This window comes from Miscanthus floridulus, chromosome 16 (genome assembly GCF_019320115.1).
Source record: "Miscanthus floridulus cultivar M001 chromosome 16, ASM1932011v1, whole genome shotgun sequence".
NCBI classification, from domain to species: Eukaryota; Viridiplantae; Streptophyta; class Magnoliopsida; order Poales; family Poaceae; genus Miscanthus; species Miscanthus floridulus.
Window position 1 is genome coordinate 91,785,810 of NC_089595.1, and position 71,134 is coordinate 91,856,943.

Consider the following 71,134-nt stretch of genomic DNA (forward strand, 5'->3'; position numbering starts at 1 on the left):
ATAAACTTGAGTGAGTGCACAAAGAGCTCATCACTAGCCATAACAAGCTAAAAGATGAATATACTACTCTCAAGATTAATCATGACAATCTTGTTATTGCTCAAGAATTTTTACCCAATGAGCCACATGATGCTACTAACAATGTTGTTAAGATTGATATAGCTACATCATGTGATGATTTAATTGATGAGAGCATTGAGCAAGGATCTAGTGGCAAGGGCAAGCAAGTGGTTGAGTGCAATGACTACGATGAGTATGTCAAGCTCAAGCAGGATAATCAAAAGCTCAAGAAAGAGTTTGAAGAGTTCAAAATCCACAACACCATTGTGCTAGAAACCCTTGATCATGATGGTGACTTGATTCTTGAGAACGAGAAGCTAAAAGAAGAAAACAAGAAACTCAAGGAAGAGAGAAACAATGTTGCACTCAAGGAAGATAAAAGTAGTGATGCACTCAAGGAAGAGAACAAGAAGCTCAAGTTGGAAAAAGAGCATCTCAAGATTGGATTGAGCAAGTTCACTAGAGGCAAGTATCTCTAAAGTGAGCTCCTAATGAACACCGTCATGAAGATGGATAGAAGTGGCATTGGGTACATAGCAAATCAAGAGAAGAAGAAGGCTCAAGCTCAACAACAACAATCAAAGCCAAAGCCAAAGCCAAAGCCAAAGAGATGCTTTGAGTGTGGACAAGAAGGCCACTTTGCTCATGAGTGCCAAACTCCACCACCACAACCCTTGCCCAAGCATGCTAGACCCTTTGCCTTCAATGCTCACTACATGCTTAGAAAAGATTCTAGTGAAAAGATGAAAGTGATGTTCTTAGGACCTCCCAATAAGAATAGGCCTAAGAAAATTTGGGTTGCAAAGTCACTTGTTGAGAAGGTAAAGGGCTCTCAACAAGTTTAGGTTCCTAAAGCTTGATCTCTTGTGTGTAGGTGAACTACAAGACCGGTGGAAGTCATTGGGTTATTGATAGTGGTTGCACACAACATATGACCAGTGATCCTCGTATATTCACCTCACTAGATGAAGAAGTAGATGGACAAGAAAGAATCACATTTGGGGATAATTCAAAGGGCAAGGTTAAAGGATTGGGCAAAGTGGCAATATCAAATGATCATTCAATCTCTAATGTGCTATATGTTGCTTTATTGAGCTTCAACTTGTTATCTATTGGACAATTGTGTGATCTTGGTTTCCAATGCTTGTTTACCGAGAAGGAAGTTGTTGTATCTAAGAAGGATGATGAACAAGTGATATTCAAAGGATTTAGATACAACAACCTATATCTAGTGGACTTTACCTTCAAAGATGCAAACATAAAGACTTGCCTATTCACCAAAACAACACTTGGGTGGCTATGGCATAGAAGACTTGCTCATGTTGGGATGAGCTCACTCAAGAAGCTAATGAAGAATGATTTGGTGAGAGGGTTGAAGGATGTGAAGTTTGAGAAGGACAAGCTTTGTAGTGCATGTCAAGCCGGTAAGCAAGTTGCAAATACTCATCCAACCAAAGCTTTCATATCAACCACAAGAGTGCTAGAACTCCTTCACATAGATTTATTTGGACCAACAACATACAAGAGTTTGGGAGGAAATATTTATTGTCTTGTGATTATTGATGATTATTCAAGGTATACATGGGTATTCTTCCTTCATGACAAATCCAAAGTTGCATCTTGCTTCAAGAAGTTTGCCAAGAGAGCACAAAATGAATTTGAAGTGAAGCTCAAGAAGATAAGAAGTGACAATGGGAAAGAATTTGACAACACAAACATAGAAGCTTATTATGATGAAGTTGAAATCAAACATGAAGTCTCCGCAACTTATACTCCTCAACAAAATGGTGTAGTTGAGAGGAAGAACCGGACATTGATCACTCTTGCAAGAACAATGCTTAATGAGTACAACACCCCTGAAGCTCTATGGGCGGAAGCAATCAACACCACATGCTATGCATCCAACTGCATATTCCTTCAAAAGTTCCTTGGCAAGACACCTTATGAGTTGCTCAATGGGAAGAAGCCGGATGTCTCCTTCTTTAGGGTGTTTGGTTGTAAATGCTACATCTACAAGAAGCGGCAACACCTAGGAAAGTTCCAAAGACATTGTGAGATTGGTTTTCTTGTTGGTTACTCATCAAAGTCCAAAGCATATAGAGTATTTAATCATGCCACCGGCTTGGTTGAAGAAACATATGATGTGGAATTTGATGAATCTAACAGCTCCCAAGGAGCACATGAGAATCTTGATGATGTAGGTGATGAACCATTGAGGGAGGCTATGAAGAACATTCCAGTTGGAGACATCAAGCCTAAAGATGATGAAGATGATGTACTAGTGATTGATCCATCCTCTTCATCAAGTGTACCACAAGATGGTGAAAAAGATGGGAGAGTAGAAAATGAAGACACTCATGTCTCCCATGAGCAAATGGTGGTACAAGCACAAGATGTTGATGCTCCACAACCTCCTCCTCAAGTGGTCAATAGAAGAAATACACCTCTACTACAAGATCATCCACAAGATCTCATCATAGGGAGTTCATCAAAGGGTGTAATGACTCGTTCACAAAAACTTACTTCATTTATTGCTCATCACTCTTTTGTCTCTTGTTTTGAGCCTACTAAGGTTGAAGAAGCTCTTCAAGATCTAGATTGGATAAATGCCATGCATGAAGAGTTGAACAACTTCACTCGCAATGAAGTGTGGACTCTTGAAGAGCGGCCAAAAGGTACAAGAGTCATTGGAACAAAGTGGGTATTCCAAAATAAGCAAGATGATCAAGGTGTTGTTATGAGAAACAAGGCAATACTAGTTGCAAAGGGGTTCTCTCAAGTTGAAGGTTTAGATTTTGGAGAGACCTTTGCACCAGTTGCAAGATTGGAAGCCATTCATATCCTCCTTGCATATGCATCACATCATGAGATGAAATTATATCAAATGGATATAAAAAGTGCATTTTTAAATGGCTTTATTAATGAACTAGTCTATGTTGATCAACCTCTCGGGTTTGAAGACCCTAGATATCATAATCATGTTTATAGGTTGTCTAAGGCGTTATATGGGCTTAAGCAAGCCCCAAGAGCTTGGTATGAGCGCCTTTGGGACTTCCTCATTGAGAAGGGGCTTCACTATTGAGAAGGTCGACACCACACTATTCACCAAGAAGCTTGATGAACATATCTTCATTTGTCAAGTATATGTTGATGATATCATCTTTGGATCATCAAATGAAGACTCTTGCAAAGAATTTAGTGAATTGATGTCGAAGGAGTTCGAGATGTCCATGATTGGTGAGCTTACATTCTTTCTTGGTTTTCAAGTCAAGCAAATGAGAGAAGGGATCTTCATCTCTCAAGAGAAATATACAAAAGATCTTCTCAAGAGATTCAAGATGGATGAATGTAAGCCAATCAAGACACCAATGCCAACTAATGGACATCTTGACCTAGATGAGGGAGGTAATATGGTTGATCAAACTCTCAACAGCTCTATGATTGGTAGCTTGTTATATTTAACTGCATCTAGGCCCGACATCATGTTTAGTGTGTGTATGTGTGCTAGATTTCAAGCTAAACCTAAGGAATCACATTTAATTGCCATAAAAAGAATCCTTAGGTATCTTAAGCACACACCAAGCATTGGCCTTTGGTATCCTAAAGGAGCTATATTTGAATTAGTTGGCTATTCCGATTCGGATTATGCCGGTTGCAAAGTTAATAGAAAAAGCACATCCGGAGGGTGCTATTTGCTTGGTAGATCACTTGTGTCTTGGTCCTTCAAGAAACAAAATAGTGTGGCTTTGTCCACCGCCGAAGCAGAATACATTGCCGCGGGTGCTTGTTGTGCACAAATACTCTATATGAAACAAACTTTGCTAGACTATGGTGTAGCTCTAGATAAAGTACCTCTTTTGTGCGACAATGAAAGTGCGGTAAAACTTGCAAATAATCTGGTTCAACACTCTCGCACCAAGCACATAGATATCCACCATCACTTTCTTAGAGATCATGTTGCTAAAAATGATATATCACTAGAAGGTGTAAGGATTGAGGATCAATTGGCGGATATCTTCACTAAACTGCTAGATGAGGCAACATTTTGTAGATTGCGGAATGAACTAAATGTGCTTGATTTTAGTAACTTCACTAAAAATTGAGCTTGTGTTGTCCCTTGCATTGCATTGTAATATACAACATGTTTAATGCTTTATAATGCATATAGGGCTTGTCTAACATGGTTAAGATAACCGTCGAAAAGCGTGTGAAGAAGCTTAACCTTGGATCAAACTTGACAAGCAACTAGATTTATTTTCAAGTATCGCATTGCATATGCATGATTGTTGTTTGTCATTTGTCTTCAAACTGCTCTTTTATAGCATATTTTCTTAAAAAGAATTATAGCCTAAGGCAAAATATTTTAAAAATTTTGAGGGTTTGAGAGAGGTCACTCGCATCAGTCCCAATTGGTGTTTATTTGAATCTTATTGGAGTTGGGACTTGATTGGGAACAGGCAGCATGAAGGAATTTGAAGATTTGTTGAAGGAGTGACTGGACGCTGCACTGGACTCTGATGTCCAGCGTCCGGTTAGTTCACAAGAGGTCTACTGCTGCTGAGTAGGAGTGACCGGCCGCTAAAACAGTGTTTTCCCAGTGTCCGGTTAGGAGGAGCTTCAGCGTCCGGTCGATGATGAAGACGTCAAGGCTAGGTGACCGGACTCTAGCTACGTCCGGTCGGTGTCCACCGAACACGTCTGGTCACGATTCCAGAGGATTTGGACCTCTCTAGAATCGACCGGACACTGGGTGGTAGCGTCCAGTCACTACCACCGGAGCATCCGGTCAGTAGAAAACGTGTGGCTTCAGATCTCTTTTCCTGTTTCCTTCTCTAACTTGGGGGGCCCACCTTATTTAGTCTTAGAACGATGGTGACCTACTCCATCCTGCCTCCCTCGCCGCGCCGACATCACCACATGCCCTAATCACTGGATCCACCGCCCATGCTCCACGCCGCCGCTTGCCCACACGCCATCGCAGCCATCGTGCCAGCCCGGTGCCATTGAGATTGTGTGGTAGTTGTCAGTTAACTCAGGGTAAGGCTCGTGAGTATGGATTGAGGCCAAGCCTCGAAAGTGTCAGTGGCAGTTGATATTTGTTAGCGGCAGTTTTTCTTCAGATTTTCAGATGGCTCGCATGAAGAATGTCGGAGGTGGTCCAGGGGATGAGGATCCGAGGCATCCACCTCGCTAGCCTACAGATCCTAAAGGCAAAGAAACAAAGAAGCGCAAGTACCCAGATGCAGAGACTGCTAGAGCAGTAGTAGTTGTAGAGGCCGCAAAGCGTGCCGAGAGAGGAGGTGCATGCAGTGGAGTTGTTATTGCAGATCCGCTTCCACCAGAGGCGATGGCTACACTTCAGCGTGTTGAGCATCTTCATGGTGGTCCAACTAGGACCCTCATGATTGGAGGATGAAGTGTTGACATTGACGAGGTTTAGCCTCAGGGGGAGCCACAGCAGCAGCCAGCTTAGTAGACACAGGAGGCACAGCCATCACAGCAGTCTTAGGAGGGTGAGTAGGTCTAGTAGGCCGAGGAGACAGAGTCAGCACCACAGCCATAGTTACGCTGCTCTGGTCATACTCGTGTCCCAGTTTCACCAAGGCCTGTCACTTAGAGGAGGAGTTCACGTCCACCGCCTAGACCATAAGGTCCGCCTCTTATTACCCATCTTGACTTGAGGGCCACCATGGCCAAGCAGGTTCAGCAGCTGAGGTTTGTGGACTTTGAGGTGTGGTTTCCTTTGAGGAGGGATGACAGAGCATCAAAGGGCTTCTACACACCGCTCCATGAGGATTTCTATAATGCATATCTAAATAGTGGAGCAATTTTCAGATCTCAGAGGGTGTGTCACATTGACTCTATAGTTGCAGCAGCTAGAGAGCATATTTGCCCCTACCTTACATATCTGTCAAGGCTATCAGGTTTGATTGGATGGACCAGATTATATGTTCCATCTTAGGTTCGTCAGTTCTATGCATCCCTCTAGATTGACCCCCACCACAGGCTCATTCACTTTGCATTTGGTGGCAGAGACTATCGGTTGACTAGCACTAGGGCCAGGGAGATTCTCAGGCTTCTGGAGCAGCCAGTCAGACTTCACGAGGTGTGCTATGGCCAGACAGCACCCCCTAGATGCCCTCATGGTGGTAATGTGCCCCCTACTGACTTGGTTCTCCACTACTTCACCGAGCCTTTCGGCGAAGGATCATGCAGAAACCCAAGTGACCTAAATCCCACTGCTCACATACTTGAGGCTGTTATAAGGAGGACACTACTTCCTAGGATGGGATACAGAGAGGGCTTGACACGTATACAATTGTGGCTCATCAACTCTCTAATGCAGCAGACAGTCTTTGATATCTGGGATCTTATTCTATCAGAGATGGAGGACACTATAGCTAAGGGCTTCAGAGGACACAGACAGCTACCTTATGCTCACTAGATCACATGGCTTATCCACAGGGCAGTCACAGTGAGGCCGCCAGAGATTCTTGCTGAGTACAGTGGTGCCACCATAGAGTTTCCTGCCTATAACATAACACAGATGATCAGACACGGTACACCTATAGCACCCAGTCAGCCGCATCAATGTCCTAAGGTGCCAGAGACTATAGCCTAGTAGGATGATATTATTAGGGGCATAGCGGCTACTGAGGAGGAGGAGCTTGCTTAGCAGGAGGGTGTAGTTGTGAGCGACCCCAGTGACAGTTCTGATGATGACTACCAGCTCGTTCCTCGGATGCCTCCACAGCGACATGATCATGAGGCCGGCAGTTCTAGCTTAGCGTCACCTGCCCCGTAGATAGACCCCGCTCTCCTTGCTATACTTGAGCGAATGAGGTAGAATCAGGCATGCTAGGCTCAGGAGACAGCTGCTACATTTGCATAGTTTCAGACTCGATAGGATGAGTTCTAGTAGTAGCAACAGGTGATCTAGCAGTAGTAGCTAGCTATTCAGCAATAGACTCAGGCTCTACAGCAGCAGCAGCAGGCCATGCATCAGCAGCAGATACTCATGCAGTAGCAGCTCCTTAGATTTATGCAGCATGTAGTGACAGCCATTGGGGCTCCACCGACACAACCTTCACCCTAGCTTGGTCAGGCAGCCACTACTTCGATGACTCCAGCGTTACAGCCTAGTGGGCTTCAGAGTCATAGACAGCCACTAGCGCCGTTTGCTTCTCCTATAAAGCAGGTGTCCTAGTACTTTGCTTTGCCAACACTAGCCCTGTAGTTCACACCTTTTCAGATGGGCTTCACACTGGCTGGGACGTCTTCGCTGCTTGTGCTAGAGACCTCTGTGTCTAGGAGCCTTGGTGCTTCATTTAGTGAGTTGACAGGGATGCCCACTCCTCCATATCTACATGTCCCAGGTCCTTCTATAGTTGCACCTATTACAGGGACTACAGAGACGCTCCCTTCCTCAGTGGCATCATTAGAGCCTACTATAGCCATACCAGCTCAGTCTATAGTAGCTCCAGTTCTTGATCCGACCTAGACTGCTATAACATCACTTCCAGCTACAGAGGGTCAAACTGCTTAGAGCTCAGGGTCAGATGATGATGGCACTCAGTTTCAGCTTGCTCCTCATACTTCAGCACCCGGCTCATCCACTGTAGCCCTGCCGACCGACCCTTAGGTTTTGGTGTTTGACGCCAAAGGGGGAGAGGGTTTGAGTATGATAGTCTTAGGGGGAGTGACTATTTAGGGGGAGCTTAGTTATTATATTAGCTTATATAATACATTTGGAGTTTTTATTGTGTGATACACTATTATGCATTCATTGTGTGTTTACCTTTATGCATTGAACTATATATATGTGATAGTGATATCTATGTGATTGTGATATATGACATGTGTGCTCTCTACTTTGAATTATTTATATGTCATATCACTTGTGCAATGCTCATTTGCCTTTGCTTCTATATTTTACTCCGATGCAAATGAGCTTTATTACTTGTACTCATGCTTAATTCATATCTTTTGAGTACATCATGTTGGCTTGGTTCATATAGGCTCGCCTAACCCTTTTGTTCTTATTGACAAGAGCTTACATGATCCAAGCATGTTAAAAACCTCAACTCTTTCACATACTCGAGGTGGTATTGTCATCAATCACCAAAAAGGGGGAGATTGAAAGCATCTAGGCCCCTAGTAGGGTTTCCGTGATTAATGACAATACAAGATTACTATGACTAATGTGTGTTTTGCAGAGGCAATTAAGTTAGGTCATGGTAATGGAGATCGATTGGGCAATCAAGGTGGTCATGCCCCTACGATGGAAATCGTTTTGGTTTTCAAAGGATAGACGGCAAGGTTAAGGATGGACTAGTTCTAAGTGTCGATTGGAGTTGGAGAGACACTTAGAGTAGTTTAGGACTTTGTTTTTCCTTTGGCCGTACTATTAAGGGGGGTATGGACGGGTAGCTTGACCTAGGTGAGTCTAGTGAGTTAGGTGTGGTGCACACTTGTTAAAACTAGCACTAGGTAGCTCCAAGATAGTCCTTAGATCCAATGGAGCAAACTTCATTCACATATGATCGAGAGTTGGAAGTGAATGGAGGGTCAAATACTGACCGGACGCTGGCTCCGGTGTGACAGGATGCTGGCTCAGGGTCCGATCAATTCATTTGACCAAGGTGTTTGCATCTGGTTTGACCGGACACTGAGAGGTCAAGTGACCAGACGCTGAGAGGTAGCGTTCGGTCGACTCCAGTAAGGTTCCAGAGAGGGAAAATCGTGACCAAACGCGTCCGGTCAGTGCTGACCGGACACTGCCAGCATCTGGTCACACTGTAAACACTGGAGTTCAGGGTATACTGACCAGAGCATCCGGTCACCCCGTAGAGGCACATAACGGTTTGTTTTTTAGCCCATGTTATAAATAGAGCTTCCACTCATGTGTGGGAGTACTTTTGCTCATTCCAATAACTGAGAAACACCTTAGAGAGTGCCAAGAAGAGTAAGGTCCTAGTGAGGTGATTGAGATTTGAGAATCCCAAAGAGAGCCCTCATTAGTGAAGATCAAGAGTAGCAAAGTATGCATCCACCTTCTCATTAGGCTTGTCGTGGTCAAGTGAGAGTTTGTGCTTGTTACTCTTGGTGATCGCCAGCACCTAGATGGCTTGGTGGTGATTGGGAGCTTGGTGATTATCTAGAGAGCTTGTGGATGACCCAACTCACATTGTGAGTGGTTGTGGGTGATTCAGTGCGACGGAGTGTCGAAGAATCAACCCGTAGAGAGCACTTGATCCTTATGTGGATCAAGAGGGAGCTACACCCTTACGCAGGTGCTCCAATGATGACTAATGGGGAGTGGCGACTCTCTGATACCTTGGCAAAACATCACCGCGTTCCTCTCTCTTTCCATTTACTTTGAGCATTTACTTTGAGCAATTCAATACTTGTCTTTACATTCATAGAATTGCCATACTAGAGTAGGATTGGAATTTAGGTTGTAAGTCTTTTGTGCGGTAGAACACTTAGAAATACTTTCTAGGCACAAGGGGTTAACTGGGCTAACCATAGAATTTAATTATTGCAAAGAAATTTAGAATTAGCCCAATTCATCCCCTCTCTTGGGCATCTTGATCCTTTTACCCAACATTGTATATTTTTGGGTCTTTGGTTGCAAATGTTATATCTTGAAGAAAGGCACTAGATTGGGCAAGTTTGATAAGAAATGTGATGAAAGATTCCTACTTGGTTATTCCACTACAAGCAAAGCATATAGAGTTTGGAATTTGGATAGTGGTACTCTTGAGGAAGTTCATGATGTTGAATTTGATGAAACCAATAGTTCACAAGTAGAGAATGAGAATTTGGAAGATGTTAGAGGCATTCAACTTTCAAATGCCATGAAGAACATGGATGTTGGTGAATTGAGGCCTATGCAAGTAAATGATGATGAAGATGATGAAGTACAAGTGCTCTCTAACTCAAATGTGCAAGATGATACAAATCAAGCTAGCACAAGTGGCTCTCATGATAATAAACAAGATCAAGTGGCTAGCACATCATCTCAACCTAATGATCAAGCAAGTGCAAGCAATTAAGTTTCAATCCTCTAATCAACCAATGTTGTAAGAGATCATCCATTGGACACTATCATTTATGATATTTTAAGAGGTGTGCAAACTAGATCAAGATTGGCTTCATTTTGTGAGCATTTCTCATTTGTGTCATCCATTGAACCAAAGAAGAAGATTATAAAGCATTAAAGGATGTTGATTGGGTGAATGATATGCATGAAGAATTGAATAACTTCACAAGAAATTAAGTATATGAATTAGTAGAGAGACCAAAGGGACACAATATGATTGGAACCAAATGGGTCTTTAGAAATAAGCAAGATTAAGATAGGATAGTAGTAAGGAATAAAGCAAGATTGGTAGCACAAGGCTATACATAAGTTGAAGGTCTTGACTTTGGAGAAACATATGCCCTGGTTGCTAGATTGGAAGCAATTAGAATCTTGCTAGCCTATGCTTGTGCCCACAACATCAAACTCTACCAAATGGATGTCAATAGTGTATTTCTCAATGGTTATATCAATGAAGAAGTATATGTTGAGCAACCTCCCGGTTTTGAAGATGACAAGAAGCCCAACTATGTGTACAAATTGAAGAAGGTATTGTATGGCTTGAAGAAAGCACTTAGAGCATGGTATGAGAGATTGAGGGACTTTCTACTCTCTAAAGGGTTCATGATGGGCAATGTTGACACCACTCTTTTCATCAAGAAGATTGGCAAAGACTTGTTTGTGTTGCAAATCTATGTTGATGACATCATATTTGGATCAATCAATCAAGACTTTTGTGATGAGTTTGAAAAGATGATGGCTAATGAGTTTGAGATGTCCATAATTGGAGAGTTAAGTTACTTCCTTGATCTTCAAATCAAGCAATTGAAGAATGATACATTTGTGAGTTAAGGCAAGTATATCAAGGACATGATCAAGAAGTTTGGCATGAGTGATAGTAAAGCCATTAGCACACCAATGAGAACAAATGACAACTTAGATAGTGATGCAAGTGGAAATATGGTGGATCAAAAATTATATCGGTCTATGATTGAAAGCCTACTCTATGTGACCGCATCAAGGTCGGATGTCATGTTTAGTGTATGCATATGTGCAAGATTTCAAGCCTCACCAAGAGAAAGTCATTTGAAGACTACAAAGAGAATATTAAGGTACTTGAAGCATACACCAAATGTTGGTTTGTAGTATCCCAAAGGAGCAAAGTTTGAGTTAGTTGGTTACTCCGACTCGGATTATGCGGGATGCAAAGTTGAGAGGAAGAGCACCTCGGGCACATGTTAATTGTTCGAAAGATCACTTGTTTTATGGTTATCAAAGAAGCAAAATAGTGTTGCATTATCAACCGCTGAAGCTGAATACATATCCGCCGGTAGTTGTTGTGCACAAGTACTTTGGAGGAAGGCCACTTTGAGTGACTTTGGAATCAAGTTCAAGAAAGTGACATTGCTATGTGACAATGAGAGTGTAATCAAGTTGACCAACAATCCGGTTCAACATGAAAGAACAAAGCACATTAATGTCCGCCACCATTTCATAAGAGATCATCCACAAAAGGGGACATTTACATTGAGAGTGTAGGCACCGAAGATCAACTTACCGATATATTCATCAAGCCATTGGATGAGAAAAGGTTTTGCAAGCTAAGGAATAAGTTGAACATATTGGATTTCTCAAATATGTGTTGATGCACCCCCCACTTATATGACATGTCTCTTCTTCGAGCAATCCAAGGTAAAAGTTGATTGGTATGGCATACATCCTTACTAAGGACATGTTTAGTGCATCTAGATATCTTTCATATTTAATAAGCTTATTCATGAAAATCAAATGATTTTGATGATTGTATGGTAGCGACACTATAGCAGGAACCGTTTTAGAAATCGAGAAAAAAATGAACTGAAAAGAGGTGGGAAGAGGAGAAGCCGATGAAGCCACGATTTCGAGCTTCTCCGGCTCTGTATGAACAGTGCCGGAGCCAGAGCAGCCTGGAGCCCCTCCAAACGGGCTCTACATGTTGTCAACTAGTTTTGGAGTTTCTTCGCCTCTCCACACTGATTTTATTAGGCAAGGCAACTTGTTTCTGATGCGATGTGGACGCTGTTACGCTGATAAAAAGCTCTGTGTTTATCAGGCGGGGCAACTTCTTGTTTCTGATGTGACGTGGATGCTGGCGGGGTAACTTCAGCATGTTCGTTTGGTCGTATTTGGCTTATAAATCATGACTTATCAGTTAATAAATAGTATTTTTCTCTCATACCAAACTAACCAACAATACTTTCAGTCATGACTTAAAAGCCAAACAAGCCCAAACGAACAGGATGCTTGTTGTTTCTGATATGACGTGAATGCTGCTACGCTAAGTGAGAATGTTGGGCCTTGTTTATTTCCTAGACGTAAAGTTTTGGGGTGTCATATCGGATATCATACGGGGATGTCGTATGGGATGTTCGGATAATAATAAAAAAATAAATTATATAATCCATCAATAAATCACGAGATGAATTTATTAAGCCTAATTAATCTATCGTTAGCACATGTGTTACTATAGCACTTTATTGTCAAATCGTGGATTGATTAGGCTTAAAAATTTTAACTCGTAAAATAGTCGTAATTTATTAAGCCTAATTAATCCGTCGTTAGCACATGTGTTACTATAACACTTTATTGTCAAATCGTGGACTGCTTAGGCTTAAAAAATTTATAATTAGTTATTTTTTTAATCCATATTTAGATACGATGAGATGGGCCGTAAACTTTGGTGAGGAACTAAACAGCCTTGGGAGCCGGGACTCACCCACCGAGCCTAGATGCGTTGGGATGGCCTAACGAAAACCGTATATACGTTGTTGGCGACCCCACCGTATCCCCCGCGGCCCCTCCTCACTGCTCTCGCTTTCGCTCGCCATCCGTAGTCCCGCACACCCGCCCCGCCCTCGCCATGCCTTCGCCCGCCGCGGCCGCGGCGGCGCCTCTCCACCGCATCGCATGCGCGCGTCAGCGCCTCCCTCAAACCTCCCTCCTTTTCCTCCCACCCCGCGCGCTCCTCAATTCCGGGCGCCTCGCCGTCCCGGCCCCGCTGCCCGTTCACGCGCTGAGGCTGCCTCCGACGGCGACGAGGGCGGCAAGCCACGACGCCGCCATGGGCGCGAGATCGCCCACATCTGGCGGCCAGATGCTGGTGCGGATCTGGTTCTGCCTCCCTCTGCTCGTTGGCTTTCTTTTGTTTATCCATATGGCATTTGACACGTGCGTATGCGCTTTAGATGGTTTCCTCGTGTGGTGTGGGGGTGACAGGGTGTGACGTGTTTTTTTCGCAGGTGTTCGTCCCGCCGCACCCGCTGATAAAGCATTGGGTCTCCGTGCTGCGCAACGAACAGACACCCTGCGCCATCTTCAGTGAGTGTTTCTGAATGGCTTAGTATTTTGATTTTTTGCGAGGATTCTGAATGGCTTAATAGAAGTTGGATATAGTAGCAATTGAACACCACTTGGGGAAGCAATTTTGTTTGACCATGGTTGGTAGTGTTGCTGTGGTAAGCAGTATGATAGTATTTCACTGAGCCTTTGTTAATTGCTGTCATAGAGAGTGCCATGGCAGAGCTTGGTCGGCTGCTCATATACGAAGCATCCAGAGATTGGTTGGTGAGTTGAAATCTTTTGCCTGGTTAATCATTTTCTGTTATTCTTCTTTCTCTTCTAATGCTTTAAGGTTGAAATTAACCTGCTAGTGAAGTCAGAGTAAAACGAAGTTTTGACATGGTATGGACAATTATATTTTTTGGGAAGAATGTTGAATGCCACTAACATCTGAATCAAAACTTATCACAATTTTTAGATGTCTTCATGGCCACTTCTTTTGCCACAGTTTTCTCATGTATTTTTTTTTTAACACGTACCTGCGTATTGTTTCTGAGAATGCAGCCTCACAACACCAAGTCATGGACATGTTCCCTTATCTTTCTATATCATGAACAATGTGTTGTGCATAAAAAGATGTGTGGATCAGTCATTTTTAGACACGTCAATCAACACTTCATTGTCAATAGAACTTCAGGAATCATGATAAATCGTTCTGAACCCTTGCAGCCTACAATCACAGGAGAGATTGAAACACCTATAGCTGTAGCTAGCATTGAATTTATTGATCCAAGAGAACCTGTTCTGGTAAGTCTGTTTCTTGACACCAGATATTGTACATGGCTTTTGTAGTGTGTCTAGGATTATATTTAGTCGTTCTGCTAGCATGTCTAACAGGTTATTCCAATACTGAGAGCTGGTCTTGCACTAGCTGAACTTGCTTCATCAGTTCTGCCAGCCACCAAGACTTATCACCTTGGTAAGTTGATTAAACAATGTTCCATGCATCTATGTCTTAGCAAACTAGAGCCAAATTCTGTTCTTCATTTTTGAAATCAAAATAGACTTTTAGGCTCATATATTGCTAACATAAGCTTCATGACCAAAATTCCAGCACTCCAAGCTGATTTATTTTGTTCTCTGTGTACCAAATCAATGCTTGATATTCTTGATTTGATGCATGCATCTTTGCTGGTCAGATGAATAAAGTTGGAAATGTGCAGGCTAATATCCATATATTCTGTACTTAACCACCACATCACACTATTATTCTTCTTGCTAATAATGCATTTGTAAATAAACAAAGAAGCTTGCCTGAACTATTTACATACTCTGTAAATACAATATTTTAGTGGCTCTATTTTAATTACTTACACAAACCAGTATTCATCTCGAAAGCTACGAACAATTATTCTTATCCATTCCATTTCATTGAAAACTGAAGGCCTCCGTAGGGATGAAGAAACACTTCAACCTTCAATATACCTGAACAAGTATGTTTCCTTTCTGCAAGCTCTACTTTATTTTCTCACACACTGTTTTGTGCTCCCTCTGGTCACAAATGCTTGACGCTTTCTCCAAGATCCAATCATTTGAAACTTGGAATGTCAATAATTTCTAAAATATTTGGTTTGAAAACATAAAAATCATGTGGGCATTCTTACAAGTACTTCCATAATCTCACAAACATTGTTAGAATCTATAAGTATATTCTAGAAGGGCGGGCCTGGTGCAAGCGGTAGAGTCTTACCGCCTGTGATCGGAAGGTCCCGGGTTCGAGTCGCGGTCTCCTCGCATTGCACAGGCGAGGGTAAGGCTTGCCACTGACACCCTTCCCCAGACCCCGCACAGAGCGGGAGCTCTCTGCACTGGGTACGCCCTAAAAGTATATTCTAATAGAAAATAGTGGTCAAAGTTGCACCTTGAAACCATGAAAAGTCAAAAGCGTAAAGTTTTTTTTACCAGATTGAATAATTGGGGTTGTCCATGCTTTAGTTTATGCAATTGCTTTGATTGTCACTCTTGGATCATGAGACCCTACAGAACTATTGAAGAATAAAATATTGCAAATGCAAGTTTTTTTTTCTATCCAAGTAAATCCCTCTTTGTGTAAAATAGTATGGAATGCAGATATTAACACACAAGGGTCCCATTGCTATCTTGATTAAATCATAATGCGTAGTATTATTCATTATAACATCTACCATTCTTTGTGTTAACTAATATCACTTTATTGTGCTGATCTGTTCAGCACTGCAAAATTTCTTAAATAGTTAGATGCCTACACTAATTAGAGCACCCCTAACATTTCTTTCTTTTTCTTCTTTCGATCCAGCCTGCCAGACAAGATTCCAGAGGGGACTCGTGTACTAGTTGTTGACCCAATGCTGGCCACTGGTAAACATTTAGCTCTGCATAAACAATTTGTGTTCTGCCTAAGGTTCTTAAATTTGAACATACCAATTTCTCAAAAAGAAAATTAAAAATAAGTTCCTGTACCTAACCAGCATTGTGCACAAAAAACTGTTGTTAGTGGTTGAACAACGTGGTGCTAAAAAAGTTGTGATATATGATAAATTACTTTTCTTTTCCAGATATGAAAGGAGTAGAAATAAAAATTCTGGACTATTGCTGTATAAATCTCTAAGAATCATGATTGTATTTGTTTCTTTAGGTGGGACAATGGTTGCTGCTATTGACTTGTTAATCGAGCGTGGAGTTACCAGCAAGCAGATTAAAGTTGTAAGTTCATCAAAACCTCGATATGCTTCTGTTACTTAACCATTTTATCAATCTCTAACTCCTCCCCCAATTCAGGTATCTGCTGTTGCATCACCTCCTGCACTGCAAAAGCTTAATAACAAGTTCCCTGGGTAAGAAATAGACAATCTTATGTGTTATAACAAGTTCACCATGCTGCATGCAGCATTTACAATTTTCTTCCATTCCAGGCTCCATGTGTACACAGGAATAATTGATCCGGAAGTAAATGAGAAAGGGTATTGTTCTAAACTTATCAGCTCATTGCAAAACTCATGGAGGACGTATTATTAATTATTATTGCTGCATAAATACCCCATTTGGTCCTTGCTTCTGCTGATTAATGACTTCAATTGTTGTTTTGTGCCCACAGTTTTATAGTTCCAGGACTGGGGGATGCTGGCGACAGAAGCTTTGCCACATAATCAGACTGCTCAATTTGATTGGGCCAGTGCTCGACCTGCGAGAATCTTTGCTTGAGTTTCACAGGAATGGAGCAACTGCGAGTAGAAGTGTTCATTGCTGTAGATTACCTTCATTTGAGATTTTGTCCCCAGTGTTACAATCAGCTACCTACCATTTTGTAGCTACCCATTCTATATGATTGCATAGAATATAAGGCTAGTTCAAATGTCCCCAGATGGCGAAATCTTCTTGAGAGAACAAGGTTCCGTTCAAAATGATGGATTATTGAAGTTAGTGCTCTCAAATATTTTGCCAGTCGACGGAATAAAACTGTTTCATTGTGTTTTTATCTTGTTTATATAGATCGAGTTAGGCCAGCAGTGTGCTTCCTAGCACCCCTTTCTGTGTACTATATTAGCTGCACCAAAGCAAAGGTTTATGGATCATTATTAATAAATCAAACTTATCCAACTTTGATCAAGTATTAAAAACATGCCAACATATGCAATTTCAAATTATTTTTATTAAAATTTGAATTCATCGAGAAATTAGGTTTGTCATCCGAGCCAAAGAGATTTTATAGTAGTTTGTGGCATGTTCAACAATTTGTTCATCACCCTCCATGATATTATTATCTTCATTGTGAAGACAGAAAATGATATTTCCCCTATTTTTTCCATTAGCTACTCTAGGAATATTTTGTGTCGTTGTCCCTCTTAAGCTACCACAAGTGGAATTGAATCTTCTATGCCAGTAACTCTCCTCTTCTTCCATAAACTTTAAGAATTCAGCTTGAATAATAAAAGACTTCCTGGCAAGGAGTACGGCAGGGAGGCTCCTCTCCTCTTCCAAAATTTCCAATTATTGAGCTCATCTTTGAGATTGTTCTTACATTTTCTGCTATGCCCTTTGATACTTAACCTCCACACTTTGAGGAACTCTTAATTCTATTTCATTTCAATGCACCATCTTTTTGCAGCATTACTTGCAATAATGTTCTTGCCCTAGATTTTTAGTGATTTTGGGGATAAAATTAGCATGCTATAGTCACGAATTTTCAAAGCAAAACGGTTTCAAGATTTATTTGCCATTTAGCTCAGAATTGAAGATAAGAGGCTTATGGTCAGACATGTATCTTGGAATTTTCTTAAGGTTACAGAGGGGAAGGTCCTGTTCCTAGGATCCAGATATTAGAACTGTCTAGTTTTTCCAAAGTAGGGTCATGTATGTTATTACGCCAAGTAAACTTCCTGCCCACTAATTTCATTTCTTTGAGCTCATGGGTATTTATGATCTGATTGAACATATCGCGAATTTATTAATGTTTAACTTTTTGTTCTTCTCATTACTAAATCTCAACTTTTTTCTATAAACAATTGCAATAATAACAAACTCCCTAGCTTTACAATTCTCCAGATCAGACATTTCAATCTGACACCACTCAGCATACCACTGGATTTACCATTAGAAGGACTCCAGTGCCATAAGAAGTTTTATATGGATCAAGTTTTCTAAAAAAATTATCAGTGTATCTCCTTTTTACGGTCTCTGGCAAACCTTTAAGGCTATAAAGTCGGCGTGGCAATCCCAAATTAGATATGAGGGAAGTGATCAAAAGCCCTTATTGGACAGTCCTCTCCAGTTCCATATGATACCTATCATTAGGATGGTTTTTGTTTTTGTTTAAATCATGCCTCTATCTCTAAGATTGAATCTTAGGGCAAACCATAGGTTTATCTCCTTCAGAGTTACGTTTGTCAAAGCAGGTTGACCCCTTTTAGCTCTATAGGCCTTTTTTTACTAGGATAATTCCCGTACATTGCGCCGGGTAAACGATCATATATAAAATCAGAGAAATCCAAGAATTTCAACCCCTATTGTTATGAAACACCTTGCACCTTGCTTTTATCGAGACTCATTAAACTCAGATAAAGAAGGTGCCAAAATTCCGTTGGCCTGAACATGAGGATGGGGACGAGATCTTACCAGATTGATTCTGAATACGGCTAGGCGGGACTTGGTATATTAATGGGTAGACGATGATGTTATTATAGTCTTTTCAATATTACCCCTTTTTGTTAAAAAGTATACTAATGCACAACTGTAGACACTGAGAAGCAGCAACAAATGTCTACAAATAATTGAGAATTAAAGATTTAGAAATTTTCCCCTTGGCCTGAACATTCAAGGATCAAATTGTTAAATCTCTACAACTACTAATTGAGACTTCAGACATTTAGAGATAAAATTGTTCAATTCTTGAACAATTTGATTGCATGTTGTTAGTCTCTAAATAAAGCATAACAAGGAATTCCTAACTCTTAGAAGTATTTTGTCTATCATGTGGTGTGTAGGTTAAAAGATCCATCCATGTTGGCAAAACACTTTTCAGAACAGGAAAGGATGATGGCTAAGCAATTTTCTACCGGACCATAGATAGACCAGTCGTTGCCTAACTGGCTGCCGATGGCCTCTGGCCTGATACACTGGATAGTACCATACTTGGTAGTCTCTGTGACCAGATGGTATACGTTTTTGGTATCACCGGGTAGATGATTAGTTTATAGTCTTTTTAGGTGTAGAAGAGATAGAGATGTGAGGCTGCCGACCGTCCCCGACGGGAACTCAAAATTGGCTGTGCCACGGACTCTGTACACGTTTGTGGACTCGAGTATACGTTTACGTATTTGATAATTTTTGTGACCGGGTAGTGTACGTAGTCTTTGTGACATCACTAGGTAGATGATTACTGTAGAGTCTTTTTAGGTATATAGATATAAGGCTTGGCTCTCTGGCCTTTCCATTAAACAAACGGGCTCGACCAAGTCGCGAGCAACAAGAGTTTCTACAAATTCTGGGATGAGGTTTGCCCACACATAGAGCTCACTAGGGTCCCAACACATTGCGAGTTTCAAGTTATAGGGACAGAAATAATGCCACTGCACACAAAATGTTCCCGTGACATGAAGCGAGTGTCCCTGATCATCATCCCGCAAGCCGCTAAGTCCATAGATGGCTGTGCTGCGTTCATCTGCAGCTGCAAAAAAATCCTCTCACAATTTATTGTAGCAATAGCCAAAAAAACTGCAGCTGTAGTTGCAGCGAGCACTCTCTGTAAAGCTTGTTTTAGAATGGAAGAATCAACCTCCACTTGAATGCGAGAAATACCAGTCTGTATAGGCTTTTTAAGTCTTCTCCTTTTCTTATTAGATACTGTGTTAGCATTTTCATCTTCAGACTCCTCGGTTTGCTATCCTATTATCTTGTGCTCTTCCAAGGGGAGAATTTCATCCTCCTGAGCAGGAATCACATTTACTTGGTTGGCCCTAGCCTTCCCAGGGTCTTTAAAATATATCAATTTTCTCAAAAGTGATCGAATGGAGGGAACTCAACTTACTCGACACAAATGCTCTAGCAAAATTAGTCACCAAACAAATAATCCAAAAGATGCAATACGGATTAGTAATAATTTCAACAAACAACATACGTCTTGATCGAGAACAGGTATATTTTTACATCCTTTACATGCTGTCCTCTCCAATGCTCGGTTAGGGAGAAGTCTGAAAGAAAAATTATTGTTCTCGAGGGATCGTGTGCTTAAGGCATAGCATCGCATTCGGAGTCAACCCAACCAAAATCCCACCTCCCAAAAGAGCAAGTAATCCATGTAGTAATGTCCAATGGCATTTGGCATTTCACCTTCAACTAGCAGCCTGTTCGTTTCGGCTGAAACGATCGTGGATTATAAACCATGGACGTTTCAGCACAAGACGCCTTTCCTTACCACATGAACCTGTGAAGGAAGATACACTTAATCAACGAGTTATGGAAGTGGAGGATCTACAACTTGGTAATACGCAGGCCAACATTAACCTAATTCCTCCGTTCCAAATTATAAGAAAATTATAAGACGTTTTAGCTTTTCTAGATACATTGCTTTTACTATGTATCTAGAGATAGTGTACATCGTATCTAGAAAAGCCAAAATGTCTTTATCATTTGGAACGGAACGGAGGGAGTACTAAGTGGCATGCCATGAGAAAAAATGATGCGGGAAATATAGGTATTGATAAACTGAGGACCTAGAAGCCAAAGAGGTACTTACTTACATGAGAGAAACAAAGGAGACCTCAAAGCTCACTATAATTCCGCCAAACAGCCCGGAATTCCTCTCTGAATGTATTCAGACGTGCTTTTAAATTTGGTGTTCTCAAGCTTGCATGGAGCACAGTTGCTGTGGACATCAGAAAATACCATAAGGGCATTGTTCGTGATACACAAAATTTCAAAAGCATACAATGGTCATACCAAATAGAGCAATGAGAAGTGCCCAGAGGACTGTGAGAAGACTGCATGAGGTCAACCAGAGTATACAGCTAACTGAAACCAAGAAAACAGGTGGTGTCAGTTTTGAAGACTATGGTGAGATATAGAATTTTAGGAAGTCCAGTTCCAGTGTTTGCACACCTGCAGAAAAGAACAGGACAAACACCCAGCGAGGTCGCCCACAAATATGAATTGATCTCTTCGAGCTTGGTCGACCACGAAGAACAGGACTGAATAAAAGTGATATTAGCATCACTTTGTAGTTACCAACAATAAAATGTAGAAAAAAGAAACATCAGAAACTAAGATACCCACGTTATTGGCGGCCTCATCTTTGCAGCTAAATGTGGTGAAAATTTTCTTACAGTCCTTGTGACTTTCTCATTGAAAGTGACTGCAAAACTGAAATACCAAATATGATAATTAGTTTATAATAATCATATAATAGAAAAAGAACAGATGATTTCTTGGCACAAAATTTGAGAACCATGCATCACAGATAAACTCCAAGGAAATCATAACTGTTGCAGGTACAGTGCGAATATGCGATATTACTATTCATCCGTTCATATTTACAATCTCAGTAATGGGCAGTTAAATCTTCCAATGAGAACTCAAGAGTAGGGCATGCAAGTCTGTCTTTACTCCCAATATTTCAATTGTTCCAAGAAAGACAAGTTATGAAAAGTACTTCCATCGTATCTGGCCTTTTGGTAGCTTAGGACTGATTGACTGAATCAAGGAATGAGGACTGCCAGAAGGAAATTACAGTGTTGTGTAGAGATGTTCCTGTGTTCTCGAAACAAAAATTCTATCACTATATAAAATCTAGAAAGCTTTTCGGGACCAGTTTTCCCCTTAAAAAATGGGCCAATCTCTTCTAATAAAACAACAGCAAAAATTTTCCCGTCCTTTTGAAAAACTATATAAAATCTAAAGCACTTCATGTATCAAAGAGCATAATATTCTGATGGAACAAACTGCAGCACACGAATTAAACTTACATGATACTCCCTTTAGGTCAGTAATAAACTTTTATAAGACACATTGGCCACTGAATGCAAAGTTGCACAGAAGAATGCAAGCAATCAGGTTTAAGGACACCATGCAATATATCCACAGATAGATTGTATAATTTGGGGTTTAGTCTGCCATGGTCAAATATGAAATCACGTGTGCAGTATTGGTTTCTATGAATCCATTCAACAACATTTGTACTTCCATGCAATTTTTAATAGTTTATGAGGATTTTGAAAATAGTATCATGGCTCACCTCTCGTACACACCCACCTATGGCCTAAAGCATAACCAAAAGAAAAAAAAAAAAACCTAGAGCATTGAACTAGAAAACTGCAAATTGTCAATGTTCCATTAACTTGTACATACAAATTAATGATGAACTGAATATAATTCCGAAAGTATAGTTTCTTATATAGTTTGCTAGACAGGGTTAACACCAAACTGTAGCTTCAAACTGAACAGCTTTTCATTAATCCAAAGATGAAAAACTACTAGCTATCTGCTACTTCAGTTTAAAGAAGAATGCTTTTTATTAAAAGAAGTATGAACATCACAATATCTTTGATTATTTGTTAGTTCAGGGTAAAGAGAAGTCTGAACCTGTGTAATAACTGAACAATTGAAAAACTACAAAGAAAAGTGAATTAGGGCACAAGTACAGAAATGGTTTTAGCTGGTATTTGTTTACCTATCATTGAGAAATGCGATGCTAAATCCAGTCATAAAAGCAGCAAGGATAGCAACTGGCTTCCAAAGGAAGCCCATCCCTGCATATACCCATTGTAGCATGTCAATATCAGCCTATAAATACGAGGAAAAGAAAGCTTATATATCATTTTCCTTACCAAGGATGAACATGATCAAGATGAAATAGTTTGTCCTGTAGCTGCAAATCAAAATTAAGAAATTCATTCTAGACACAAAGTAATGAAAACTGCGTGCCCTTCTAACAAGTTGGCTAGTGCACTATACGTCTCTCTAAGCTGGATGCATCTAGATCCAGAGTAACAAAAAGAAAAAAAGTTTTGTGTATCATGCTTTAAGTGACCTACACAAAGTTAAAGCTCTAAGACTGACACTAATGTACATAATTTATATGCACAGACGCACATTTCTTCCCCCAAGAGTAAGGCACTTAACATATGTAAAGATCTGGAAGAATTAACCTTATTCCAATTATTCCAACATATCCTAATCTAGCATATCCTAAGCCAGTAAACAAGCTGAGCCCACAGAGGTCAATACAAGAGGGCTACTCACTCTGATGATCTTTATCATGAAACTACCAATTCATCAATCAAAATTTTCAAAAAGGCTAACCCCGTGTCCTCCTGTGTAATTCCTTTAATCACGACCTGGCTTGCTGGGACCATAAAATATATAATGCTTACACCTATAAGCAGCATACATTTTCTTAGCCTTGACGTCTTATGCCAGTATGTGAACCATGAGAATGAAACAAGGGCTGGGATTGGACAAATGCACTCTAAGGAATTCGCCAGTTCACTCAGGGGTATCTGCACCCGATTTATTTATCTGCATTAGCCACAAGCAACATGTCCTGCCAGTCTAGAGCTATCAAAAGGAGTACAACCTCGAGCGTGCATACACACTAATCTACTCTTTTCCGAAAAAAAAAAGAACGCCTGATCCAGCAGAATTCACTCTAAGATGCCGACAAATCCAAGTGGAAGCGGGCCAAAACATATGCCACTAACAGAAAATCCTACCAAAACCCTTCAAATTCAATACAGTACGCGAGTCCTGGGCAAAGCAAATCGTGGATTATCACGAGGCACGGAAAGGAAAAAGGTACACTAGGCAATTAGGCACCGATACGGTGACGAGTCAGGGGAGGGAGGAGGCGGATCATACTAGTAGAGGTTGCACTTGAGGCGGCTGGTCCACTTGGAGTAGGAGCGTGGGACGGTGAAGCGGGAGAAGAACTCCGGGACAGGCCGCGGCGGCGTGGACCAGTCCACCTCCCGCAGCGCGTCCACCAGGTCCTCCGCCGTCACCGCGCTCCAGTCCATCTCCGGCGATCCCGGCCCTGCGGAACCCTAGGGGGAGCGTGCGACGGCGCGAGCGGTGTCGAAGGACGGGCGGCGACGCTTCTGGACGGCTGGGTCGCGTCAGACGGGCGGTGTGGTCCGGTGCGCGAGGGGAGGGCGTCGCTTCCTTGCGGGGTTGGGGAATTGCGGATGCGGACTCGTAGCCTGGGCTGCGTGGAGAACTGGAGACGAGAGAATGCTTCTGCCGTTTCGCGTGTGCCTCTGCGCCTGTTTGCTTGGGTTGGAAGGTGGCGTGCGCGTGGAGTACTGGAGTGGAGCGCCGCCGCCGCCCGGCCCGGGTCGGTCTAGTGGGCCGATCGCGTTTCCTCTTTTCGCATGCGGCTGAGGGCTGGCCATTGCGCGATGCCGGGTCGGCCTAGTGGGCTGTGAGACCTTTGGAACTTCGTGCTGAGCCCGACGTGGTACTGCTGGGCTGGCTGCAACCCGACCCATGACGTGTTGGCGTTTGCTTCGCAGGATATTTGTCACGGGAGGAAGCATTCCTGTGTCCTGCTCCTGTCCTGTGCGCTAACCCTATCCTTTTAACGGTGGACGGGTCAACGGTGTACCGAAGGCTTGAACCAATGCGTTATGCATATGCGTGCACGGTGCAGAAGTCCTGTAACATCAAAGTCAGCGAAGTTCTCCGGCTACAGACTGTGGTCTCTGGCTCTCTGCACCTACGGACTGAACCGGAGACCCTGACGGGACGGTAAAGGCCAGCTGGCCGCGCATCCCGCTGCCACCGCCAAGTGTTCCAATGCGAGGAGCTCCTGTGACCTGTCAGGGGACGGCGCCTGCTGGCTGTGACTGTGAGCGCAGATTCCACGCACCCCCATCAGATCAGGTTGCCAAAAGACGTTTGTCGCGTGCGCCACGTTTTCCAGAGGCAGCAGAGCAATGACCCACGATTCCACGAGCACGCTCCGAGTGAGACGGATAGATCCATCATTCTCGAGCTCGATCGTCGATCGCTGACCACTCGTGCGTGCCACCTGCACAGTCCCATCGATACCGTATATAGGATCTGTTTGGTTTCAATGGACTAAAGTATTTTAAACTAAAATCTGCACTTTAGTTGGACTAAACAATCAAACACTTGACTAAAAGTGGACTAAAATCCTTTAGTCATTTAGTCCATAAAACTGGACTAAAATGGACTAAAAGGTGTTAGAGACACACATACCTCTCATTTATTGCTCTCTCTCTCCACTTTAGTCCATTTTAGTTTAAGAAACCAAACACCACTTTAATTCATAGACTAAAATGAACTAAAACTTTTAATCCATGAACTAGAGAACCAAACAGACCCATACCAGTGGCCGATGCCGATCCCTCGCTGTCACTGTAACTTTCCCATCGCCTAGGTAACACGCACAGCGACGCGTTTGGACTTTGGAGCGGCTCGCCCGTTTGCTGAAGACACCAGAAACCTGCACACGCGTTCGCTTCTGCTGTCCACAACGGCCTGTGTTTGTATTAGCAGTACATTTGCGTGCCTACGAACCTGAAAAAAAAACAAGAGGCGTACACAAGGTACAGGTCACGTTTGGATCCCAGCTAAACTTTAGCCGAGAGATCTAAATAATCTAACTAAAAGATCAGCTAAAATTTAGTTATTTTAGAGCATCTTCAAGAGACTCTTCGTATTTTTCCTAAATGCTAAATGCTAGGAATAGAGATTTTGGTGAAAAACTATCCTCTATCAGCTTTTTCTAAATGATAATCTAAATATAGTCATTTTCTATTCTGAATTTTTCGCTAGCCAAAAATAGAAGACGAGAATGTCTCTCTAGAGTATGCATAAGATATAGAAAAACTACTGGAGAGTGAAAAGATATAGAAAGCGATTTTTATGCAATTGACTCTTCAAATGATGACTTAGTGAGCGAGATTTAGAAAGGCTTAGATGCTCTTAATCCAGCTAAAGCCAGCTAAATTTTAGCTGAGTCTATTAGCCGTAGAATCCAACCACCCCAGCTAAAGTTTAGCTAGAAGAACTTTTAACTGGCTAAAGTTTTGTTTTGAAATTTTAGTTAGCTAAACTTTAGTTAGGTGATCAAACAAACCCGTATATTGGCAAAATGTATTTATGTTAGCCTGACGTGAACTTATAAAATGCTTTTTTCTCTCTATGTTTTTTCCAAGGGAATGCCATTGTTCGTAAGGAAGCCAAAATACCTATTGTAAAATAATATAATGCATGTAAATACAACATCTACAACATGTTTTAAAATATGTTTTTTCTATGAACATCCGGGATTTCATGGAGTTTTGAAAGATTATTATCTAATGTAAAAAGATTATTATCTCATATTAATTTCGTTTTTTCCAGGTTTCATGTCCACGGAATGTCACGAGTCATCAAGTAATTATCTTTTCCTTCATGTACTTCTATTTATTTATTAGATTTATTAAAAACATACTTATCCGATGCGGTGGGTTCTACTCGTCGTCTTCCTCTCCTAGTCATGTTAATCCTATGGCCTTTTTCGTCTTTGTGTTTCCTTTCCACGTATGATGTTGTTTGGTTCAGGATTGGCAACGGCCACAGCGATGCAACCAAAACCAGTGTCATAGCAAGGGATACAAGCATTTTGTTTGGTTGATGCTGTCCTGATAATGTGCTTTGATTTTTCTCGTGAGTCGAAATCCACGAACACAAGGGAGCGGGTAGCGCTGGGCTGGGAGGGAGTTGGAACGTAGAAATTTCTAAAAAAAAATCATACAAGAATTGCACAGAAAAAATGAAACAACTTCTCCACATTCCCAAGGGGTCTTAGATTTATCATGCATCTGGTCGAAGCTTCTGTAACGTAATCTGATTCCATCGTTATCCATTTTGCGTTACTTTTTGTTTGTTTCAAGTAGCCCCTCAATCAATTATGGCAACATCCGATATGATACCGCTCCTGTGTGAGGGTTATTTGTTAACGCTTTCGTGCATTCCATTCCCACGTTGAACTAAACAAAACGCGGAACCATCCATTTTAAGGTCGGTATTCGCAGCAGTCGTCTTTTTCTCCTCCCCTTCCTGTGACGGTGAGCTCCGCAGCCATGGCGCCCCCTCTCCTTGGCTCGGCCGCCTCCGCCACTCCTAGGGCCTCTAACCGTTCGACCACCTTCCCCACCGCTTGACGGCCTTGTCCCCCTGGCTAGCCCCTTCTATACCCGTTGCAGTTGGGAAGGGGGGGAGACCAGCGAGCGATTAGGATTTAGGGTTTTACCTAAGGTAGGCGCGGACGCAGAGTGCGGATGGGCAGGGAGGAGGTGAGCGCCAGGTGAAAGACGGGTCGCACGCTCCTCGCGCACACGAACCGTCCCTTAATTAAGTTTACGAATATAATACTCTACAGCATGCTTAACACCTCTAGTCCCTGACATCCCAGGACGTGGGTCCAACGAGTCCTTGTATCCGATGGGCTCCCGCTGCGCTCCCTCCTCTCTCATCCGTTGATTCCCTGCCCAGATAAACCCATCTGGATGACGGCGCCCCCAGGCACAAGCCGCAGTAGGTTGTTGCGATCTGCTCGCTCGCCCCCATCTAGCCACTACAAAACCCTCCTCTCCTCTCTCCTCCGGCCTCCTCGCGATTGCGGCGACGAGGCGGCGAGAGGAGCTGCCCCCGCAAGACAAAACGGATAAGAGAGGGCGAAGTTGACAGCGAGGGGAGACGGAAGACCAGGAGCGGCGTCGAGCTAAAAGCGCCGGCGGCGGCCATGGCCACCGCGGACCGGACCCGGACTTTCATGAAGGACGTCAAACGCGTCATCATCAAGGTGATTGAATCGTACGATTGGCGACGGTGGCCGACCTGTTAGATCTAAATCGCGATTTGTTTGGTGCTATTTGCATTGCGTTGTTCATATTCTTCTGTGTTTTCTAATCGTGTTTTTTTTATAGCGCGAATAATTCTTGAATAACCGTGTTTGATTTTGGGTTCTCTTCGTCTAGGTAAGTGGTGAGGCAGCAGGGTTTGGTTTGGGTTTTATACTCTGCTTCTATCCCTTATAGTCGAGTTGACGGGTTGATGGTGAAAGTTGATACGTTGACTCCTATATGTTCGGAGTTTGGATGTCGTAATCTTAGTTTGCTATATGATTTTTATCAGATTTTATCAGATGGGAGATGCGAATGCGTAGAGAAGCCATCCTGTCTGGATGTTTTTTTCGTATGTGAATCAAGTCGTTCGAATTGCCGTATTGTTTCTCCTCTGTTTTTATGAGCAAAAAAAAAAGGTTGGTTTTGCGGGGGTGGGGGTGGGGGTTGGGCAAGGTCAGCACCAGTGTGCCGTCCCACCCCACCACAAAGTTGGCAACTTTTGGGAATTACCTATCCGAGTATATCCGTCGGGATCTTCTGGTTTTGATTACAGCTGATTCTTACCTTTTTCACAACAGGTGGGAACTGCAGTTGTCACGAGGCATGATGGACGTATTGCTTTGGGTAGGCTAGGGGCTCTTTGTGAGCAGGTAGCAATTCTAATTCAAACTTTCATAATGTTCTATTAACTAGTGAAGTCTGGAAAGATTCTTAGCCAAATATTCCTGGCAATGCAGGTGAAGGAGCTGAACGCCCTAGGATACGAGGTGATCATTGTGACCTCAGGTGCTGTTGGTGTGGGGAAGCAGAGGCTCAAGTACAGGAAGCTTGTCAATAGCAGCTTTGCTGATCTGCAAAAGCCACAGATGGAGCTGGATGGAAAGGCTTGCGCTGCCGTTGGACAGAGTGGCCTCATGGCTCTTTACGATATGCTATTTACTCAAGTGTGTTTGTTAACTTGCTATCGAAATTTGTCGACAGTTCTGTGCCTTGTCCATATGTTTCTAATGTTGAGCTTCCTGTTATGCAGCTTGATGTATCCTCTTCCCAACTTCTTGTGACAGATAGTGATTTTGAGAACCCAAACTTCCGGGAGAGGCTCCGTGAAACTGTTGAGTCACTACTAGATCTTAAAGTTGTACCAATATTTAATGAAAATGATGCCATCAGCACTAGAAAGGCTCCATATGAGGTTTGTGTTGTACCATGAATGACTTTGAAAATTTCAACAACATTTGCTGCACTGCTTGATAAATGTGATTCTGTGCTACTTATGCACCTGGACCTTAACCAATGCATGAGTCTATTAAATTCTTAATATTTAATAGCATTTTCGATGTCATGCTCATCAACTGTTTGTTTTTACAGGATTCATCTGGTATATTTTGGGATAATGACAGTTTAGCCGGCCTTTTGGCTATAGAACTTAAAGCAGATCTCCTTGTTCTACTCAGTGACGTGGATGGCCTCTACAGTGGTCCACCAAGTGAACCTCAATCAAAGATAATACATACCTACATCAAAGAGAAATATCACAATGAGATTACTTTTGGCGATAAGTCACGTGTAGGTAGAGGAGGAATGACAGCCAAAGTGAAGGCTGCTTTCGTGGCTTCAAACAGTGGCACACCTGTTGTTATTACAAGGTATGTATATTGCGTTTGCCGTTCTTTAGCAAGAGAATAATAACTGGATTAACTGCCCTTTGTTACTCATTTATATATTCCCCATGTGATATATCAAAATTCCCATGTGACGTGCAACTAGTAATAAGTAAAATAGCTGATAGTTGGTGTGACTCACTGTATATTTGTTGTAGACTGCATTGGACTCAAGTGCTTCTTACATCTTATTGCTATGTTTCCACTCTGCCTTAATTAAATGCGTTGAAATAAGAGAAGTAGTTGTATCATGTTATTTATGGTATAGCTGGTCATTCTAAATTTGAACTTTTTTATCCTTGAAGTGGATTTGCATCTCAGAGCATTGTTAGAGTTCTCCAAGGAGAGAAAATTGGTACTCTCTTTCATAAGGACGCAAGTCTGTGGGAACCATCCAAAGATGTTAGTGCTCGCGAGATGGCTGTCTCTGCAAGAGAATGTTCAAGGCGTCTCCAGGTATGTTATCAAGACAATGCTTGCTGGAAGACACAAAGTGCTAGCCCACTTTTTTCTGAATATTTTATACCAACTTTGGACATTTATGAAACAGAATTTGTCATCGGATGAGCGCAAGAAAATATTGCTAGACGTTGCAGATGCTTTGGAAGAAAATGAGGATGTGATTAGAACCGAGAATGAAGCTGATGTAGCTGCAGCACAAGATGCTGGATATGAGAAATCTTTGGTTTCTAGGTTGACTTTGAAGCCAGGAAAGGTAGCCCTAGTATATATTTCAGCATATATTATAACCACAATTGCATAGTAATTTCGTGTTCCTTGTTTTTTGATTTGTTGAATTATTGTGCATTTTTTCTTCTTGGTGTTTTTCTTTTCATTTGATTCACTTTAATGTTTCATCGTGTTACAGATAGCAAGCCTTGCAAAATCCATCCGCACTCTTGCATATATGGAAGACCCAATCAACCACATACTCAAAAGAACAGAGGTGGTTGCTTATAAACTCTGTAACAAAGGAAAAACTAACATATTTTACTAAAGATAAATCTTACATCTGCAAGAGTACCTTTTTCAGGTTGCTGAAGATTTAGTCCTTGAGAAAACATCTTGCCCGTTGGGTGTGCTATTGATCGTTTTTGAGTCCAGGCCTGATGCCTTGGTCCAGGTAGTTTTTTTGTCACAATTTACCATTTAATTTTTACCATGTGACTGGTTCATGCTTAGTACTTAAGCATATTTATAAGCTATCTTTGAGCTTTGATATTGTTGTGTAGATTGCGTCGTTAGCAATTCGAAGTGGCAATGGTCTTCTCCTGAAAGGTGGAAAAGAAGCCATGAGATCAAACACAGTATTGCATAAGGTATTTTCTCATGCTGACATGACATGTTTTTAGATCGGTGTCCTGAAATAAATTTCTTATAGGTTATAACTGGTGCAATTCCTACCAATGTGGGTGAAAAACTTATTGGACTTGTTACAAGTAGAGATGAAATCGCTGATTTGCTAAAGGTGAGTGTAACATATTATGAAAATAATGATTTTACCAATATGCCAAATAAGCCTAAACTCATAACACACCCTACAGCTTGATGATGTCATTGATCTTGTCATTCCAAGAGGCAGCAATAAACTGGTTTCACAAATCAAGGCATCAACTAAGATCCCTGTCCTTGGTCATGCTGGTAAATTTATCTTTTTGGTATAAACAATTCACTACAATATTTCAAATATGTTGACTAGTGTTTGATTTCTGTATTTTTTTTCTTTCCTCTATAGATGGTATTTGTCATGTATACATTGACAAATCAGCTGACATGAATATGGCAAAACGAATAGTGATGGATGCTAAAATTGATTACCCAGCAGCCTGCAATGCTATGGTATGTCTATTTTGTTACAATTTATATTATTTAACACGTCTCTTTTCAGCTTGTTTGTTAATTACTTTTGTTGGCGCATCTGTACTCAAGAGAACCAAGTAAAACCTTTACGCACATTAGACAACTTAAGAATGTGCTCGACGTGAGCCACTCAATGCCTCTCCAGTCATCCTAGTATTTTGTGTTTTTCTTTTATAAAGATAAAGAAAATCCTTCATAATCACACGCGGACATGTCAATCATCCTTGATTCACCATTAATCTTTTTCTCTTTCAAAAATTAATTTAATATATAACTTTAAGATGTCGATTCCTTGTAAGCCACCTTTTCTTTTTTATAACAGATTTATTTTCATAGTAGAAATCTTTGTGACAAATATGATATTTTCAGTACAACTCATGATATTGTTACTCCTTTTTTTCATAAGTCAGACACCTTAACTTATTTCAGATTCAGATATAACATATTTTGCCTGTCTTCTGCAGGAGACATTGCTTGTTCATAAAGATCTCATAAAGGCTCCAGGTCTTGATGACCTACTGCTATCTCTCAAAACAGAAGGTTTAAGTTTCACTTTACTTGCTCATCCTTAAAATATACAGTCATATAGCTGCTCCTTGTTTCTAGATACAACTAAGGGCTTGTTTGGCTGCACTTAAATCCACCCGAATACAGGATTGAGGTGGAATAGAGTGCAGCCAAACAAGGCCTAATGTGTATCCTGAATCAGGAGAGGATAATTGCCTCTTTTGCATTGTTCTACCTTGTGTTCAGATGTGGAATCAAGTGAGCTGTTGTAGTCAATCTTTTGTAATTCTCATAATATGCCTTTGTTAATATCGCACAAAATTAGTTGTTAGTACGTGAAAAGAAGTATATTTGCGGGGAAGAATAAAACACATGTGAGTAATATGTTACTCTTGTTTGAATTTTGTTAGCAGATGCTTAGAATTGTGTTAGCAGATGCCTACATCTCTAGTATGTTGGCAAATTCTTATTATTTTGGATAAATCTGGTTATGCAAGGCAGTTCCATTTGTCCATTTTCATCAAAGTTCTATTCTTCTATGAACTTGTGGATTGCTTCTTTGAGCACTTTCATCAAAGTTCTATATTTCTGATTGCTTCCTTGTTCTTAAAAAAGAAGCTGATAATGTATTGTAGGAGTTACTCTTTATGGAGGGCCTGTTGCACATGAACTATTGTGCATTCCAAAAGCAGATTCATTCCATCATGAATATAGCTCTATGGCCTGCACAATTGAGTTCGTTGATGATGTACAGTCAGCAATTGACCATATACATCGCTATGGAAGGTACTTACATTCTCTCCCTCCCTCCCTCTCATTATTGAAAATCTAGTAAAACTGAGATTCACTGCTTCATTTTATTTCAGTGGACATACAGATTGCATTGTTACTACAGATGATAAAGTAGCAGAAACTTTTCTGCGCCAAGTTGATAGGTACGTTTAAACATCAGTGCCCCTTCTTTTTATTCATTTTTACTGTGTGTGCAATCAGTTAAATGTGCTTTATTCTTGCTGTCACTGTGTCCAATGTTGAAGGGCGGGCCTGGTGCAAGCGGTAGAGTCTTACCGCCTGTGACCGGAAGGTCCCGGGTTCGAGTCGCGGTCTCCTCGCATTGCACAGGCGAGGGTAAGGCTTGCCACTGACACCCTTCCCCAGACCCCGCACAGAGCGGGAGCTCTCTGCACTGGGTACTGTGTCCAATGTTGTTTTGTTCTGAATTCTATGATGATTAGATATCTCACTGATTTTAGTTTACTTGTACAATTGCAACAGTGCTGCTGTATTTTATAATGCGAGCACACGATTCTCTGATGGGGCTCGTTTTGGATTGGGTGCTGAGGTACGTCCTATCTTTCATGGCATTTTTAGTGAAAATTTTGGAATAAGCGGGAATATCTTACATTGGCATAAAGTTACTTTATCTTTTCTAATGATTATTTACCTTTTTTATCTTAATATTTCTACCTTTGGAATATCTTGAATAGGTTGGCATAAGCACAGGGCGCATACATGCTCGTGGGCCTGTGGGTGTTGAAGGTCTCTTAACAACACGCTGGTAAGTGGATTTCCATACAATCGATACCCTTCAGTTATTCTTCTGTTCCCGTAACCCTATTTCCTATTTCCTAGTAACTGCACAGCCATACTTCTTATCGGAAGTGTAAAACTGAGATGTGCAGTTGCTAGTTCTTGACATTGCAGGCATGTATCTAGTTTATTGACTGGTGAAAGGATATTAGACTCTGTTCTCACTGATAAATAATACCCTGCACTTCGCAACAGAGGTCTTTCTGCTAAGATGTAAATAAGTTTATTGACTGCTGAAAGGATATCTCACTGATAAATAATACCCTGCACTTCACAACAGAGGTCTTTCTGCTAAGATGTAAATAATACCCTGCGGCCTGCAGTTCGCAACAGAGTCTTTCTGCTAAGATGTGCAGGGTATTTAACATAAAGCTCCCTATATTGCAAAACAGACGTAGTTTTGCAGTTTATATGATATCCGGGTTGCTTATATTTCCGCATTTGAATCCTTAGGGCGCACCCAGTGCAGAGAGCTCCCGCTCTGTGCGGGGTCTGGGGAAGGGTGTCAGTGGCAAGCCTTACCCTCGCCTGTGCAATGCGAGGAGACCGTGACTCGAACCTGGGACCTTCCGGTCACAGGCGGTAAGACTCTACCGCTTGCACCAGGCCCGCCCTTCAAGCATTTGAATCCTTAATATATAAAATATTGATAGCTCGTGGGTCATTCTCTATGAGCTTGGGGGACCCTACCTCCCCAATAAAGCAGTGCTGGAAGTAATACAACACAGATCGACCAAAGCTATGTCAATTTATATGATATATGTTCGAAGGTTGCAGACCCCCACCTTCCCAATAAAGCAGTTCTTGAAGAATTTAAGAAGTGTAAATTTATATGCTCTTGAATAGTGGATTTTCTAAGTTGTACTTGTACAGTCTGGTAGAGATTTGTCTAATTCTCTGTGCTATTTTAAGACTGGTTACTACAATATTGTTTATTTATGGATGTTCACTTTAACCTATAGGATCATGCGAGGGAGTGGGCAAGTGGTGAACGGTGACAAGGATATTGCATACACCCATAAGAACCTTCCTTTGCAATGAGGCAGGTAATGATTATTTTTCCATAAAGCTGTTGCAAGTCGTTTGATCTTATAAAGTACTTTTAAATGACAGTGGTAGCAAAAGCGTACTAAACCTAAACAACTATGCAGGCCGTTTTTGCGCTTAATCAGGATTCGTGTCAATCCAGTGATGTTTGATAGTTTCATCAGATAGGAGCAGAGAATGGTGAATCTTTTCGATTGAGGACTATGAATCCATGGACTTAAATGTTCAGTCACTGTGTAGACCATCATTCTGGTGGTTCATTCTGTATGAGCTTGGAGGTACCCCACCTCCCCAATAAAGCAGTGCTGGGAGTAATAGAGCACTGATGTACCGATGGTGTGTCTAGTTAAACAAGAGAAACCGGTTATATTGTTATATTTATTTTATTTGGTGCGATTGAACCCATGCCACAATTTTTGTGCCGACTTGTTTCTTACGGTTCTACTTGATCTCAAGATTTATGAGCTATCCCAACCTTGTCTTGATTACACGGTATCTTGGTACCGGGTGTGTTCGATGCTGTAGCGGTGGCTTTTTTCCCCTATCTTCAGATCACTGTATTGACAGCAGAAGCCCCGCAGCTTTACTGGTGCCGAAGTAGTAGTTACTAATATATCTATCACATATTCATACTATAGGCCGCAATGTTACCCAAATTTGCATTGTTCAAGGCAATGATCTATGTCTATTGTTCTCGGGAAACACTACTACACTAGTCTGATTCAGTTATATGTCACCTTCGTTGCTTTAGCATTATGAGCGTGTCCGTTGGTTTCTGAGCTGATAAGCTCAATTGATGCTGGTTTGTCATAAACGCTGGCTGATAAGCTCAATTGATGCTGGTTTGTCATAAACGCTGGCTGAAACCAACAAGCTGATAAACGCTAGCTGAAACAACCAAGAACAGACTTTATGGCTGTTACATAGACTTATCCAATCGGCCTTGATCGCCTGAATTTTAGCACGCCACGTCCACAAGCATAAACACTGCTACACAATCAGCACCTGAAGTTTTTCTTCAGGCATGCTTTGGTCAAATTCTACACGAAGGAGCAAAGCTCAGTACACACAACAACGCATCACCGATCAATGATGCCATGGCGAGATCGACTACGCGACCGGCGGCCAGTGTGCGGGGTCCTTGGTCGTGTCGAGGGACGTCGGCGGTATCCACTGCCAGAAGGCAGCCGGCGGCGGGTAGCTGGGGTACGGGACGAACTTTCCAGCCTGAGCAAACGCCGCCGCCGGGTGGAAAGATGGAGGAGCGGCTGCAGCAGGGCGCGGGACGAAGGGCCCTGGAGCCGCCACTGCGGCGTGGCTGACGCCCTTGAGCATCTGCTCCAGCCTCTCCCTCTCAGCCTTCAGCCTCGTCTTCTCATCTCGCAGCTCAGACTTCTCAGCCTGCAGCCACACATTGGACACCGGTAAATCTATAGACTTCCAAACACTTTGGACAAATGGTCATCCAGGCGTTTTGTCAGTTGATTGATTGACATACCTTGAGACTCTTGATGGAGTCCTGGAGTGATTCATTTGATTGCTTAAGCTTCTGGGCCTCGGTACGCAGCTGGTTCAGAAGACGGGCAGCGTCGCTTAGAATAGCAACTTTGTCGGCCTTTGGTGGCTTGCTGGGCTCCAAGATGGCGCAGAGCTCGTTGAACCTGGAGTAGTACATCATAGGGGATGATCATACTCGGTGTTACAAGTGCTGAGCATGTCTAGTCTGAAGCAGAGGGAGATTGGTATTGGTCACTGAGAGTCTGAACTCTGAAACATACCTTTCGTTGAGCCTGTCTCGCCGGAGCTTCTCACGGCAAGCCTTGGTGCCAGGTGGCGCGCTGGACTCTGGCCGGGATCTGCTAAGAAGAAAGGGAAATAGGAAACCACATCAAATTATGCTCACGGTCACGGACTTCAGGGGCAACAGAATTGGACGTGGGCTCCCAGCATCTGTGATTTGGACACTTCACTTTCTGAAAATATTGTGCTAGTTCTGACTTTGATGGTACAGTGAAATGGGACCATGGACCATGAATTTGCACAAGTCGTAGCTCTCAAAAGGAGTCTAATTATGAGAACGCAAATTTGCCAGACGTGCCTATAAACACTGCATCTTTTCACTACAACCTGATATCTGTGAGTTTTCTTCTAGAACGATGAGCTTAATAGATAGATTGCCAATTCCTGAATACCACTAGTTCTACCTTTCTTGTCAACCAAATCGGAGTACTGCGAATCAATTACTCAAGCAGAAACTAATACTATCGACAAACAAGAAATAAGAAATATCCCAAACCATTCATGATTATGTCTCTGGTTTCATAAAAAAAATGATTATGTCTCTGCAAGCTCCTAGACATGCAAAAAATCCACCAAGCTTAAATTTAGGGTGAGGATCAACTGAAAGGGAAGGAAGAAGGGAAAGATTGCCTCTTCTTGGCGCCGGAGTTGTCCTGGACGCCGTCCTCCTTCCTTGGAGCATCAAACCCCAGTATCACGCTGCAAGTGCAAAAAGAACCAATCAATCAATCAGGCATCATCATCAACAGCTAGCCAACAACATCCCACCAACCAAGCATCAAAGAGGACCCAGCCAGCAAGGAGGAGAAGAGTCTGGCTCCCTCACCTGGAGACGGCCGGGTCGTCGACCATGTAGATGAACTCCGAGCCCTGGATCTCCTCCTCCACCAGCCCGTAGTCGAGCAGCCACCCGCCGGCCTGCCCCGCGCAGCTCATCGGCACCCACCCCAAGCAAGCGAGCGAAGCAGCACAGATCTTTCGCGGGTCGCGCGGGGCGAGCACGAGCCTCGAGCGTTGCTTGCCGTGTGGGGGGAGCGGCGGATCGCGTGGCGTGCTTGTGCTTGGGAGCCTGCCTCAGGCCTTCAGCTCAGCTTCCTTCCTCTCACCCTTTTTGTCCTTTTGGCGCGTCTAAACAACACGCAACATGGACGCCCCCCCATCCCTTGGCTTTTGGCGAATAGAATACGGTGCCGCGGGCGGTTGGGTGCGGGCGGCGCGTGTGTGTGCCCGCTCGTCGGCTGGGCCCCCCCGGCGAGCGGACGGATGGTTCCGACGGAATCCATATTTAAATCGAGGGAGTTGGTACTTGGGTGCGGTGCGTGCGTGTCGCGTTGGTTGCTTCAGAAAAATAGGCTGGAATTCGGTGGGGCCTTGGGCGTGTGGAGCTCAGCCGGATCGCGTGGGCGTGATGTTCGGGTTCACATCATACGGCCACCACGGGGACATTTCGGAGGCTCGGAGCAGCGGTAGAGCGAGTCGAGATTCGGGCCCTGTTTAGTTCGCTCTCAAAATGTCAAATTTTTAAAAAAATTTTATCACATCGAATCTTTGACATATGCATGAAGCATTAAATATAAATAAAAAATAAAACTAATTACACAGTTTAGACGAAATCCACGAGACAAATCTTTTAAACCTAATTAGACTATAATTAGACACTAATTGTTAAATAACAACGAAAACACTACAGTTACATTTTGCCAAATTTTTCGGCAACCAAACTGGCCCTCGATTGGCCTTTCGGAGCCTCAGTCGCCTGACCATCCCGGATCTCGTCCCATTTCCGTCGATTAAGCCCTGCTTGCAGTGCCGCAGTAGTAACCGCTGTATCATACTTATATTTAATATATTCATATGATACATGACTACTTTGAAAAAAAAAGTTATATCATGCCTTAGCGCAAGAAGAGTCAAAGATACACGAGCACACGACCCAAGTGACTATTATAGATTCGAGTTTTTTGTTTTCAGTGACGATGCTTACATTTGTGGTTAATTATTCTTTTAGCGGTAAGACGACAAATGCCTGGTTTAGTTCTAAAAAATTTTCACCTTAAACTATCATATCGAATCTTAGTTCTAAAAAATTTTCACCTCAAACTATCATATCGAATCTTGCGGCACATGCATGGAGTATTAAATATAGACAAAAAAAACTAATTGCACAGTTTGGTTGGAAATCGCGAGACGAATGTTTTAAGACTAATTAGTCCATGATTAGCCATAAGTGCTACAATAACTAACATGCGTTAATGATGAATTAATTAGGCTTAATAAATTCGTCTCGCAGTTTCTAGACGAGCTATGTAATTAGTTTTTTTATTAGTATCCGAAAACCCCTTTCGACATCCCAAAACATCCGATGTGACATCCAAAAATTTTCATTTCACGAACTAAACGCAGCCAAAGCTAATTACGCTTTTGTACTGACTTTGTCAGTCTCAAAATTTATCACCTATAGTGTACACAAGCATCCTGTATGTAGTTAGGAAAATAAGGATGGATGTTTGGACACAAGTATCATGATTGTTTCTGCGGCTGATAAGGCGGCTGAAGCCGATTTATTGTAAGAGAAAAACATTATACCGTGGCTGATAAGTTCAAGCGAACAGGGCCATGATTCAGCAAAGGAACGTGTAGCAGAGGAATTTTCTAAACCATATTGAAAATGCAATTGGAAGTGTACAAGATTCCTTCGAAGTTTAGGTTAATCCATCTAAAATTTAGAATAACCATACATAATTCCTAGAGTGCTGAGGTTCCTCTACTTAACAATGTTAACAGGTGGTAGATCTAGCAGAAAAAAATCATTGGGGTCATAACACCTCTATTGTACCATGATATCATCTAACCATTTAAGCACCAATAAGTGCCTGTTTAGTTCCTAAAATTTTGTAAAATTTTTCAAGATTCCCCATTACATCGAATCTTTGGACGCATACATGAAGCATTAAATATAAATAAAAAATAAAACTAATTACACAGTTTAGACGAAATTCACGAGACGAATCTTTTAAGCCTAATTAGACTATGATTGGACACTAATTGCCAAATAACAACGAAAGTGCTACAGTACAATTTCCCCAAAAAAATCGCCAACTAAACAAGGCCTAAGCATACTACCAAAATGGTGGAGTTCACCTAGTATTTTAAAGTAGTAGTAAAACACTACCACTAGTCATAGCGCTTAGGAATCCTTACTAGGAGACATTTGGTAGGAAAAGTTTATACTAAATGTTGAATGCTAAAACACTAGGAGAACCCTACATCACTGGAAGACGTTTTAAATTCTGGTTGATATATTTCAAAGGAGAATTCCAGAAGCCATTGGTGTCACGGGACACCACAAAAATAGCCTGGATCCGCTCCTGCCGTGAGCTACAAAATCAAGTATTGAGCATCCCAAACTAAACCCTTAGGTGGTTTTACTGATGTGTCACATTATATGAATGCTAGTGTGGCAATTACTTAAAGAATAGCATGGGCTTCCTCAGCGTCGACCCTAGGATTTTTTGGCCCAGAAAGAAACTAAAATTTGGATACCCCTTAACACAAAGTATCAATCAATATATATTCAAAAAGTACTAGATAAAAGAAAAATATTTAAAACAATGTTTATCTCAAACACTTTGTACTGCAATCTATAAAATAATTAAAAACCAAACTAAAAATATATTACAAATTATCGGTAAAACCTAGAAAATCACAATAACAAGTTTTCTAATCCATCAATTATGGCTAATCCACATTAATGTCTCTAGTCAAATTCTGAAGTTGTCTTATTACATATTCATCACCATGGGTTATACTATGTTACTAAGCCTATGATAAACCCTGTAGTAATTTTAATGATGCTTTGAAAGAAGCAAAGACTATATGTTATGTTATATTTTCAGCGCATTAAAGAGGTCATCATCATATATCAAATTCATCACTCTTCTATGGAGTGTGGAATGTAGATTGCAACAGAAACAAGAAAGGAAAGAGGGTAAGAATTGATGCACCCACTCTATGAACGACCCATAGTCATTTAGACCAATGCTACAGATATGCGAACAAGACCTCACACTATCATACAAGTTTGGATCAAATTAAACCTAATACACATCCATGTGTTTGCTTCTAGATTACACAAAATTATCTATACATGTATGGCTCCAGGGACATCCCTTAACAAACCCCCCCCCCCCCCCCCCCCCCCCACACACACACACCACCACCACCACATACTACACGCGCTCAGGGCCGGCCCTCGGTATTCTATGTATTGCTAGATCTACCCTTCAGACGGTGATTAGAGATACATGGAAAAGTGAGGATAGTAGAGCAGTAGAGTGATAGTTAGAAAAGCATTGATGTGCGGGTATAGAGTGACATATCATGTCAAGTGTACATGTTTATTGTCCAAATCAGCATTCCACGTTGATGAAGCCACCATTCAAAATAACCCAAAGATTATATATTTAGATGGTTTTAAATAGCCGGGTTGCTTGGTGCCTGGATTCTGTATAGTTCCGAGGGAGAAGAAATGTTAATAAGTGGAGCCTTTAAACCCAGCCTCAGTCAAGGTTTCATGTCCTAGTTTTCAAGACTCTCATGTGTTGAAAACAGTGCAAACAAGTTTCATTCACATAAAGCTTATTTCATCTATAAAACTTTTACTATCTCTCTCCTCGTCTTGACTGTGACATGTCAGTTTATTTAATGTCTATAAAACTCCTATAAAACTTACACTTAGACTGGCCTAATCTACTTAGGCCAGTCTCAATAGGGATTTCATAGAGTTTTATGGGCATTAAATATGATGACATGGCACTGTCTTGATGAAGAGAGAGAAGATAAAAGTTTCATAGAAATAGAGAGAGTTTCATGGGGATGAAACTCTTCTGCACTGTTTTCAAAATATGAACGTGTTGGAAACTGGGAGATGAAACCCTCCACTGAGACTAGCCTTAAAACAGGAGCGACCAAATATCATTAGCGTAAAACAGCCTTTATTCCTATCATGCCTGCGAGCGTAAAACATTTTACAGTCGTCTTTAATATAGGGAGTAATTTGTTATGACTTGCGAGCATTATTTATTAGAACACGCAAACATGGTAGAAAGAACGCACAAACATGGTAGAAAGTGGGCGCCACGCTACTTGCTGCAGTGACGACACTTAAATATGTGCCATAGGAGTAACAGATCGTGGTGGCTTTTCCACCTTTTCTTAATCCTTTTTTATTAAAAGGAATGCAACGCTACGGTGACGACATCGGGTAGATGCTCATAGCGACTTCATGGTCGATCCACGAATACTCGGCGTGGAAAGTGGATGTGCCCTTTTCAGACCTAACACGTCTGGTATGTACTTAATTGGTGATAACTGATTCATACTACCATTTTCTTTACCCAATGCACAATAATAACCAGCCCTAACACGTCTGGTATGTACTTAATTGGTGATAACTGATTCATACTACCATTTTCTTTACCCAATGCACAATAATAACCAGCCGTGCGAAAAAATGTAATTATAGGATCCGTGCGGTTAAAGTAGCTCAAGTTTTGACAAAGTTTATAGCAAATAGTATTAATATTTATGTCTTCAAATTAATTTATTATGAAATATATTCTATAACTAGTCTAATGATACTAATTTTGTATCAGGAATGTTAGTATTTTTTATATAATTTTGGTCGTTCGAATTGATTGACTTTTCGAGAACCGAGAATTGCATTCTTTTGTGGACATAGTACTATTTGCTCTAGAGAAACTTAATGTACAATAACCAGGCATGTACTCATATTTTCGGTTAACTATTTTTCTCCCCTAACGGCAAGGGACGTGGCTGTCAAAAGTAAGATGCCTTCGGTGATTTGTTAATCACAGGATCTACTGGCATGATTTTTCGAAAGGGTTTATATAGCTTTTTTTGTGGGGGAAAAAGGGTTTATATATAGTTAGGAAGCACAGGGGATAACTCGTACATACACCTCATGCACGCCTCCCAAGAAACGCTAACGACTTGTGTTAGGCCTTGTAACACCTTGGGTGTTACGAACTTATTTAGCATCACGATTTAGGCCTAAGTAAAATTTTCAAAAACGGATTTCTCGGATTTTTGATTTAAAACGTACTTGAGGCGATAAGCGAATCCAGCGTGACTCAATTTAGTAGACTCACATAAACGCCCAGGTTAAATTATTCAACGCGTAGAGATATTTAGGAATGTCGGACAACAATTCTAGCCGATAGATAGCGAACGGTTTGTTCTATTAGATTAAGCATGGAAAGCGACTTTTATAAATAAAATAAAATCCATTAATAAATAGAACGATATATATATATATATATATATATATATATATATATATATATATATATATATATATATATATATAAATACTCACGGGTTTATTTTGATAAGCACGAACTGACGAGAGAGAGAGAGAGCGCAGCAACTTCGTTTATTTTTCCTGGCGTACAGCGTACTCGTTGCATGGCAATTATTCACCGTCTCATTCTCGTCGTGGCTCTGCATTTTTCTGCATTGCAAAGGCTCCCATCCAATCGCATCTGAACTGATTCACTGCGCTGGGCATGTGAAATTGGTGCACGTGGTTCTGCCCCTGCCCATGCCGTGTCCTCTCTCTGCCGTGCACCGTCGAGTAACCACTGCCTCCATTGTCCCATCGAACTATTGACCTTGTCGTGTTGCCTCTGCTGCCTCTATCTGCCTCATTTGTCTCTGTCTGCCTTGATTGCTTTTGTCTGCCTCCGCTAGTCCCTGCCTGCCTCAGCTGCCTGTGTCCGACTCTGCTTCCCTTTTTCTTTCTACCAGGCCAGTAGCCGGAGCCTTACCACCAGAGCATCGCTCCACAGCGCCCACCGTGGCCTTGCGCTACGTCTTTTCCCCTTCCGCCGCCGTCCACGCGAGGAGCCATTGCTGCCTCGCAGCACGCGCCATGGCCACTCACCTCCCAGCTCCGTTTGTCTCCGCTGCTGCGCCCCGCAGCGTGGTACTACGCGAGCCCGAGCCCACCACCACTGTCGCTCGCCTCCCGTTCACCAGAGCCGCGCGCAGCTCTTCCTACCAAGCCACAGCCGTGCTCGTGCCGCAGTGCTCCACTACCGCGCCGTTCCTGCAGCTTTTAGCGCCGCATCCCCCATGCCCGCGCATCGGCGTACCCGCCATGCCTGCGCCCGCCGTTGCCCGGCGTGGACGCCGAGCCCTGCGAAGCTCCCTACTGCCTCGCGCTGGTCCCCGCTCCCTGTCACCGTAGCCATCGTTGGGCCATGGACGTCGCCGTCCCAGCCGTGCCGCCCCACCTCCTACGCGCACGAGCTCCACGCTCCCCACTAGTACGGCTGCTCCGCGGTGTTGCTTCTCCTAGGCGCACCCCACCATCATCCACGCTAGGTCCGTTGGTGCCGAAGGGCCTGCCTCACCGAGCCGTCGTGACCTGCACGCCACCACCATCGAGTGTGTCATCCCCGCCCGCCGTTGCCCTGTTCCCCTCGCCTCTATGCTGCCTTTTCGGTGCGCCTCAGTCATGCTGGCGCTCCACCGGTGCCGAGGAACTTGCCTCGCCGGATGCCTTGTCCCGCAACTGCCGAGCCTGCGTTGCCTGTGTTGCTCCTCGTACTGTCATCCGCGCCGGAAGCCGCCGTGCTGTGCTTCGCCCCGGTCCACGCCGCAGCCAGGCCGAGCACGGTCGTGTCTGCGCACCTCCCCGTGCGGCTCGTCGGTGGGTGGTCCGCCACCACCATGCCTTCCCCGGCCCCATCACGTCGTTCCCACCGTCGGCCGGTGCTCTCCGTCTGCCCTCTGTTTTTGAGGATGAAGTGAAGGGTATGAATCCAAGCACAAATTTTGTACAGGGTCCTAATTACGAAATACGTGACTCATTTAAATAGGGCTCTGGACCTAGAGTTGAATAGAGAAGAACACAGGGTAGTTTTTGCAAAATCACTAGGCTGGTGTGGGGCAGGCCGCGCGTGGGCTGGCTGGTTGGGCCGCTCGCTAGGCCGGCCTGAGGCCGTCGTGGCTGGGCCGCTCACGCCGCGCGCTAGGCCGACTGGTACTGCCTCCGCTGGTCTGGACTTGTGTCGTCCGTGGCCTGGGTTTCGCATTGGGCTGGCCGGCCTTGGCCGGCTGGGCCTAATGCGATCGTGGTGCGTTTTTCTTTTTCTGCTAGTTTTATTATTGTTTAAAATGGCTGAAGTTTGTAAATCCGTAATAAATCAAATAAAAATCATAAAATAGTGAAACCAGTTTTATTGAGTTCCTAAAATCATGATCTATCTGCTAGTTTACTTTGTTCACGTAGTTTGATGATATTCTTGGAAGCTATATAATTAATTTGAGATGCTTAATATTGTAAAAAGGTGAACTTGTAGGAATTTCCATGATAAATTGGTAATAGTGTTGGATCTAAAATTTTTACAATAGACTCCTAGCAATATTAGGTACTTACTATAATTTTTGTAACTCCAAAATATTTAGTTTGCTAAATAGATAATGATGTCCTATTGCGAATAAAGATTAAATTGATAGAATAGAATAAAGAAACAACTTGGGTTTATATAACTAAAATAATTGTTGGAAAATAACGTCTTATTCGACAACATAGATATGTAGCCTAAGTACGGTCATCGTTAGAACTAGCTCGTTAATGTGAGAGGCGTAAATCATATTTTTAAGTCATGGTTGCAGTCGATTAATTATGTCTTTGCATTGCATCGCATTGCATATCATATAGGTACGATGATGGATCAATGGATCAATTGAAGGATGATTGAGAATCCGAAGATGGTGTAATGGTATTCTTTCTAGGAGATGATGCAATGGGTTTTCTATTAAGTTGATGGTGGATGATCTGAAGATGCAGATACTAACTTTTTAATATATATCTTATCCACACAAGCCCTGGTGCATAACCCCTACTTTTCTACAGTTTAAATTATATTTGTGCATTAAGTTTTAAGGAGTTGAATGAAACCCACTTGCATATATATATATATATATATATTTATCCTATGAGTCTTACTAGTATGACAGGATCGTGTAGATTGCTATGCTATAGGACTCCGGTAGAAGTCGAGTGATTTCTTGTCACTCGCGAGAGATAGGAAATATAGTACTGTATTATTATCACTTAGAAAATATAAATGGTGGAAGGGAAAATGGTGACCGGGTAGGGATATGGTTTGGGTATTGGTGGGTGTAAGAGGTTGTGTCGCCAGGCCACGGGGCATAGCTTGGTTACACTGCTTTCCATCTCTATGTCGATAAAGGATCGATCGTTGCATAAGACTCTAGGCAAGTCATAGACTTATTATCCCGAGCACATACTTGGGTATGGGCGCTTGAAAGACTTGTTGCTCTCTTGTCATGGATCTAGCTCTTTCCGGACCGACTGTCTTGGTGGTTTTTGGGTTAGGAGGTCCTTGCACCGTATTGAGTCCAGGACTCAGGGGCGGGGGCTTAGAGTCCTAGTTTGGATGGTGACCTGGACACCCAGGACAGGAGGGTGATGGGTTGGTCCTACTTGTGCCTGGGGTACAAGCGGGGAGTGTGTTTTCGAGGTACCCAGCCGGGGCATTGATTAGTGAATCGCCGGACGATCCGGTATGGCTTGTCGAAGGCCTAGCACCGTAGTAAGAACTAGAAGAGGAAAGATGGAAAAAGGAAATCTGATTGCTTACCACCTGCTTAAAAGTAGCATAGGTGCTTATATAGAATGGTTAGATAATGAACTAATATGGTTGTTAATAAAAATCAAATATAAGGACACACTTTTAGTAATGCTCCTGCAGATGCAATAAACCCACAAGCCAGATAGCCTTGCATAGCCTTGGAGTCTTTTCTTTCCTCCTATCGGGTAAGTCTTGCTGAGTATAATTGAGTACTTAGGGTTTTATTCCCCCTGTTACAGGTGACAGGTGGAGGCTAGAGCTGACCTTTGTGTGTGGATTTCTCCTAGTGGGCTCTGAGAGGGTTTCCTTTACGCTACGATCATAGTTTTCATTTAGAGAGAATTCTTTATTTGGCACCGAAACAAATCACTCTTTCGTATTTGGCACTAGAAATTTTGAATTTTCTTATCTAGCATCAACTTGAAAATTCCTTCCGTATATGGCACTTCCATCCATTTGAGGCCTCCCTCCGTTAGTTGACTAAGAAGACCATGTTAGCTTTTCATTAGAAGTACCAAAATGCCCATGTTTATTTTGGTCGAGCGCAGGTCGTCGGTCGTGCGTGCGTCCATCTCACCCGAGTCTCTCCTTTCTGCCATCGTTCCTCTTCCCCTTCTGAAAACTAGAGACACAAATCCTAAACCCTAGAGAGAATGGAGGCCAGAGGAGATGAGGATGGGGAAAAGGAGGCGCCAGCCGCCGGTGCCTAGGAACTCACGGGGGCGGGTCCCCCAGCTCGAGGCGCGGCGCGGGTCTGGCGGGGAACGTGGTGGCGGAGCGGGCTCGCTGGCCGGTGCTGGCCCCATCTCGCGGCGTGTGGTGCGCGAGGTGGGGGGGGGGGCGGCCTCACCCGACGGCGCGGGGTGCAGGCCACGGCGCGGCAGACACAGCGGGGCGAGCTCGCCCACCGGTTGAATGAAGCAGAGGAGTATGAGGCATGGAAAAACAAAGAAATAGCAAGAATTAAGAGGGACAGAGAGGAAAGGGATGCGAGGTTGAAGGAGAAGGAGGAGATCGAGGAAGGTCAGGAATATGACCGAGGAGGAGCGTTGGGAATGGGAGCGGAAGAATCCGAAGCCACTTCATCAGACAATGAAACAGAAGTGGAAATTCATGTAGAAGTATTACCACAAATGTGCTTTCTTCCAGGAAGGTGCTGATGATGTTATCCAGTCAGCTGGTAAAGACGATATCTACAGCCGCGATTTCTCTGAACCCACCGGTGAAGATAAGATGGATAAGAGCATCCTGCCCAAGGTCATGCAAGTTAAACATTTCGGGCGCAGTGGCAGAACAAAATGGACACATCTTGTTAATGAGGACACTACAGATTGGAATGCACCGTAAGTACATATGTCTGTTACATCGTTATTTACTCTCATGATATTATTCAGTTGGCTTGTTTAGTATTCTTGCAAGTGCTTTCATTTCTAATTTCCTAGTGAAATTTTGATGGGCTGAAAGCTAATTATTTTGGATGCTTTTTATTAGGAAGTCCAATGGAGGCCCCCTGACATAACTATTGTAGCTTTTGAGACAGAATTTGACTGCAGTTCTTTGATCTGCTAATTCGTCAAAACCTCAAAGCTTAGTACATATCTATCAATTGAATTGCTTCGAACATTTGCTGTATGTTGGTCTTTTATAACAGGAAAAAATCTATACTGAGTCTGGACTAATAATTTCTTAATGATTTTTTCAGATGGTCAACAAATGGGCCTCTGCGAGCAAAGTAAATGCAAAAATGGCTGGCATGAATGCGCCTATTGCTAAACCAAAGGGAAATAAGAAGCTGAAGGACTGGGATACAAAATGAGATGCCAGGTGAGCTGGCATTGTCTAAGCCTTATTGCCATACAAGCACTACTGCCAACAAGTGCAAACAATGCTTATGCAGATGCTTTCTTTTCATTTTGACTGCATAAACCATGTGACCTTATGTGCTATAATGTGTTAAAGTGTCCCACTAGTATGATGTAATGATCCATGAATGATCATTAATATTGCTTTCGTTGATGTTTTATCAGAAGCGTATCCCATGTGTATTTTTCCTCGAACAGCGCTGGAGAGGTGTCTGTCATTTTCATTAAGAAGAAAGAGTACCCCCTATGTATAAATCTTCATGTGTTTATGTTTATGAACCTAGTAATGTATGCATATTTATGAACCTAGACATGTGAAATGTAATGTGATTCTCTATGTAGATATGCTGACAATGTGGTTAGATTTGTGAAGCTTGTGCATCAAATATATTTGTCATATTTGTGCTTTCCTTATTTGACATTATGTCCATTTATTCTTTACCTATCTGGCACTATATGTTGCTGGTACATAGAAGGGCATATATGTCATTTTAGGTGGCACTTAACACCGTTACTGCATCAAATGAATGGAAGTGCCATATACAGAAGGAATTTTCAAGTTGATGCTAGATAAGGAAGTTCAAAATTTCCAGTGCCAAATACGGAAGAGTGATTTGTTTCGGTGCCAAATAAAGAATTCTCTCTTTCATTTATATCTCTCACCAAATGTTTTTCTAAATAAAAGTTTTATAATCTGTTGTTATAATTTACCTATACATGATTCATCATGCCATGGTTAGATAATTATTTCTGCTAAAATTCTGATCACATGTTTATATTCTGCTGTTAATTAAATTGTTCACAACTCTGATAATATAATTATGTTCCATTGTTATAATAATAAATATTATACTCTGATGTTGTATTAAAAGTGATGTAAGAAAAGGTTAATAATGTTGTAAGCTTTATTTTCTCATTTGTGATCCTGATGGAAAAATATGGATTTTCGGGTTCTCCCCTGGGGTGTGCCCGATGATACCGTGTAATTTGATGTTCTCACTTGAGTGCTTAGTGTCTAATGGAAGATGAGCACTCCTAGGAGGTATTAGATTAAGCGGTTCTGCCACAGGTGGTATCAGAGCGCAAATGAGGAAATAAAGCTTCAAAAACCTTTTCAAAAATAAAATTTGACAATAAATTCTTTTCAAAAGAATAGAACATTTGTATGCGAAGTTATATAAGTAGCCCTACTACTATGGTTATGTATCCAAGATAGATGGCACTCTGCCGACTTAGGTAGGTTTAATCAATTTTTCTATAGGTACACTGACCCGAGCATAGTTCGATAGTATCAATTAGCTACAGGGAGAGAATGCTGTGCCAAAAATCTGAGAACGGTTGCCTTATATGCTGGCAACAGTGGAATGACGTATAGGACGTGCATTCATGCATATCCTATTTTGTGCATTATAGTGCCGTATTGCTTGTAGATACGCCATCCATAGGTGTCACATGTGTCGTATTATGCATGACTGACTTGTTCCTGTTTGAGAGTTAGGTCTGCACTGTGGCTTCATGTTTCGCGTTCGTCGTGGTTCACACCTGTCGTGACCCACGTCTCTCTATACCCCTTTTCTGCGCTCTTATCGAACCCTTGTCCTTGCAGTCATACTAGTCAGTAATGGCATCGCACGTCGCTCGCCTCGAACGCACGGAATTTGGTCGATTCGTCATAGTGATCCCGCGCGGAAACCCTAGTGGACCACGCCAGGACCACTGAACGCTCTGCCTTTATAAGCAGAGCCTGACTTAGCCCTTGGTACCACTACTCGGCGCACTTTAGCTCGCTTAGCTTTTCTTTTGAGCAAGCCTTTCACTCAGCCTTCCTTGCCACCACCGCCAGAAATGGTAGGAGCCTGGGTTAGTAGTTACTGCCTAAATATTGAGGGTTTTCCTAGAATCCTACATGCCACCCTACAAAAGCTTGGAGTCAAAGATCTTCTCGAGTATGAGGGCCGTGAGTATGAGGAGCATGACACCGAGCGGTGTGAGGTTACCATCTACATCGGGAAGAGTGAGGAGTTCCCTGACCTCACTGAAGCCTAGAGTGTGATCGCAACCGGGTTTAGCTTCATCGACACCTACCAGGTTGTGGCCCGCAAAGCCCTGTGGTACCTTTGCCAAATCTATGAAGAGCCCATTGCCTGTACCCCCATGAGGTTCTTTCCACCTTTGGACAAGAATCGATGGGCATGGAGGGCTCATATGGAGGCTTTTCGAGGACAAGATGCGCAAGAGGACAGTCCAACCGTAGTGCACTTGACCACATACCTGCTTGCTCTGGATGAGCAATATGATCGGCAAGCCTTAGAACTGAGGATCTGCCTCTGGTGGGCTGAGGAAGCCAAGATCTTCACCCAGATGCTCCAGGTGCAACTGGCCAAAGCACATGCTAGTGTTGCATCTGCTAAGAGCTAGGAGACTGCCATGTCGGAAGCTCTGAAGGAGGCTAAAGATCGGCATGTCCATCAGCTGCGGGAGGCCTATCTTGTCACTAGGGCCAAGCGGAGGACGCTGGCTACTGAAAGGTAGGATGCCCCTATCTTAGAAGGGATCCCTATCCACCCACCAGAAAGAAGGAGAACCGGTGTTGCAGTACCGCCAACACCTCCACCATCGAAAGTGTCAGATGTAGAACCCTTGGTTCCTCTCACTCAACCACTGCCAAGAGAAGAGGTAGATCCATAGCCTGGGCAGTAGAAGAATCCACCGAGCCCAAGAATGAAGATGCATGGTCCCGAGTAGATTAGTTGCCTTAGAATGTTGTAACCATAATAGTGGTGCTTTTCGTCACTGTCCTCCGGTATTGTACTCTTGTCATTGTTGTCGTCCATAGTTGTTGAGATCGTCCGCCGTAGGGAAGGTGAATGATGTATCGTGAATGGGAGACTGGATGCCTATATGATGTACCCATGTAAGACCGTTGGCATATGCATTTTTGTTATTTTGCTATGTTTATAGTGTTCATCTACCTTAAGTTTTGTTAGACGTGCTTAGAGTTTTCAAGGATGATATTAAGGGGGTTACAAGAGAAGTTGCCATTCAGATACCAGCAGATCCACCGTGATTGGAGAACATTGGACACTGTATCGACTAATTGCGGATGCCCCAACAGAACACTTAAATCTCTTTAAACCAAATTCGTCGTTGGATTTGAATTTCCTTGTCCCTTGTTGTGAAGGGAACCCTTGTTGTTTGAATCTTCCCTTGTAATACTCCCCTTGTTCTGTGGTCTATGACCCCACTGCCTTCATGGCGTGTAAGTTGGTAGTTGTTGCTTGGTTAATAGCTTATGGTGCCACGACAACACCGAGGGCTCTCTGTGGAACAGCTGCCACATGTGACGCTGCTCGGCACGCGCTGGTATCGAGGTTGTTGACCAAGTACCTTTACCAAGTTACACCATCGTACCGCATTTGCTACAAATAATTTCCTTGAAAAATGTTCAGGTGTTCAAATGGGAAATCCACAACAGGTTGATGACATAGTGTTCTCTCAAGGTAAACAAGAGGAGGTGGTTTTGGAAGAAGCGTGTATGTCGTGATCTCAGTTCATACAACGATTGGTACACATTGTAGTCAAGGAAGGGAAAGCAAAAGAAGAGTAATAGGGAGAAGTTAGCCTCGGGTAGTCGGGAGTGGTTGTAAAAGCCTGAGTGGACATCATGTCCCAAGCCCTATGTTTAGTTGACCACGCTACGCATGCCAGGTTATTTGCTACGTACCCTACAGACGTCGTCTGTGACGGGCCCTTTAGCTTCCTGTTCTTGCGTGGCCGCTGCATCATGCCGCACTCGCCGTCCTTGTGCACTGTGCGCTTTTCCTTTTCCTAGCATTCAGTCAGCTCTCGACTCTCACGCCCCATCCCCGTACCGGACCCCCCTTCCCCTCTCTTCTTTCTCCTTTTGAGGACATGATCGCCTGCACTCCTACCTCGTCGAGCAGACCCCCTCTCCTCTCCTCTCCCTTATCTTCTGTCCGCTTACGTAGGAAGCGCACCATGTCTGACCTTATCTCCATAGCATGAACCATCTGTGTATCCCATCCCCGCCGCATCCACTTCTGGTGTGTTTTGCCCCACCTTCGTTTGCCACTATAAGATACCCTTGGTCCTTGCTCTTCTTCTTTATCCCCATTCCCCTCGCATTCGGAGTAGAGCTACGAGGTCCAGTCGTCATTCGAGGAATTAGGTTCGTCAGTCTGAGGTGATGGTGTAATCTGAGAAGAAGAAAGGATCCGGTTTTGAAGAAGTTCAAGTCTACCGTTAGTTAGTCGACCTTAGGGTTCACAATGTTTGACTTCTCAGTCGACTATTTCTGGATCTGTTGGACCTACAACATATTTTGGATACTCATTATCTTGTTGTTTCTCCATTGCCCTCATCTATCTCGACTTCTGGATTAAGTCTCGATTGTACCAGGTTGCTCTTAACCGTATATCTCTAAATCTCCGTGTGATTTAGTCAATGTTTTTCTAAACGGTAAACGGTCTTTACACGGTTGCCCTTCGTTTAGTGTTTAGGTTGTTTACACGATGTTTAAACGAAGTTAAACAGTCTAAACGATTTTGTACTTTTTTTAAAAAATACATATAATTATATATGTGCATGTAAAAAATCAAGTATTCTAGCATTTATACATTTTTATCCGAGTAAAAATCAATTATTTTGTATGTATATATATTTATGCATGTGAAAAGAACCAAATATAGATATTTATGCATGTAATATATCAAGTGTACATATTTATAAATATAATAATCTTAAGTATACAAATTTATCCATATAAAACTAAACTAGATTTACTTCGTGTTCGCCTAAATGACCGTTTAAATAGCTGTTTAGCCCGTTTAATGCTGTTTATCTCCGTCCCGTTTAGGCCGTTGAGGCCGTTTTCCCTGTTTTTTGACCGTTTAAACGGTCAACCGTTTAATTTCCGTTTACCTCCTAAACAAAACAGTTTACCACACTTTATCGTTTACTGGCCATTTAAACGGTCGTTTAATCCATTTAGGCGAACACTGGATTTAGTATTCAAAGTCGTGTAATCTTTCGGGTAACCTCTGATCTACGGAATGTAATCGTGTTTCCCCTCTTTTGGTTCTTGCTTCGAATCTCGGGACGAGATTCTTTTTAAGGGGGTTGGTTGTAACACATCTGGTGTTATGAGCTCGTTTAGCACCGTGATTTAGGTCTAAGTAAAATTTCCAAAAACGCGCGGACTTGCCTCGCCGACTGTCATCACCCACCGTCGCCGAGCCTGTGTTGTCCGTGTTGCTCCTCCTGCCGTCATCCTCGCCGAAAGCCGCTGTGCCGTGCTTTGCCCTGGTCCACGCTACGGCCAGGCCACGCGTGGGTCGGCTGGTTGGGCCGCTCGCGCCATGTGCTGGGCCGGCCTAAGGCCACCATGGCTAGGCCGTTCGCGCCGCGCGCTGGGCTGGCCTTGTGCCGCCCCGCCTGGGCTAATTGGTACCATCACTACTGGGCCGGACTTGTGTCACCCACGGCTGACTGGTACCACCACCGCTGGGCCGAACTTGTGTCATCCACGGCCTAGGTTTCGCATTGGGCTGGCTGGCCTTGACCGTCTGGGCCTAATGCGGCCGTGGTGCGTTTTTCTTTTTCTGCTAGTTTTATTATTGTTTAAAATGGCTAAAGTTTGTAAATCGGTAATAAATCAAATAAAAATTATAAAATAGTTAAACTAGTTTTATTGATCTATCTGCTAGTATACTTTGTTCACATAGTTTGATGATATTCTTGAAAGCTATATAATTAATTTGAGATGCTTAATATTGTAAAAAGGTGAACTTATAGGAATTTTCGTGATAAATTGGTAATAGTGTTGGATCTGAAGATTTTACAGTAGGCTCCTAGCAATATTAGGTACTTACTGTAATTTTTGTAGCTCCGGAATAATTAGTTTGCTAAATAGATAATGATGTCCTATTGCGAATAAAGATTAAATTGATATAATAGAATAAAGAAACAACTTGGGTTTATATAACTAAAATAATTATTGGGAAATAACGTCTTATTCGACAACATGGATATGTAGCCTAAGTATGGTCATCGTTAGAACTAGCTCATTAACTTGAGAGGCGTAAATCGTATTTTCGAGTCATGGTTGTAGTCGATTAATTATGTCTTTGCATTGCATCACATTGCATATCTTATAGGTACGATGATGGATCAATGGATCAATTGAAGAATGATTGGCAATCCAAAGATGGTATAATGGTATTCACTCCAGGAGACGATGTAATGGGTTTTCTATTCAGTTGATGGTGGATGATCTGAAGATGCAGATACTAACTTTTTAATATATATCTTACATAGGAAAGCCCCGGTGCATAACCCCTATTTTTTTGCAGTTTAAATTATATTTGTGCATTAAGTTTTAAGGAGTTGAATGAAGCCCACTTGCATATATATATCCTATGAGTCTTACTAGTATCACAGGATCGTGTAGATTGCTATGATATAGGACTTCGGTAGAAGTCGAGTGATTGCTTGTCACTCGCGAGAGATAGGAAATATATTACTGTATTATTATCACTTAGAAAATATAAATGGTGGAAGAAAAAAATGGTGACCGGGTAGGGATATGGTTTGGGTATTGGTGGGTGTAAGAGGTTGTGTCGCCGGGCCATAGGGCATAGCTTGGTTACACTGCTTTCCCTGTCCATGTCGGTTAAGGACCGACCGTTGCATAAGACTCTAGGTAAGTCACAGACTTATTATCTCGAGCACATACTTGAGTATGGACGCTTAGAAGACTTGTTGCTCTCTTGTCGTGGATCTAGCTCTTTTCGGATCGACTGTCTTGGTGGTTTTTGGGTTAGGAGGTCCTTGCACCGTACTGAGTCCGGGACTCAGGGGCGGGGGCTTGGAGTCCCAGTTTGGACGGAGACCTGGACACCCAGGACAGGAGGGTGATGGGTTGGTCCTGCTTGTGCCCAGGGTACAAGCAGGGCATGTATTTTTGGGTACCCAGCTGGGGGCATTGATTCGCGAATCGCCGGACGATCCGGTATGGCTTGTCGAAGGCCTAGCACCGTAGTAAGAACTGGAAATATGGAAAAAGGAAATCCGATTGCTTACCACCTGCTTGAAAGTAGCATAGGTGCTTAAATAGAATGATTATATAATGAACTAATGCGGCTATTAATAAAAATCGAATATAAGGACACACTTTTAGTAATGCTTCAGCAGATGCAATAAACCCACAAGCCAGATAGCCTTGCATATCCTTGGAGTCTTTTCTTTCTTCCTGTCGGGTAAGTCTTGCTGAGTACAATTGAGTACTTAGGGTTTTATTCCCCCTGTTGTAGGTGACAGGTGGAGGCTAGAGCTGACCTTTATGTGTGGATTCCTCCTGGTGGGTTCAAAGAGGGTTTCCTTTACGCTACGATCATAGCTTTCATTTATAACTCTCACCAAATGTTTTTCTAAATAAATGTTTTATAATCTGTTGTCATAATTTACCTATCCATAATTCATCATGCCATGATTAGATAATTATTTCCACTAAAATTCTGATCACATGTTTATATTCCTTTGTTAATTAAATTGTTCGCAACTCTGATAATATGATTACGTTCTGCTGTTATAATAATAAATATTATACTCTGATGTTGTATTAAAAGTGATGTAAGAAATTGTTAATAATGTTGTAAGCTTTATTCTCTCATTTGTGATCTTGATGGAAAAATGTGGATTTTCGAATTCTTTCCTGGGGTGTGCCCGACGGGACCGTGTAATTTGATGTTCTTCCTTGAATGCTTAGTGTCTAATGGAAGACGAGCGCTTATGGGAGGTATTAGGTTAGGTGGTTCTGCCATAGGCCTATGGCCGGCCCTGACTTGGGATTAACATAATCCCTTTACTTAGCTAGCTTCCAGAATCAAATTAAGATATTGAAGCTAGGCGACACACAACAAGCGGCGGGACCGTGTCCGCCACAGTACCCCGGGCCAACTTGTCAAGGCCTGTGTGGGAGGGAGAGGGACAGGTTAGAGGCTGGGACTAGGGAGTATATATACTTGTTTATTTATCCAGCATTTTTGCAGAATTTTGATAGGCTGCAAGGATAGAGCCTCGGGGCTTATCATTGACTTGTGTGGGTGGCCACATTGAGAGGCTGCCGTCTTCCGGACGATGTCATATGGTGACGGGTGGCCCGTTAAATGATGCAAAGATTCTCCAGTCACGGTCCATGTTCATCTCTAATTCTTCTTTTTTCACGAGAGAAATGTTCCACCATGACGCCTTAGAGTGAGTGAGAGAGAGTGGTGTTGGTATATGTGACGTGCGTGCTAGTGAGCTCCTTGGCAAGGAGCTCGAGGAAATCTCGTGCAATCTTACTGTGCAAGAGGCAGTGGACACTGGTGTCAACGAATATTATTTTTCTTTCACAACAAATCAGTCAACAGTACTTTTAGCTATGGCTTATAAACCAAGCGAACAGGTCAATCGTCTCTTCTCCACATCGTGCAGTGCTAGAGAAGTCCTTGGGTTGGGCTTCCATCCAAGGTACAGGGCACCGGACGGTGTGAGAGTGGAAGTGGAAGGCCGTCGCTGCGCCTCGCCGATCAAGCTGTGATCGCCTCCGGCAGGATCGACTATGTTCCGCTGTGCCTGTGGAAGCGCAGCCATTGTGCTGTTGCGGCTGGTGGTGCCAGTGCAGCGAAACGGCGAGGAGGTGCGCGCACTCCGGTGAACGCACGCAGGAATTTGGGGGCGCGTTTGGATTTCAGCCTAGTGGCGAAACTTACGGTCGTTGACTGGGGGAGGCCGAGCCCATCATCCGAGTTGAGGTCCACTGGATCTTGCGGTTAGAGTGTTGCGGTTCGAGTTGTTTGGTTCAATTTCTGAAAAGTGTTTTTACTTAAAAAACAGAACATTAACTAAACGGATAAAATTTGAAGCTGTTTTTTAGAAAACTTTGCTTTTCCTAGTACAATTTTCACATCATTTTAAATCCTGCTTTCGGCTTACTACTTTTTTTTTCCAAATGGTGAAAGTAGAGAGATGTTTGGCCAAGGAAATTTGTTGTTCTACTCACACCCACAAATTATTCCATGTCTTCTAAAACTGTCCTATTGAAAGATCTATGCCCTTGTTTGGGTTTTGTTATTTAATGACAACGCTCATGGACTAACGATTATATTTGAGTGAGATAAATTGGTTTAGTTCACAAGAAGAGTTGAGCATTGACTTGGATATGATTTTGATAGCATGTTGGAAAAGTTCAAATCAAGCATAGCAGGAAGGAGAAGACCAAAGCAACGCTTGGCTGCGAAGGACCGTGTGCAAGGCAATGGTGAAGAGAAAGCTAAAGGCTCAGGACACGACGGACCATTGAGGCGGTGAAGTGCGACTCGAGGACTTGGGCACTGATGGACCGAGGCAATGGTGGAGGGCAAGCTAGAAGCTCGGGACACGACGGACCTCTAAGGTGGTGAAGTGCGAGTAGAGAGCTTGGCACTAGTGGACCAAGGCAACAACGAAGAGAAACAAAGGATAAGGTTGATGGACTCGAAGTCTATGTGATGGTTTGAGTGAGCCACATCACCTATGAAGATCAAGCCGAAGATTCTATGATCACATCAAAGCACTAGATCATTCGATGGTATTTTGAAGTGTGTATGTGTTCCCATTCACTTGTCTAAAGTTGTTGAAGTGCCCCAAGGTTGCTAGAAGCTAGAGCAAGTGATTCTACACTCCATCCACCCTCTCAATGCATATTGATCATATCCATGGCACAAATAGGATTTGTGTTCATCTTTGTGAGAGATAGACCTTCTTAGCAAGCCAAAGCATTTGATGTATTGGTGGCCTTCTGGCAATATTGACCTTCTGAGCTTGGTGTAGAATGACATCGGTGTGCGGGTGACAAGGAGACCTCTTGATTGGTGGAGAATCTCCATAGTGGATGATGCCAAGATGTCCGAAAGAGTCAGGTGGTGGTGGTGAGCCTTAATGGCTTGCAACACTTACCTTTGTTATTGCAAGCCTTTATGGTGAGATCAAAACCCTGACTGGGGAAGACTTGGTAATCAAGAGCGTACCTGAGCTCCAACGTGGACAACTGATACTATGGGATACATCCTTGTCTCCAAGAGTCTGCCCTATCTTGACTGGCTCTTTACTTACCACATTTAAGGTTCCATATTGTGCAGGTTTTGTGTGACATGTACCTTTCCTAGATTAGCATAGGCTAGTTTATAGGATTGACACTACATTGCAAAACTCTATGCTTAAGTTTATGATTTTTAGTGTAGATCAAGAAAGCCCTAGGGTTAAGTTTAGTAGAGACCCAATTCACTAACTCCCCCTCTTGAGTTTCTCAAGTCCAAGGACTCCTGGTTTCTTTTGGTGGTGTAGGCTTAGGCCCTTTTTGCAGGACTTTTATTGTGGCTTGTCCACCACCTTAATCAAAAGTTCTGCCAAACAAGCACATACAAGAATGACTTTTCTAAAGCCAAAACCAAGGCAAAAATGGTGAAGGTAAAGTCGTTTCTAGGTAGAAGCTGGAGCCACCAAAATGTGGCTTCTCCTAGCTTTACGGGTTTGGAGAAGCCCAAGCTCTGCTAAAGAGGACCTTAGAAAAACTCCAATGTATAGGTGTTAACATAAAAATGTGGCGATGTGATCAGCACACAGCAAGCTGAAGGATCTGAGTGGAACGAGACCAGCGATCTACTTGGCTTCAACACAGAACCAACCGATTCTAAAAACCCAACGACGTGCCAGTCAATTTGACCTGCAATTGACAAGGAGAGAAAATCTTATCAGTAATTTAAGATAGAACATATCGATGTTGCTCCAAACAGTTCCAAATATATGGCAAGATAGCCGATTCAATAAGGCTATCGACTAAATAGTCGATATCCGGTGTATCTATTAAATGAAGATGTTTAAATCAAGGATTACCGGTTAATATTAAATGATAATGATATGAATCAAAATAATCGATACTCATGGATCATAGTAGATTTATGGTGACTGATTATTCTAAACAAAAACAAGTGCAATACACCTAAATACAAAAATCAGAAGATCTTTTCTTAAAATTCCACTATATATGACCAAATGGTCGATTAATGTTATCAATCGATTACAGAGTTTTGTTGACACCGTTTTTTGCACGTGTTAAAATGTTCGAAGTGGACTAATCGGTAAGGGAAAAGTTACTGTATACTTTGATAGCCGATGAAAGCCAACTTATAAAGATGGTTGCCGATAGCTGGTGATGCCGATGAAGGGAGGCTTGAAGACTACTGCCGATGAAACAGGGAGTATGCCGATGAAGGGAGATTTGAGGACTACTGCCGATGAAACAAGGAGTATGCTGATGAGGGAAGACTTGGAGACTATTGCCGATGAAACAGGGGGTATGCCGATGGGAAGAAGGACAGTGAGATTTCCATCGTAATTAAGGCGGACAGGGAAATAGATAGGAGTTGATTTCCTTTTCTATATTTGTTAGAGTATGATTCATGTAAGAGTCACGTGTTTCCCTAGATATGGGCTTGGTGTCCTAGCTATGTCTGGTTGTGTCTCTTTAGATCAGGGTATAAATATGGAGTGAGGGGCAATGTAAATATATATATCAATCAATATCAAAACCAATTTTTACTCCTATTTGCATCTACTTACTTTTCGGCGACTTCGTCAATTTACATTATTTTCTCTTTACGAGTTCTCATTGATTCGGCGAGCTGCATCGCTTCAGTGCGACCTTCGGCGATCCTCGAGTTCCGCGTGAGTACCTCTTGGCTGTGACTTCCGGGCGTATCGCTGTTGTCAGGACCAAAGTGCTCGTATCTTCATCCTTGTCGATTAACAGGTCAAATCGACTGGCACGCCTTAGATATCAATTCGGGTATTAGCCCTTTGTGTTTGCAGATCCACTTTTGCATCAACACATCTTTTGGCACGCCCAGTGGGACCAATCAATCCGATCAATATGTTCAATTCTGAGATCGATGCGGGGAATATTATCGCGGTATCAGAAGAAGATCTTAAGGAAGAACAGAGGCAGGCTATGGAAAAGGTCGTAGAAGAATATAGGCAGCTTTGTCTAAAATCGTTTAGCCTGAACAAGAGTGGACAAGTCATCCAGAAGCAAGATTTGCCGTTGCCTCGGCAGGTTACCTTTGACTCCAATCCTGGTAAACTTCAAGAGATGGTTAATTCTGCAGTAAATCATACTTTGATTAATCATTCCAATGTGTTGTCCAATACTGTTCATAATGCTATGGTTCGAACTCTCAAAGAAGGACAAGCGTCACCGCATTATGTTGGGCCTGCCTATCACCAACCAGAGCCGGCATCTGTCAATACTCCATCGGCTCCCTCGGCCGTTGTGGGTACAGAAGTTACTTCTTCTCCAGTATCGGCAGGCTTACCTAATATTCAATCTACACCGATACGATTAGATCCGGTACTACCAGGAGGACGAATTCAGCTTAGTACAGATCTATCGGCATCAGCTATGTCAGGCCCTATGTCTCAGAATAGCCAGATTCCTACTAATTGGTGGGGATATGGTATGCCTCCGGAGTCATCTGCTTTCAATCTTGGATTACCTCAAGTGTTTGACGCAGTAGGTAAAGCTCCTATACCATCGGCTATTTCGCCGATGGCCCAAGTGCCTCAATTTGCCACAACAACTACTATGCAACCAACTCCAGGGGGTTTCCAAATGCCTTTGGTTCAAACGCCCAGTTCAAATCCATCGGCAAGCTTACCGCCGATACAGCAGAAAGCCCCTGTTATGAGTCAAACTGGGGTTCAGTTTATGCCTCAAGCTGGTTATAATTATCCAACAATGTCAGCAAATTACCAGCCATCGGTGAGTTTTGTACCGATGGGTTCTAATAATGGTTGGTCAGGACAGTTACCTGTTCAACACACAGTTCAGCAAAATCAACAGATTGCAGGGATTCAACAAGGTTATATGCAAGCTGGTGTTCAGAATCAAGCATCGGCAGCTCAGCCGATGAATCCTTTCCAACAGGTTAATGGACCATAAGTAGCGGCAAATATGCTGATTGCTGGAGATCGTGGGCCACAAAGATATGTGGAAGGATATTAGTTGGTACCTCCTGTAGAAATTCAGCCAGTTCGTCAGCAGGAAGCTGATGCTTTTTGGGCTGATAGGATAGCAGAAATTATGAAGGATCAGTTTGGGATAAAGCCCAAGGTCAATACTTATTCTTATCGAACTCCATATCCTCCTGCATATGATTTAATTCCTCTCCCAAATCGGTACAAGATATCAGATTTCACTAAATTCTCCGGGTAGGATGATACATCAATAATGGAACATGTCAATCGCTTCATTATTCAATGTGGAGAGGCAGCTAGCAGAGATGAATTAAGAGTTCGATTATTTTCATCATCTTTGTTTGGATCAGCGTTTACGTGGTTCATTTCATTACCACCAAATTCTATTATTACCTAGGCTGATCTAGAAAAACAATTTCATAAGTATTTCTTTGCTGGAATCCATGAGAAGAAGCTTACTGATTTAGTAAAATTGAGACAGCGCAATGATGAATCGGTAGAGAGCTTTGTGCAAAGACTATGAGATGTAAAAAATAAGTGCTACAGTCTGGTGCTGGATGATCGGCAGCTTGCCGATCTGGCTTTCCAAGGGTTATTACCACATCTTAAAGACAGATATGGTTCTCAGGAATTTGAAAGCCTCAGTCATCTTGTGCAAAGGATCTCTGATCAAGATGCTAGGGTTTTTGAACCTAAAAAGAATTAGAGTAAAAAGGTATCATTTGTTGAAGAAGTAGGAGATTCTGATTCTGATGAAGAACCAGTTATCGGCTTAGCTGAGTGGGTTAAGAATAAAAAGCCGATATCTTGTCCCTTTGGTCAAAAAGAGCCAGAAAAGTTTACCTTTGATATCACCAAGGCTGACAAAATATTTGATCTTCTGCTTCAAGAGGGCCAAATTAAGCTGTCACCTAATCACGTGATCCCATCAGCAGAAGAGTTGAAGAAGATCTTGTACTGCAAATGGCACAATGCAACTTCACACAGTACAAATGAGTGCAAGGTGTTCAGGCAACAGTTACAATCGGCTATTGAATCTGGGAGAATTAAGTTTGGTACTTCTAATGCCCAAAGGCCGATGAAAATTGATCAACACCCTTTTCCAGCAAATACGTTGGAGGCCAAAGGGAAGACCAAGGTATTGACGTCCGAGGCTGCTGAGAAAAACGCATCAGTGGATCCCCAACATCGGATAACTACCGATGATGCAAGAAGTAAGGGATTGCTGGGAGAAAGCAGTAGTTCCAAAAAACCTCCTCGACCTGGCATTGTGATTACTCATCGAAGGCAGCAGGAGGGTTGGCGTCAGCGTAATGATCGATATCGACAACAGCAAGAAGAAAAACGTCGGGAAGAATGGCATCGGCATAAAGATCATTGGAGGTGCCCGTTTTTTATCCATTGCTGGGAAGAAGGTATTAAATTGCCAACTGTTGAAAATTGCCCTGAGTGCAATGGTTATTATGGGGTCAATCGGTCAAAAAGAAGATTTCAACCTGGCAATCGGGGTTTATTTATCAATGAGCCGATTAGAAGCAGAACATCAGTACATGATCGGTTGGGGGCAGACTTAATGTACATAAAAGGCTTGGTAAACGCGCTGGATGTTTTCCAAGGAATCAAGAGGAGCTTGAGGAAATGGCAAATGCAAGAGTTCCCGATGAGGAAATATTCTACAGGGACCCTAATATACGCCATGTGGAATCGACTAGGACCTGTTATCAGCCGGTTTGGAAAACCAAGTTTCCTCGATGGTGCCCGGAGGGTCTAACAAAGACACAGAGAAGGAGGATGCAACGTGAGCGTCAGGAGGATTTATACCAAGAGGAAAATTCCTCCAATGAGAAGTCCAGTCATCAGCAGTGGCAGGTAAAACACAAAAATAAGGGTCCATCGACAGATGTTAATATGGTATTCATGTTGCTGATGGAATTTTTGGCACTATCTGATAATGAGGAAGAAGTTGTTCTCTCTGATCAAGTAGCTCAGTTGACACTAGATCCAATGATGGCTGTTTTTGAGAAACCTACCGATGACGAGAGACAGCATCTTAAGGCTTTGTTTGTGAAGGGCAGAGTTGATGGGCAGCCTGTGTCTAAGATACTTATTGATGGAGGGGCTGCGATTAATATTATGCCTTATGTGATGTATCGGAAACTTGGTAAGGGAGATCAAGACTTGACCAAAACCGATATGATGCTGAAAGATTTTGAAGGCAATGTGTCGCCGGCTAAAGGGGCAGTATGCGTTGAATTGACCATCGACAGCAAAACCTTACCGACGATGTTCTTTGTTATTAACGGCAAGGGTGCATATAATCTACTTCTAGGGAGGGATTGGATTCATGCTAATTGTTGTGTTCCTTCTACAATGCACCAATGCCTCGTACAGTGGATTGGGGATAAGATTGAGGTTGTCCCTGGTGATTCTTCTTATATCATCGCATCGGCAGAATCAGATACTTATGAGCGAACTAAATGCATATCAGGAGAAGTTTGGGAAAAAGAGTTCCTTAGAGTTGCTGATTATGAAATTCCACCGATCCAAGCAGTCGGTTCTGAAGAAGAATTTTAATGGATAGGTTTGCCGATGATGGAAAATTAGGTCAAGGGTTCACATCGGCAGATGATTTAGTAGAAGTAGATATCGGTAATGGTGATAGGCCAAGACCTACTTTTATTAGTGCTAAGTTAGATTCCAAGTGTAAGCAGCAAATAATTGATGTGTTGAAGGAGTATAAAGATTGTTTTGCTTGGGATTATACTGAGATGCCTGGATTAGACCGATCGGTAGTTGAACATCGGTTACCTATCAAATCTGGATTTCAGCCACATCAGCAGCCAGCGCGCCGATGCAACCCTAATATACTTCCTGATATTAAGGCCGAAATAACTAAATTAATTGAGGCAAAGTTTATTCGGCAGTGTCGATATGCAGAGTGGATCTCTAATGTGGTTCCTGTTTATAAGAAAAATGGAAAACTTCATGTTTGTATTGATTTCAGGAATCTCAACAAAGCCACACCGATGGATGGCTATCCAATGCCGATTGCTGATTTATTGATTGATGCTGCAGCCGGACATCAGATTATCAGCTTTATGGATGGTAATGCAGGCTACAATCAAATATTCATGGCTGAAGAAGATATTCCCAAGACTGCTTTCAGATGTCCAGGTCATGTAGGGTTGTTTGAGTGGGTAGTCATGACGTTTGGCTTGAAAAATGCCGGTGCTACTTATCAGAGAGCTATGAACTTTATTTTTCATGAATACATCGGCACATTAGTGGAGATCTACATTGATGATGTGGTGATTAAGTCTGGAGATATCACAAAACATCTAGCCGATCTGCGAAAGATACTAGAGTGTACAAGGAAGCATGGATTGAAGATGAATCCTAATAAATGTGCATTTGGCGTATCGGCAGGTCAATTCTTGGGTTTTATGGTGCATCAGCGGGGCATCGAAATCAGTAGGAAATCTATTGATGCAATTAACAAGGTGGTTGCTCCTACCAATAAGACTGAATTGCAATCTTTGATCGGTAAGATTAATTTCATTAGAAGATTCATATCTAATCTGTCGGGTAAGATCAAGGCTTTCAGTCCATTACTTAAATTGAAAGCCGATTAGGAATTTGTATGGGGAGCTGAGCAGCAGTTAGCCCTCGGTGAAATTAAGAAATATTTAACAAATCCTCCAGTGCTAGTTCCACCTCAACACAGGAAGCCTTTCAGGTTGTATTTGTCAGCTGATGATACTGTTATTGGTTCAGCTCTTATTCAAGAATTCGAAGGGAAAGAACGTGTTATTTATTATCTGAGCAGAAGGTTAGTGGATGCCGAGACAAGGTATTCGGCCGTCGAAAAATTATGTCTATGTTTATACTTTTCTTGTGTCAAATTGAGACATTATTTATTATCTGCCGAATGTACGGTTATATGCAAAGACGACGTAGTCAAGTACATGCTGTCAATGCCAATATTAAGTGGTAGAATCGACAAGTGGATTTTAGCATTATTAGAATTTGAACTACGTTACGAATCGACCAAGGCAGTTAAGGGGCAAGTTATGGCTGATTTCGTTACTCAGCATTGTAATACAGTGGACTCTCTGGAGATTGCCCCTTGGACACTTTTCTTCGATGGTTCCACATGCGGTGAAGGAGCAGGTATCGGCATTGTGTTGATTTCACCTCAAGGAAGGAAATATGAGTTTTCATTGCCGATTGTTGCTACATCGACAAACAATCAGGCTGAATACCGAGCCTTGATTAAAGGGTTAGAATTACTGAAGGAGATACGTGCTGATGCTGTTGAAATCTTTGGTGATTCTATGCTAGTTATAAATCAATTGTCTGGAATTTATGAATGCCGAAGTGAAGCTTTGATTTCGTATTATGAAAGATGTTTGCAGTTGTTGAAAGGATTTAGAGATTTTCGTCTTGAACATATCTCTCGGTTGCATAATGAGGAAGCTAATTGACTAGCTCAGCATGCTTCAGGATATCAGCCTATTCAGGAAGTGCTAACGTCAGCAGTTGATACCGATGACTGGAGAAAGGAGGTTGTCGATTATTTAAAGGATCCACATAGAAAGGTTGAGAGACGTATAAGGTTCCAAGCTACTAAGTATGTGCTCCTCGATGATGAATTATATTATCGAACTATAGATGGAGTTTTACTCAGATGTGTTGGCAGTGATGAATTGAAAACTTTGATGGGTGAAATTCATGAAGGAGTGTGTGGTGCACATCAATCGGCTTTCAAGATGAAGTGGATGATCAGAAGGAATGGATACTATTGGCTGACTATTCTTGAAGATTATTTTAAATATTTTAAAGGATGTTAGGGATGTCAAAAGTTTGATAATATTCAAAGAGTGCCTGCATCGGCTATGAACCCTATAATCAAACCGTGGCCGTTTCGGGGATGGGCTATTGATCTCATTGGTCAGATTTATCTGCCATCGAGTAAGGGACATAAATTTATTCTGGTTGCTACTGATTATTTCACAAAATGGGTTGAGGCAATTCCTTTGAAAAAGGTGACATCGGTTAATATGATTGATTTTGTGAAAGAGCATATTGTTTACCGATTTGGTATTCCTCAGACTATCACAACTGATCAGGGCACTATGTTTACATCAGGAGAATTTGATGAGTTTGCTGTAGGTATGGGAATTAAAGTTTTAAATTCTTCTCCATATTATGCTCAAGCTAATGGTCAGGCTGAGGCTTCTAACAAAGGGGTCATCAAACTCATTAAGCGCAAAATTGAAGAAAATCCTAGGAAGTGGCATACAGTATTAAATGAAGCCTTGTGGTCATATCGGATGTCATATCATGATGCAACCAAAGTAACGCCTTATCAGTTAGTATATGGACACGATGCAGTATTGCCTTGGAAAATTAAAGTTGGCTTTAGGCGAATACATTCTCAAGATCAGCTGACAGCCGATGATTATAATACTCTTATGAAGGATAAGTTGGAAGATGTGGCGGGTCATCGGTTAAGGGCTTTAGTTAGCATCGAAGAAAATAAGAAAAGAGTAGCTAAATGGTATGACAAGAAGGTGAAGATAAAGGAGTTTGCCGATGGAGATCTGGTCTGGAAACTAGTTTTGTTACCGATTGGGACTAAAAGTTCAAAGTTTGGAAAGTGGTCTCCTAATTGGGAAGGTCCATATCGGATAAATCAGTTTGTTCCTGGTAACACATATATTCTAGAAACCCTCGAAGGGGTTGTGTTTCCTAGAGCATTAAATGGAAAATATTTAAAGAAATATTACCCTAGTATCTGGATAGATGCATAAAAGTATAAGTGCCGATAACAGTCCTATTGGCTAGAATTATGCAAGGATGTCAATGTCTGATAAAGTGCCGATACAATAAATAAGATTACAAGTTCAACAAGGATTGGATAGCTAATATCGCACGTAGGCGAATCTGCTCGGCTTCCTCCATTTCTTTGATATCGTCATCGGTAGTACCCTCCACGGGCTTGAGTTTTTTCTTCATGGCCAAAGCTTTGCGAGCCTGGATATCTCTTTCTTGTTGAAGGGTTTTGATGGCATTGGGTAGCTGGCTTTCTTCTTGTTGAGCATGAGTTAAAGCTGCCTCGATTTCTTTCAATTCAGCCAATAGAGCCATCTTCCTTGCTGATAAATCCAAGATTTTCTGCTTGAGTTCAGCACCCGAAGTCTACAAGTTGCCGATGCCCTTGTGCTTCTCATCGGCAATTTGTTTCAGTTGTAGCATCTCTTCCTTGAGTTGAGCCTGAGCTGCTCTATCAGCAATACGTTGGGCAGCCCGTTGATATTGTAGTTGGCGACTCTCTAAATGGGCTGCTGGGAAGAGTACTTGTTCAACATCGGCAGGGACCTGGCCACGGATTGTTTTGAAAATTGCCTTTGCGGGGTCCGAATCATCTACAAGTTGGGCGGTATCCTGCTATAGCAAGTTTAGGAGAGCTTCCAACCTAGACTTAGTTTCTGCCGATATTGTTCCCAGTACAAGGGAAGAACTTGTTTCCTCTCCATCATCATCAGAGATGTTAATAGCGAAGGAGAATAGGCTATTTGGGGAGTCTTGTTCCTAAGAAAAAGAAAAGGAGGTCGGTTAAGGATAAGTATGAATATTGTAAATCAGCTAGGTTAATTGGTTTACCTGTTTCAAGGCAATTTCCTGTGCTTGACTGGAAGAAACAACCTAGAGTGTGTCGTGTGAGGGATCGGCTGAGCTTGCCGATGGGATGTCCTCTGTGACTTCATCAGTGGTTGGCTCTTGAGGTATGATGACCGATGACATTGGGGCAGATGTAGGGATCGGCATGGACCTTTGTCATTTTGACTGTGCCTTGGCATCTGTTAAAGCTTTGCGCTTTGCTTGGGCATCGGCAACGATTGGCTGGGGGGCATCGGCACTTGTTGGATGTGAAGCTTGGACGTCTGGTACGCTTGCCGATGTACCCAATTGTTGCTGCAAAACAAGTGTAATGTATGATATTTAACGGATAAAATGAGAAGTCAAGAGAATACCTCTGAAGGTTTGTCAAAAGAAGTGGTGCTTGATATCGGAGGAATTGCCGATGACGATCCAGTGGCAGCTCTTACCCCCTGGTGATTAATGTTAATACAGTTTGTAATCGGTATAAGTAGAAATAAACAAGGTTGTTACCTTGAATGCCTTGACCAAGGTTGTAGCAGCAGCCGATGGAGTGGCCCTAGCTGTAGCCAATCTAGACTTAGAGGTGATGGTCTTGGTACGGATCTTCTGGTGGGTCAAAGCAGTTAAGGTGGGGGCGTTGTAGCCGATCGGTGATATCGGGGAAATAGGCTAAAGATTGAAGGGTTTCCCACTTTTGCTCACCGATGGTGCTGGGTTGTTAACCTGTCATGAGAGAGTCAGTTACTGATATATGTAGGGAAAAAGCAAAAAGGAGTTAAAAGAAACTTACTGCGTCATCAGGGATGGCATATTCAGGGTCGATCATGTGCTGATATGTGTGAGCAGAAGTTGTAAACAGTTGTTCCTTCCACTCTCGCCACCATTGCTTGTATGACTCGGTGATGAAGGATACTGGCGTCCAGGTGGATATATCAACATCTGTGATATCGGCATCGGGGGAGAGTTGTACCACCTTGTTCCAATCTATTCCACAGGTGATTGTTTCCCTGGGTTTGATCACATCGGCAAAGCAAAGTTTGATTGGCAGTTGCCCAAAAGCCAATTGACGGGATACTACCGATGGGTTGTAAAATTCATATGAAATGTTGGTGTTTTTTCCCGCTACCAAATGTATTCACTGGAATTGCCCTGGGAGTAATGATGGCCATCATGAGTTCCTTATCCTGATTCAGGGTGTCATCGGCAAAGTTGAAAAGAAGGGGAAATCTGTTGTCCTCGTCAATATAAGGTACCCAGGCCCTATGATCACGAGAAAGACCATTGTAGAAGTTTTGGAAGAATCTGCTAATCTGGTCTTCATTGGCCTCTGTTCCGGGAAGGACAATTATGGCTTCACCAAAATTAAGGGGTGAGCGTGTTGCCAATTCATCATCCCCAAGCACATGGTCTTCAGCAATTTCTCATGGGAATTGTTGGGCAAAAAAGTCCCATTGCAAGCATTTGTGCATATGGGCATTCAGCCACATGTTGATAAACCACCACGGGCCTCCTAGGTTGCCGATGGGTTCGCCAAGCAGAAGTTTCTGAGACACTTGATGAAGAAGATGATAAGTGGAGCTCAGAAGGTATCGGCCAAGAGGAAACCTTACGCCATTAGCCAAAAGTTCAGCTGCGGGGAGGAAGGCGTTGGTTGGTCCTACTGATCGACCACTGAAAATAATTTTTTCTAACCACATATTCAAGAATGTGGCATGTTCCCTCTGGTTAAGTGTCCCAGTCTTCTGGTATTCTTGAATGTATCCCGTCCAACCGCCGATGTTGCGGGTATTCACCCTATATTCAGATTTTCTACCATAAATGGAGCCTTCATCGGCAGTTGAAATATCCAAGCCAGTGAGCATGTGGACATCGGCAAGTGTAGGAGTAGCCGGGCCATGTCCAAACATAAAAGTGTTTGTTGTGTCTGACCAGAAGTAAGCAGCTGCAATCATCATCGATTCATTCTTCTGCATATCGGCAATAGATAGCCTAATGCATTGGTCTAATTTCCGTTCTGCCCAGTATACTTGCATCGATCTATTAACCCTCAAGTACCAATCTTTCCACCCTTTGGTGGTTTTGGGCCAAGATCGGAATGTGTCTTTCCATAAATTCAGAGAGAAATTTTGGGCTCTAAAGGGGATTCTGTTAACCTCTGCATTAATCAGATCGGTTGGATCTGGGTTGCCCATTGGTCCTAGGCATTGGACATGCGGCTGGTCGGTTGGAATAACTAATTTGTTGCGCAGTTCCTAAGTTTGAAGGATCCGGAGAACAAAAGAAAGGAAAAATCACCAACTGTATGGATTTGCAAAAACTAGGGGAATCAAAGTAAAGGTAATGGAAGAGGAGCGAACCGCGGGGACGTCGAAGTTGACTGCCATTATCTTGAAGAAGATGAAGGCACGAGCCGGAGACTTGAGGTAACGCTGGAGAAGGGTTCTTGTTGGTTGAGGTCGTGCAGTGGTTCGTCGGAGTCGCCGCCGGAAAGAGAAAATGTCAAAGATTGGAGTCTGAGGGTAGAAGACAAGTGTTCTGGAGGAATCTATTTATAAGCCGCTTGGAGTAGGGGTATTTTGGACTTATCTCTATGCCGCGCGCATGTAGGTCGAAGTGGTTCAGATGGATATGGTAACTATTTGCACGATGATCAGGGGATTGTAGAGATGGGTTGATGGCAAGTAATCATGACTTGGAAGAGATATCGGTACAGGATATTTTAATTCTAAAAATGACAGCATTATCATGTTAAGATCTTGCCGATGGGTTATTGTTTCGGTATCTTAACCATAATCAAGGCAAGAGTGGTTGGCCATTGTGCGATATTTACTGAAGTGCGTGAATTAGGATTAGATTTGATTGGATTTGATAACAGATCAGGTTTTGGCTTGGAGAATAAGTTACGGTAATCTAGAGTAAATTTCGGAGCATTAATGGTTTTATACTCCGAAATTGGGGGGCATGTGTTGACACCATTTTTTGCACGTGTTAAAATGTTCGAAGTGGACTAATCGGTAAGGGGAAAGTTACTGTATACTTTGATAGCCGATGAAAGCCAGCTTATAAAGATGGTTGCCGATAGCTGGTGATACCGATGAAGGGAGGCTTGAAGACTACTGCCGATGAAACAGGGAGTATGCCGATGAAGGGAGATTTAAGGACTACTGCCGATAAAACAAGGAGTATGCTGATGAGGGAAGACTTGGAGACTATTGCCGATGAAACAGGGGGTATGCCGATGGGAAGAAGGACAGTGAGATTTCCATCGTAATTAAGGCGGGCAGGGAAATAGATAGGAGTTGATTTCCTTTTCTATATTTGTTAGAGTATGATTCATGTAAGAGTCACGTGTTTCCCTAGATATGGGCTTGGTGTCCTAGTTGTGTCTGGTTGTGTCTCTTTAGATCAGGGTATAAATATGGAGTGAGGGGCAATGTAAATATATATATCAATCAATATCAAAACCAATTTTTACTCCTATTTGCATCTACTTACTTTTCGGCGACTTCGTCAATTTACATTATTTTCTCTTTAC

General features: G+C 42.5%; 4 protein-coding genes across 5 annotated transcripts; 2 read left to right on the forward strand and 2 right to left on the reverse strand.

The window, feature by feature from the left end:
• The first annotated feature begins 12,954 nt into the window (after positions 1-12,954).
• Positions 12,955-16,857, forward strand: LOC136513066 (uracil phosphoribosyltransferase-like). The gene is made up of 11 exons (XM_066507064.1): positions 12,955-13,283; positions 13,423-13,501; positions 13,689-13,747; positions 14,192-14,269; positions 14,360-14,441; positions 14,907-14,955; positions 15,798-15,859; positions 16,137-16,204; positions 16,280-16,335; positions 16,414-16,461; positions 16,596-16,857. Exons 1-11 carry the CDS (start codon positions 13,044-13,046, stop codon positions 16,645-16,647), a joined length of 873 nt encoding a protein of 290 aa, XP_066363161.1. The 5' UTR covers positions 12,955-13,043; the 3' UTR covers positions 16,648-16,857.
• A 3,206-nt stretch (positions 16,858-20,063) lies between these two features.
• LOC136511832 (PRA1 family protein A1-like) lies at positions 20,064-24,256 on the reverse strand. Of its 2 annotated transcripts, none has more exons than XM_066505864.1 (8): positions 23,849-24,256; positions 22,819-22,859; positions 22,662-22,740; positions 21,269-21,355; positions 21,095-21,183; positions 20,936-21,007; positions 20,737-20,861; positions 20,064-20,420 (listed from the first exon to the last, which is right to left on the reverse strand). In XM_066505864.1, the coding sequence occupies exons 1-7, from the start codon at positions 24,004-24,006 to the stop codon at positions 20,758-20,760; spliced, it is 630 nt and encodes a 209-aa protein (XP_066361961.1). In that variant the 5' UTR covers positions 24,007-24,256; the 3' UTR covers positions 20,064-20,420; positions 20,737-20,757. The 2 variants fall into 2 exon arrangements, with proteins under 2 accessions (XP_066361961.1, XP_066361960.1); XM_066505863.1 differs by having other exon boundaries at positions 20,733-20,861.
• A 3,247-nt stretch (positions 24,257-27,503) lies between these two features.
• Positions 27,504-34,753, forward strand: LOC136509905 (delta-1-pyrroline-5-carboxylate synthase 1). The gene is made up of 20 exons (XM_066504495.1): positions 27,504-27,803; positions 28,425-28,496; positions 28,584-28,790; positions 28,877-29,038; positions 29,215-29,492; positions 29,813-29,963; positions 30,058-30,222; positions 30,376-30,453; positions 30,541-30,630; positions 30,740-30,826; positions 30,889-30,975; positions 31,052-31,148; positions 31,243-31,346; positions 31,832-31,907; positions 32,510-32,660; positions 32,741-32,809; positions 33,150-33,216; positions 33,362-33,432; positions 34,427-34,510; positions 34,616-34,753. Exons 1-19 carry the CDS (start codon positions 27,744-27,746, stop codon positions 34,503-34,505), a joined length of 2,151 nt encoding a protein of 716 aa, XP_066360592.1. The 5' UTR covers positions 27,504-27,743; the 3' UTR covers positions 34,506-34,510; positions 34,616-34,753.
• Positions 34,754-35,335: 582 nt separating this feature from the next.
• On the reverse strand, positions 35,336-37,476 carry LOC136512284 (transcription factor ILR3-like). Its single transcript, XM_066506253.1, has 5 exons — positions 37,138-37,476; positions 36,942-37,010; positions 36,290-36,367; positions 36,010-36,172; positions 35,336-35,912 (listed from the first exon to the last, which is right to left on the reverse strand). The coding sequence occupies exons 1-5, from the start codon at positions 37,245-37,247 to the stop codon at positions 35,622-35,624; spliced, it is 711 nt and encodes a 236-aa protein (XP_066362350.1). The 5' UTR covers positions 37,248-37,476; the 3' UTR covers positions 35,336-35,621.
• Positions 37,477-71,134: the final 33,658 nt, after the last annotated feature.

Coding starts and splice junctions, on each gene's coding strand:
- LOC136513066 (XM_066507064.1), top strand. CDS start 13,044: ATGCCTTCGCCCGCCGCGGCCGCGGCGGCGCCTCTCCACCGCATCGCA. Junction 13,748..14,191: donor AAGCATCCAGAGATTGGTTG/GTGAGTTGAAAT, acceptor GAACCCTTGCAG/CCTACAATCACAGGAGAGAT. Junction 14,442..14,906: donor CACCAAGACTTATCACCTTG/GTAAGTTGATTA, acceptor TGAAAACTGAAG/GCCTCCGTAGGGATGAAGAA.
- LOC136511832 (XM_066505864.1), bottom strand. CDS start 24,006: ATGGACTGGAGCGCGGTGACGGCGGAGGACCTGGTGGACGCGCTGCGG. Junction 22,741..22,818: donor CTTGATCATGTTCATCCTTG/GTAAGGAAAATG, acceptor GGGTATATGCAG/GGATGGGCTTCCTTTGGAAG. Junction 20,862..20,935: donor ACTTCTCATTGCTCTATTTG/GTATGACCATTG, acceptor TGATGTCCACAG/CAACTGTGCTCCATGCAAGC.
- LOC136509905 (XM_066504495.1), top strand. CDS start 27,744: ATGGCCACCGCGGACCGGACCCGGACTTTCATGAAGGACGTCAAACGC. Junction 32,661..32,740: donor CATATACATCGCTATGGAAG/GTACTTACATTC, acceptor ATTTTATTTCAG/TGGACATACAGATTGCATTG. Junction 33,433..34,426: donor GGTCTCTTAACAACACGCTG/GTAAGTGGATTT, acceptor TTTAACCTATAG/GATCATGCGAGGGAGTGGGC.
- LOC136512284 (XM_066506253.1), bottom strand. CDS start 37,247: ATGAGCTGCGCGGGGCAGGCCGGCGGGTGGCTGCTCGACTACGGGCTG. Junction 37,011..37,137: donor GACGACCCGGCCGTCTCCAG/GTGAGGGAGCCA, acceptor TTGCACTTGCAG/CGTGATACTGGGGTTTGATG. Junction 35,913..36,009: donor ACTCCATCAAGAGTCTCAAG/GTATGTCAATCA, acceptor GTGTGGCTGCAG/GCTGAGAAGTCTGAGCTGCG.